Source organism: Carcharhinus amblyrhynchos, chromosome 25 (genome assembly GCF_965287045.1).
Source record: "Carcharhinus amblyrhynchos chromosome 25, sCarAmb.v2.hapA, whole genome shotgun sequence".
Taxonomy (NCBI): domain Eukaryota; kingdom Metazoa; phylum Chordata; class Chondrichthyes; order Carcharhiniformes; family Carcharhinidae; genus Carcharhinus; species Carcharhinus amblyrhynchos.
In genome coordinates, this window is record NC_137348.1 from 1892674 (window position 1) to 1964568 (window position 71895).

General features: G+C 50.1%; 1 protein-coding gene across 2 annotated transcripts; it reads left to right on the forward strand.

Moving 5' to 3' along the window:
- Positions 1-2631: 2631 nt before the first annotated feature.
- Positions 2632-50812, forward strand: LOC145358191 (noelin-like). 2 transcript variants are annotated; one of them, XM_080211970.1, is made up of 6 exons: positions 2632-2840; positions 25069-25218; positions 30243-30398; positions 36715-36934; positions 38030-38136; positions 47760-50812. In XM_080211970.1, the coding sequence occupies exons 1-6, from the start codon at positions 2754-2756 to the stop codon at positions 48432-48434; spliced, it is 1395 nt and encodes a 464-aa protein (XP_080068096.1). In that variant the 5' UTR covers positions 2632-2753; the 3' UTR covers positions 48435-50812. The 2 variants fall into 2 exon arrangements, with proteins under 2 accessions (XP_080068096.1, XP_080068095.1); XM_080211969.1 differs by lacking the exon at positions 2632-2840 and adding an exon at positions 17770-18053.
- The last annotated feature ends 21083 nt before the right edge of the window (positions 50813-71895 follow it).

The window sequence follows — 71895 nt, forward strand, 5'->3', positions numbered from 1 at the left end:
GTTCCTCAGGGTAATGTCCTAGACCCAACCATCTTCAGCTGCTTCATCAATGACCTTCCCTCCATCATAAGGTCAGAAGTGGGGATGTTCGCTGATGATTGCGCAATGTTCAGCACCATTTGCGACTCCTCAGATACTGAAACAGTCTGTGTCCAAATGAAACAAAATCTGGACAATATTCAGTTTGGGCTGACAAGTGGCAAGTAACATCTGGGCCACATAAATGCCAGCAATGACCGTCTCCAATAAGAGGCACTCTAACCACTGCCCCTTGACATTCAACGGTGTAACCATCATGAATCCCCCACTGTCATCATCCTTGGGGTTGCCATTGACCAGAAACTCAACTGGGCTTGCCACATAAACACAGTGGCGACAACAGCAGGTCAGAAGCTAGGAATACTGCAGCGAGTAACTCATCTCCTGACTCCCCAAAGTCCATCCACCATCTACAAGACCCAAGAGGTGGTGCATTTTGTTAGATTGAACCAGGGCAGGACTTACTCAGTCAATGGTAGGGTGTTGGATAGAGTTACAGAACAAAGAGATCTAGGGGTACATGTTCATAGCTTCTTGAAAGTGGAGTCACAGGTGGACAGAGTGGTGAAGAAAGCATTCGGCATGCTTGGTTTCATTGGTCAGAACATTGAATACAGGAGTTGGGATGTCTTGTTGAAGTTGTACAGGACATTGGTAAGGCCACACTTGGAATACTGTGTACAGTTTTAGTCACCCTATTATAGAAAGGATATTATTAAACTAGAAAGAGTGCAGAAAAGATTCACTAGGATGCTACCAGGACTTGATGGTTTGAGTTATAAGGAGGGGCTGGATAGACTAGGACTTTTTTCTCTGGAGCGTAAGAGGCTGAGAGGTGATTTTATAGAGGTCTATAAAATAATGAGGGGCATAGATCATTATCTTTTCCCAAAGGTAAGGGAGTCTAAAACTAGAGGGCATAGGTTTAAGGTTAGAGGGGAGAGATACAAAAGTGTCCAGAGGGCAATTATTTCACACAGAGGGTGGTGTGTGTCTGGAACAAGCTGCCAGAGGCAGTAGTAGAGGCGGGTACAATTTTGTCTTTTAAAAAGCATTTAGATAGTTACATGGGTATGAGAATATAGAGGGATATGGGCCAAATGTGGGCAATTGGGATTAGCTTAGGGTTCTAAAAAAAAGGGCAGAATGGACAAGTTGGGCCGAAGAGCCTGTTTCCATGCTGTAAACCTCTATGACTCGAAGTCAGGCGTGTGATGGAATACTCCCCACTTGCCTGGATGGGTGCAGTTCCAACATTCAAGAAGCTTGACACCATCCAGGGCAAAGCAGCCCCGCTTGATTGGCACCACATTCACAAACATCCACTCCCTCCATCACCGATGCTCAGTGGCAGCGGTGTGTACTATCTACAAGACGCACTGCGGCAATTCACCAAAGATCATTCGACAGCACCTTGCAAACCCACGACCTCTACCATTAAGTAGAATAAGGGCAGCAGATGTCTGGGAACACGACCACCTGCAAGCTTCTCTCCAAGCTGACTTGGAAATATATCACCGTTCCTTCAGTCACTGGGTCAAAATCCTGGAATTCCCTCCCTAATAACATTGTGGGTCAACCCATAGCACATGGGCTGCAGCGATTCAAAAATAGCCAAGTTCCGCACACGAGGACAGTCTCAACAGGGATCTTGGGTTCATGTCGCACTATCTGTAACCCCCGTGACTTGCCTGTGCTTTATATGCTCTGTCTGAGGCCAGAACTCTCCATTCACCTGACGAAGAGGCAGTCCCCTTGAAAGCTTGTGAGTATTATCAAATAAATCGGTTGGACTAAAACCTGGTGTTGTCAGACTTTTTACTGCGATTCGAAAAGACAGCTCACCACCACCTTTTCAAGGGCAACTAGGGATGGGCAATAAATTCTGGCCAGCCAGTGATGCCCAGGTCCCACAAATGAATTTTTTTTTAAATTACTGGCTGTATCTGCTAATGCTCAGTGATTCCTGTACCAGAACACCCAGGTCCCTCTGTACCTCAGCATCCTGCCCTCTCACTCCATTTCAAACAAATTCGGCCTAAACATCTTCCAGTCGAAGTGGACTTCCTCACACTTTCCTAATTCTATTCCCTCGTTTTCTCCTTTCCCTGTATCTCCAAACCCCCACTCCCCTCCCTTTCCCCTCTCCCCCAACACCCTCAGTCCTCCCACTCTCCTTCATTCTCCTCCCTCCTCATCTCTCCCCCCATTCCCCTTCCCTCCCCATTGCTCCCCCATCACATCCTCCTTGTCCCCCTCATCCCTTCCCCCCATTCCCCCCTCTCTCATTCCCTTTCATTCCTCCTCATCCCCCCTCCCCCTCATCCCCCCTTCAATCTCCCCACTCCCCTCATCTTTCTCCTCCCACCCTCATCCCATCCCCCTCATCCCCCCTCCCCTCCCCCTCATCCCCCCTCCCCCTCATCCCCCCCCTCCCCACTCCCCTCATCTTTCTCCTCCCACCCTCATCCCATTTTCCCCCTCCCCCCTCATTCCTCCCTCATTGCCCTCACTCCCCTCCCCCCCTCACTCCGCCGCCTCCCCTCCCCCCCTCCGCGGTGATGTCACTTCCTGCCGCCGCTCCGGGCTTTGGGCGGGATTTTCCGCTCCCGCCTTTCCGCTCCCGGTGCGGCGGGGCTGCGATGCGGCAGCGGGCGGGAGAGTGAGCGGAGCCGCGGCGGGACAGGCAGCACCAGAGGCGGATCGGCAGCGGCATGGAGCCGGGGGGCAGGCGGAGGGGCAGCGGCCGAGCCCGGATCATCAGCCTCGGCATCCTCCTGCTGAGCGTCCAGCTGAGCCAGGTGAGGGTGAGGGGGGTCGGGGTGAGGGTGAGGGGGGTCGGAGGGGTGGTGAGGGGGGTCGGAGGGGGGGGTGAGGGGGGTCGGAGGGGGGGTGAGGGGGGTCGGGGTGAGGGTGAGGGGGGTCGGAGGGGGGGTGAGGGGGGTCGGAGGGGGGGTGAGGGAGGATGAGGGGAGTTGGGTGAGGGTGAGGGGGGTTGGGAGGGTGAGAGGGAGGGGGGTGGGGGTGAGGATGAGGGGGGGAGTGATGGTGAGGGGGGGAGTGAGGGTGAGGGGGGTGAGGGTAAGGGGGAAACGTGAGGAGGGGGTCAGGGGCAATGGGGGGGTCGGGTAGGGGGAGCATTGAGAGGGAACGGGGTGAGGGGGTCATGGGGGGGAGGATAGGGGGACAGACACAGAGGAAAGGGGTCTTTGGGTTGGGGGGTTAATGTTAGGGGGGGTGGGGGTGAGAGTGAGGGCATCCCCCTGCGTTTAGGGGGTTCACCAGTTGAAGAATTTTGGGTTTAAGAGTCTCTGACTTACCTTCAGCACCATGGACAGAGAGAGAGAGAGAGAGAGAGGGAGGGGGGCACAGAGGGAGAGAGAGACACAGACAGAGTTAGAGAGAGAGAAACAGAGGGGGGGGGGCACAGAGGGAGAGGGAGACAGAGACACCGAGGGAGAGAGTTAGAGAGGGACAGAGAGTTAGAGACACACACACACACACACACACACACACACACAAAGATAGAGTCAGAGAGAGAGAGACAAACAGACAAAGAGAGAGAGAGAGACAAAGAGGGGGACGGAGAGTTAGAGAGAGAGACACAAAGGGGGGGGACAGAGAGAGAGAGGGGGACAGACACAGGAAGAGAGAGGGACAGAGAGTTAGAGAGAGACACACACACAAAGATAGAGTAAGGGGGGGGGAACAAAGAGAGAGAGAGAGACAAAGAGAGGGACAGAGAGTTAGAGAGACTCACACAGACAGAAAGAGGCAGAGACCTGGTCAGAGGTCCTAGAATTATAGAATCCATACAGTGCAGAAGAAGGCCATTCAGCCCATCGAGCCTGCACCACGACAATCCTACTCAAATCCTATCCCTGTAACACTCTGTATTTACCCTGCTAATCTCACTGATTCTAAGGGGCAATTTATCGTGGCCATTATCAATTTACCCACCCTAACCAGCGCATCTTTTGTGGGAGGAAACTCGAACACCCAGAGGAAACCCACACAGACATGGGGAGAATGTGCAAACTCCACACAGGCAGTGACCCAAGCCGGGAATCGATCCCAGGTCCCTGGCGCTGTGGGGCAGCAGCGTTAACCACTGTGGCACCGTGCTGCCACAAACAGAGACGTGGACAGAGATACGGTTGTTTAATTGCTCAGGACTGTTGTGCCATAGTAGAAAATCATTGGCTGTCTGGTTGTGACCAAACCCCACATTCCTCCCATTCCCAATAACCTTTGATCTCATTAATCTAAATGCTTTCTAATATCCATTGGCCCAGATCCAGCTGTCTCTGGGGAAGAAGGTTCCACTCGTTCATCATCCCTCCGGAGAGAAAAATTCTCATCTCCATTTGAAATAGATGACCCCCTTATTTTAAACAGTGTCCCTGAGTTCCAGTTATGAGGGAGCCCGGGGGTTAGCAACAAGATCAGCTAAAAGTTTATTTATTAGTGTCACAAGTAGGCTTACATTAACACTGCAATGAAGTTACTGTGAAAATCCCCTAGTTGCCACATTTCAGTACCTGTTTGGATACACTGAGGGAGAATTTAGCACAGCCAATGCACCTAACCGGTACATCTTTCGGACTGTGGGAGGAAACCCACGCAGACACGGGGAGAATGGGCAGACTCCGCACAGACAGTGACCCAAGCCGGGAATTAAACCAGGGTCCCTAGCGCTGTGAGGCGGCAGTGTTAACCACTGCGCCACCGTGCCACCCCCAGCAATAAATCAAGTACAAATTCCGGAGTAAATTCTTTACCCAGGGAGTGGGGAGAATGTGGGACTCGCTCCCACGGGGAGTGGGGAGAATGTGGGACTCGCTCCCACGGGGAGCGGGGAGAATGTGGGACTCGCTCCCACGGGGAGTGGGGGAGAATGTGGGACTCGCTCCCACGGGGAGTGGGGAGAATGTGGGACTCGCTCCCACGGGGAGTGGGGAGAATGTGGGACTCGCTCCCACGGGGAGTGGGGAGAATGTGGGACTCACTACCACGGGGAGTGGGGAGAATGTGGGACTCACTCCCACAGGGAGTGGGGGAGAATGTGGGACTCGCTCCCACAGGGAGTGGGGGAGAATGTGGGACTCGCTCCCACGGGGAGTGGGGGAGAATGTGGGACTCGCTCCCACGGGGAGCGGGGAGAATGTGGGACTCGCTCCCACAGGGAGTGGGGAGAATGTGGGACTCGCTCCCACGGGGAGCGGGGAGAATGTGGGACTCGCTCCCACGGGGAGTGGGGAGAATGTGGGACTCGCTCCCACGGGGAGCGGGGAGAATGTGGGACTCGCTCCCACGGGGAGTGGGGGAGAATGTGGGACTCGCTCCCACGGGGAGTGGGGAGAATGTGGGACTCGCTCCGCCACGGGGAGCGGGGAGAATGTGGGACTCGCTCCCACAGGGAGTGGGGGAGAATGTGGGACTCGCTCCCACGGGGAGTGGGGAGAATGTGGGACTCGCTCCCACAGGGAGTGGGGGAGAATGTGGGACTCGCTCCCACGGGGAGTGGGGAGAATGTGGGACTCGCTCCCACGGGGAGCGGGGAGAATGTGGGACTCGCTCCCACGGGGAGTGGGGAGAATGTGGGACTCGCTCCCACGGGGAGTGGGGAGAATGTGGGACTCGCTCCCACGGGGAGTGGGGAGAATGTGGGACTCACTCCGCCACAGGGAGTGGGGAGAATGTGGGACTCGCTCCCACGGGGAGTGGGGAGAATGTGGGACTCGCTCCCACGGGGAGCGGAGGGGACGCGGGGCTCGCTGCCAGTCACTCTGAAGGAGAGAGTCTATCTCCATTTGGAGAGGCAAGATTTGATCAGGGATAGTCAGCACGGTTTTGTCAGAGAGACGTCATGTCTAACTAATTTGATTGAATTTTTGAGCATAGGACCAAGTGTGTGGAGGAGGGTAGTGTGGTTGATGTAGTTTACATGGAATTCAACAAAGCCTTTGACAGTCCCATGTGGGATTCTTATTAAGAAGGTAAATGCACCTGGGATACAGGGTGATCTGATAAGGTAAATTCATAGTTGGCTTAGCGATAGGAGACAGAGGGAAGTGACAGAAGCTACTTTAGTGACTGGAAGCCAGTGGCGTACTACAGGGATCTGTGTTGGGCCCCTATTATTCATCATTTATATAAATGACATATGATGACTGTGGGGGGGGTAGGGTCAGTAAGTTTGCGGATGTGTCTTGGGCGACAGGAAGATATAGACGGAATGGTCAAATGGGCAGATAAGTGACAGATGGAATTTAACCCCGAAAAGTTGATACACTTTGAAACGAGTAATTTGACAAGGAAGTATTCAATGGAAGATCTGACACTGGGAAGTTCTGAAGAACAAAGAGAAATTGGCATGTCTGTCCACAGATCTCTGAAGGTGGAAAGGCAGGTTAATAGGGTGGTGAAAAGGGCAATGGGACACTCACCTTTATCAATCGGAGTATAGATTACAAAAGCAGGGAAGTCATGTTGGAGTTGTATAGAACTTTGGTGAGGTCACAGCTGGAGCACTGTGTGCAGTTCTGGTCGCCACATTATCGGAAGGATGTGATTGCACTGGAGGGGGTGCAGAGGAGATTCACCAGGATGCTGTCTGGGATGGAACATTTAAATTATGGAGAGATTTTGAATGGGCTTGGGTTGTTTTCATTGGAGCAGAGAAGACTGAGGGGTGACCTGGTCGAGGTGTACAGGATTATGAGGGACACAGACAGGGTGGATAAGGAGCAGCTGTTCCCCTTAGTTGAAGGGTCAGTCACAAGGGGACACGAACTAGAAGTGAGGGTCAGGAGGCTTAGGGGAGATGTGAGGAAAATCGTTTTTACCCAGAGGGTGGTGAGGGTCTGGAATGCGCTGCCTGGGAGGGTGGTGGAGGTGGGATGCCTCACATCCTTTAAACAGTATCTGGATGAACACTTGGCACATCGTAACATTCAGGGCGATGGACCAAGGGCTGGCAGATGGGATTAGGAGGGAAGGTCAGGAGCTTTCATGCATCAGTGCAGACTAGATGGGCCGAAGGGTCTCTTTTGTACTGTGAGATTATGTGAACCTATGAAGTGGGGAGAAATGTAGGACTTCCTCCCGCAGGAAATGGGGAGAATGTGGGACTCGTTCCCACGGGGAAGTGGGAGAACGCGGGACTCGCTCCCACGGGGAGTGGGGAGAACGTGGGACTCGCTCCCACGGGGAGCGGGGAGAATGTGGGACTCGCTCCCACGGGGAGCGGGGAGAACGTGGGGCTCGCTCCCACGGGGAGCGGGGAGAACGTGGGACTCGCTGCCACGGGGAGCGGGGAGAACGTGGGACTCGCTCCGACAGGGAGTGGCCGAGGTGAATGGTATCGACACATTTTGGGGGGAAGCTGGATAAACACGATGGAGACAGAAATAGAAAGGTGAGGAGATGGAACGAGAGGAAGAGGTGGAGGGAGGGAGCGAATGTGGAGCAGAAAGACTAGCATGGATTGGATAGGCTGAGTGGCCTGAGTGTGTTCTGTATGGCACAGTGGTTAGCACTGCTGTCACACAGCACCAGGGGCCCGGGTTCAATTCCCAGCTTGGGTCTCTGTCTGCAGAGTTTGTAAATTTTCCCGTGTCTTCGTGGGTTTTGTCCGGGTGCTCCGGTTTCCTCCCACAGTCCGAAGTTGTGTGGGTTAGGTGGATTGGTCGAGATAGATTGCCTCTTAGTGTTTTGGGGGGTGGGGGGGTGGGGGGGGGGGCTACTTGCCTGGGGTTATGGGGAGAGGGCCTGGGTGTGCTCAGTGCAGACTCGATGGGCTGAATGGCCGCCTCTGCACTGTAGGATTCTGTGTAACTGAGGCAGATGAAGAGGTGAGGACATGGATTCGGGGGAAGGGGAGGGTTGTGGGAATCGCCAGACACAATGGGCTGGAGGGGAAGGAGGTGTCTGTAGCTAAGCTGCTCTGGGTTAGAGCAGCTCCTGTTTCAGTGAGAATGTGACAATGTCTAATGCTGTGCCAATGTTCCTGATTAATAACCTTATTCTGTTTAAACCTGGGTTTGCTGATGATTTGCAATTCAAAGCATTGTTTAGGTAATGATTTCTGAATATTGTGGATTAAACATTGTTTTGATGAAGTTTATTGATGAAAGCTAAGCAGCTTGTTTGATTTCTGTGCGAGTCTTGGCTGCTGTCTGAGATTCAGTGTTAATTTGATCCAATTATTTTCTGTATTGAATTGATCAAAGGGTTTGGAGGTGGCTGCAGTACCACTGACTGCCACTCAGCGGTGCCACACTCCACCCATTGAAATCGCCAAATCTGCTTGTCCGAAAGTCATGATGTGGAGATGCCGGTGTTGGACTGGGGTAAACACAGAAAGAAGTCTCAAAACACCAGGTTAAAGTCCGACAGGTTTATTTGATGGTAAACGCCACTAGCTTTCGGAGCGCTGCTCCTTCGTCAGGTGAGTAGAGAGTTCTGATCACAAACAGGGATTAGCTGATTAGGTGTAAAGACTCACGTTCTAATCAGTATTCTGTAAACTGTGTGCCTTTATACGCCCTGTTAGTGATCAGAACTCTCCACCCACCTGACAAAGTAAACCTGTTGGACTTTAACCTGATGTTGTGAGACTTCTTACTGTGACCTTAAAGCAACAGAATCCCCAGTTACATCAAGCAGCACAGAGACACATTAATTCAATCCTCTCTCTGCATACTAAGGCAACTCTTGTCTTCAAATACAGTTTTTAAAGTTTATTTATTAGTGTTATAAGTAGGTTTTAACGTTTTAAAGTTAAAAGTTTATTAGTCGCAAATAACACTTACATTAGCGCTGCAATGAAGTTACTGTGAAATTCCCCTCATCACCGCCCTCCTGCGGCTATTCAGGTCAATGCACCTAACCAGCATGTCTTTCGGAGTGTGGGAGGAAACTGGAGCACCTGGAGGAAAACCACACAGATACTGTCCACACGGACCGTGACAGGTTGGCAGTGTGGTTAGCACTGCTGTCTCACAGCACCAGGGAACCTGGGTTCAATTCCCAGCTTGGGTCACTGTCTGTGTGGAGTTTGCACATTCTCCCTGTGTCTGCGTGGGTTTCCTCCAGGTGCTCCGGTTTCCTCCCACAATCCAAAGATGTGTGGGTTAGATGAATTGGCCGTGCTAAATTGCCCCTTAGTGTCAGGGGGACTACCTAGAGTAAATGTGAAGGGTTATGGGGATAGGGCGTGGGTAGGATTGTGTTTGGTGCAGAATGACCTCCTCCTGCACTGTAGGGATTCTATGATTCTGTGACTCAAGTCTGGAATTGAACCCAGGTCCCTGTCGCTATGAGGCAGCAGTGCTAGCCACTGTGCCAGCCATTTCTCTACTGCAAATGTTTTGTGTTCCTATGACAATAACTGTCTTGAGTAAGCCCTATCCCCATAACCCTTCACATTTACTCTAGGTAGTCCCCCTGACACTAAGGGGCAATTTAGCACGGCCAATTCATCTAACCCACACATCTTTGGATTGTGGGAGGAAACCGGAGCACCCGGAGGAAACCCACATAGACACAGGGAGAATGTGCAAACTCCACACAGACAGTGACCCAAGCTGAGTAAGAAATTTGAAATAGATACCTTCAGAAGTTGCACTGGGCTCAGGCGAGGCTGTGGGATCGCCGCTATACTATTTACAATCTACCTGTCAGTGTCTATTTATTCACCTCATCAGAGATCAGCTGCACTCCAGTGTGTGAAAAATTCTTCAACCTCAGTCGCTTCCATGCCAAAACTAAACTCCCCACCATAGACATACATGATCTACAGTATGGAGATGATTACAGTGTCGTTGCGCTCTCTGCACCAGATTTGCAAGCCACTTTTGATCTCTTTAATTCCTCATACAAGAAATTCATCCTGTTATTAAATGTTGCTGAAATTGAACTTGTTTATCAACCCACACCCAAACAGCTCAATTTCTCACTTCCCATATATCTTAAAGGAGTGGCCCTGGAAACTATTCCAAGTGCTTCCCGAACCATGGCATTTCCTTCTCTCAAAGGTCAACATTGGGAAGGAGATCCAACTGCCAATTAGTTCGGCCAGTCTTCGACAAGCTACACCAGCAAGTGTTTTACAACAAAGACCTCCAGGGGTCAACAGAGTAGTTTTATTCCTTATGGAATATGGGTTTCACTGACTAGGACAGTATTTATTTCCCATCCCCAACTACCCCTTGAGAAGGTGGTGGTGAGCTGCGTTCTCGAATCGCTGCAGTCCACGTGCTATGGATTGATCGGCAGTGTTGTTAGGGAGGGAATTCCAGGATTTTGACCCAGCGACAGTGAAGGAACAGTGACGTATTTCCAAGTCAGGATGGTAAGTGGTTGGAGGGGAACCTCCAGGTGAGGGGGTTCCCAGATATCTGCTGCCTTTGTCTTTCTAGATAGAAGTGATTGCAGATTTGGAAGGTGCTGCCTAAAGAGTCTTGGTGAGTCACTGCAGTGCATCTTGTGGGTGGTACACACTGCTGCCAATTTGTTGTTGGTGGTGGGATTGGCCGTTTTTGGATGGGGTATCAATCAAGCGGGGCTGCTTTGTCCTGGATGTGTCAACTTCCTTGAGTGTTGTTGGAGCTGCACCCATCCAGGCAAGTGGGGAGTATTCCATCACACTCCTGACTTGAGTGATAGATGGTGGACACACTTTGGGGAGTCAGGAGGTGAGTTAATCTCCACATAATTCCTAGCCTTTGACCTGTTCCTGTAGTCACAGTCTTTATATTGCTACTCCAGTTTCTGGCCCGTGGTAACCCCAAGGGATGTTGATAGTGGGTGATTCAGTGATGGTAATGTCATTGAATATCAAGGGGCAATGGTTAGATCCTCTCTTATAGAGATGGTCTTAGCTTGGTGTTTATGTGGCATGAATGTTATTTGCCACTTGTCAAGCCTGAGCCTGGATATTGTCCAGATCTTGCTGTGTTTGGACACGGACTGCTTCAGTATCTGAGGAGTTGCAAATGATGCTGAACATTGCACAATCATTGGCGAACATCCCCACTTCTGACCTGATGATGGAAGGAAGGTCATTGATGAAGCAGCTGAAGATGGTTGGGTCTGGGACACTATCCTGAGGAACTCCTGCTGTGATGTCCTGGAGCTGAGATGACTGACCCTCCACAAGCACCACAGCCATCGTCCTTTGTGTCGGGTATGACCCCAACCAGTGGAGAGTTTCCCCTGATACCCGTTGACTCCAGTTTTGCTCGAGCTTCTTGACGCCACATTAGATGCAGGTATTGGTGGCAGATTTCTACCTGGAAGAAGATAAGGGCAATAAAAATAGGAGAGTTTAACTGTCTCAATATTGACTGGGATTCAAACAATACACGGGGCACTGGGGGAGAAAAATTCCTGCACTGTGTCCAAGAAAAATGTTTCAACCAATTAGTGACAAACCCAATAGCAGGACTAGAGGGCACAGCCTCAAGATAAGGTGGGGGGGGGGGTGCAGTTTAGATCAGAGTTGAGGAGGAACTTCTTCACTCAAAGGGTGGTGAATCTCTGGAATTCTCTGCCCGTTGAAGTGGTGGAGGCTACCTCGCTGAATATATTTCAGTCACGGGTAGGTAGGTTTTTGGTAGGCAAGGGAATTAAGGGTTATGGGGAGAAAGCGGGAAAGTGGAACTGAGCCACTTCAGATCAGCCATGATCTTATTGAATGGCGGGGCAGGCTCGAAGGGCTAGATGGCCTACTCCTGCTCCTATTTCTTATGCTCTTATGTTCAATGCAAGAGCAGGCAGTTCTAGACCTAACCTTGGGGAACAAAGTCAAGTACCTGAAGTGGTGACCTTGTTGGGGATAGTAATCATAATTCAGATAGAATTAGCATTACCATGGAAAAAGACAGCGAATAAAATAGGAGTAAAAGTTTTGAACCAGGGAAGGCAGGTTTTGCAGGAATGAGAAGGGACTTGGTTGAGGTGGACAGGACAGCACTGAGAGAGGATACATCACTAGGAAGCACTAAAATACAGGATCCTAAATGTACAAAGTACACATGTTCCATCCAAAAATAAGAGTGGTATTGCCAAATTTAGACCCCTCCCACTTCCATCCCCTCCCAACCCCGGGCGTCTAAAAGAATACAGGTGACAATCAAACAGATAAAGAAAGTGTATGATGTGCAAAAAGAGCTAAGCATTGCAGAGAGTCCAGACAAATATTGGAAGTGCAATGTAAAATAAAAAGGAAATCAAAGAGAGGGCTTGAAAAAAGGTTAAAAGGTAAAGTTAAAGAAAACCCAGTGATGTCATTGCCAATATATTAATGGGAAAAGGTTAGTTAAGGCACCAGTCAGAGGTGAAGAAGGGAATATATGTGCGTTTGCATGTCTCTGTCTATGCGTATGTGCGTGAACGAAAAGGCTGTGGAAAGGGTTTTGAATGTATATTTTATCCGTGCTTGCAAAGGAAAGGAATGATGCAGATGTGGTATTCCAGGAGGAACACTGGGATATTGGATGGGATAATTGAGAGAGGAAGTACTCAAACAGTTGAACCCTTGAAAGTTGATAAGCTGCCAGGACCAGGTGGATTGTTTCTGAAGCTGCTGGAAGAGATCAGAGAGGAGATCGCAGATGGTCTGATGATTTTCCAATCTTCACAAGGTACAGGGGAGAGACTGGAGAAATGCAAAAGTATTTCCACTGTTTAAAAAGGGATTGCAGGAAATGCCAAACTGTTACAGCCCTGCTAGTCTTAGATCAGTGGTGGGCAAGTTAGTGGAATCAGTCCTGAGATAGGATTAACTGTCGTGTAGAAAAGCTTGGACTAGTTAGGGATGGTCGGCATGGATTTGTTAAAGGAAGGTCTTGCCCCACAAACTTGATTGAATTCTTTGTAGAAGGGCCAAGGAGGATTGATGAGGGTAGTGCAGTGGATGTTGCGTACATGGATTTTAGCAAGGTACTTGACAAGGTCCCACAGGGCAGATTATCCATATTCCACAGGCCTTTTGGATCAATGTGGCAAACTGGATCAGAAATTGGCTCAGTAACAGGACACAAAGAATATCGATCGATGGATGTTCTTCCGAATGGAAAGTTGTTTTGAGTGATGCCCCACAGGGCTCAGGTATTGGGACCCCGGCTGTTTGTGTTAATACCTTAACAACGTGGACCTGGGTGGACATCTGGGAAACTTGCAGGTGACACAGATTTGCCGAGTAGTGGATGGTGTAGAGGGTATCTATAATCTCCAAAATAATGTAAATGGATTGGTGCAGTGGATGGTGATGTGGCAGATGGAAAGAGAGCTGAGGTGAGGCATTTAGGAAAATCAAACAGTGATAGAGATTACACAATAAATGAGAATATAGTGAGAGGAATAGATGGTGAGAGATCTTGGCGTCCAAATACACAGGCCCCTCAAGTAGAAAAGGCTGTAAAGAAGGAATATGGAATGCTCTCCTTCATTGGCAGATATGTAGAACATAAAAGGAAGGATGTAATGTTGGAATTGTATAAAACACTGGTGAGGTCACAACTGGAGTCTTGTGTGCAGTTCTGGTCACTGCATTACAGGAAGAAGGTAATTGCTCTGGAGAGAGTGTAGAGGAGGTTCCAACAATATCGGCAGGGCTGGAAAAGTGTAGCTATGAGGAGAAAATGGAGAGGTTGGATTTGGCTGAGTGGTGACTTGATAGAGGTTATAAAATTATGAGGGTAAGAGATAGAGTAGTTCACCAGGCCTGGTCTGGAGGGCATTGGCTATGAGGAGAGATTGAATAAACTGGGATTGTTTTCACTGGAAAGACGGAGGCTGAGGGGAGACCTGATAGAGGGTCTACAGAATTATGAGGGGCACGGACAGGGTGGATAGTCCGAGGCTTTTCTCAAGGTGGAAGTGTCAATTACAAAGGGGCACAAGTTCAAGGTGAGAGGGGAAAGTTTAAGGGAGATGCTGAGGGGGGAGTTTTTCACACAGGGAGTGGTGGGTGCCTGGAAGGCGCTGCCAGAGGAGGCGGTGGAAGCAGGAACATTAACAACATTTAAGAGGCAGCTGGATGGGTACAGGAATAGGGAGGGAACAGAGGGATACGGACCGAGTAAGGACAGGAGGGTTTAATCAGGGCAGTCATGATTGTCACAGGCTTGGAGGGCCGAAGGGCCTGTTCCTGTGCTGTACTTCTCTTTCTTTGGACAGGATAAAATTGAATGCTGCACTGTCAGAGGGTCAGTGCTGAGGGAGTGCCGCACTGTCAGAGGGTCAGTGCTGAGGGAGTGCCGCACTGTCAGAGGGTCAGTGCTGAGGGAGTGCCGCACTGTCAGAGGGTCAGTGCTGAGGGAGTGCCGCACTGTCAGAGGGTCAGTGCTGAGGGAGCGCCGCACTGTCAGAGGGTCAGTGCTGAGGGAGTGCTGCACTGTCAGAGGGTCAGTGCTGAGGGAGCGCCGCACTGTCAGAGGGTCAGTGCTGAGGGAGTGCCGCACTGTCAGAGGGTCAGTGCTGAGGGAGTGCCGCACTGTCAGAGGGTCAGTGCTGAGGGAGTGCCGCACTGTCAGAGGGTCAGTGCTGAGGGAGCGCCGCACTGTCAGAGGGTCAGTGCTGAGGGAGCGCTGCACTGTCAGAGGGTCAGTGCTGAGGGAGTGCCGCACTGTCAGAGGGTCAGTGCTGAGGGAGTGCCGCACTGTCAGAGGGTCAGTGCTGAGGGAGTGCCGCACTGTCAGAGGGTCAGTGCTGAGGGAGTGCCGCACTGTCAGAGGGTCAGTGCTGAGGGAGTGCCGCACTGTCAGAGGGTCAGTGCTGGGGGAGCGCCGCACTGTCAGAGGGTCAGTGCTGGGGGAGTGCTGCGCTGTCAGAGGGTCAGTGCTGAGGGAGCGCCGCACTGTCAGGGGGTCAGTGCTGAGGGAGTGCCGCACTGTCAGAGGGTTGGTGTGGTTCATATTTCTGTTTGTGAGGCTCATTCTCATCCTCGGTTCTGAGAGAATCTCACTGCAGTAAAACTGGGAGAGACAGTTGCTACGGACCATGCCCCGTTTCCATGGCAACACTGCCTTGAGAATTCACTACACATTCCAACTCTGAACTAATAAATCATTCCACTTTCTCAATCTCATATTCAATGCAGATTTCTTTGTAAATTTCTTCTGAATGTGTAATGGTCCCCCACACACTGACTCTCACTGGGGTACGGGTCCCACACACACTGACTCTCACTGGGGTACGGGTCCCACACACACTGACTCTCACTGGGGTACGGGTCCCACACACACTGACTCTCACTGGGGTACGGGTCCCACACACACTGACTCTCACTGGGGTACGGGTCCCACACACACTGACTCTCACTGGGGTACGGGTCCCCCACACACTGACTCTCACTGGGGTACGGGTCCCACACACACTGACTCTCACTGGGGTACGGGTCCCCCACACACTGACTCTCACTGGGGTACGGGTCCCACACACACTGACTCTCACTGGGGTACGGGTCCCTCACACACTGACTCTCACTGGGGTACGGGTCCCACACACACTGACTCTCACTGGGGTACGGGTCCCACACACTGACTCTCACTGGGGTACGGGTCCCACACACACTGACTCTCACTGGGGTACGGGTCCCACACACACTGACTCTCACTGGGATACGGGTCCCACACACACTGACTCTCACTGGGGTACAGCTCCCACACACACTGACTCTCACTGGGGTACGGGTCCCACACACACTGACTCTCACTGGGGTACGGGTCCCTCACACACTGACTCTCACTGGGGTATGGGTCCCCCACACACTGGCTCTCACCGGGGTACGTGTCCCCACACACTGGCTCTCACCGGGGTACGTGTCCCCCACACACTGGCTCTCACCGGGGTACGTGTCCCCCACACACTGGCTCTCACCGGGGTACGTGTCCCCCACACACTGGCTCTCACCGGGGTACGTGTCCCCCACACACTGGCTCTCACCGGGGTACGGCTCCCACACACACTGGCTCTCACCGGGGGACGGCTCCCACACACACTGGCTCTCACTGGGGCATTTTCATTAGAATGATACAGTCATTATTTAAATGTTCCATCCCAGGCAGCATCCTGGTGAATCTCCTCTGCACCCCCTCCAGTGCAATCACATCCTTCCGATAATGCGGTGACCAGAACTGCACACAGTGCTCCAGCTGTGACCTCACCAAAGTTCTATACAACTCCAACATGACTTCCCTGCTTTTATAATCTATGCCTCGATTGATAAAGGTAAGTGTCCCATATGCCTTTATCACCACCCTACTAACATGCCCTTCCCCGTTCAGAGATCTGTGGACAAACACGGCAAGGTCCCTTTGTTCCACAGAACTTCCTGGTGTCCCCCCATTCATTGAATACTTCCTTGTCAAATTACTCGTTCCGAAGTGTATCACCTCACACTTTCAGGATTAATTTCCATCTGTCATTTATCTGCCTATTTAACCATTCTGTCTATATCTTCCTGTTGCTGAAGATACTTCACCTCACTGTAACCCACCCAGCCAATCTTTGTGTCATCCGCAAACTTACTGACTCTACCCCCCACATAGTCATCATATGTTATTTATATTAATGATGCAGAGATGCTGGTGTTGGACTGGGGTGGGCGCAGTAAGAAGTCTCAATACCAGGTTAAAGTCCAACATGTTTATTTGGAATCACGAGCTTTCGGAGCGCTGCTCCTTCATCAGGTGAGTGGGAGTTCTGTTCACAAACAACATATAAAGACACAAACTCAATTACAAGATAATGGTTGGAATGTGAGTATAAAGTTTATTCATTTGTCACAAGTAGGATTATATTAACACAGCAATGAAGTTACTGTGAAAATTCTCTAGTCGCCACATCCCACCACCTGTTCGGGTACACTGAGGGAGAATTTAGCATGTCCAACGCACCCTAACTAGCACAACTTTTAGAGTGTGGGAGGAAACCGGAGCATCTAGAGGAAACCCATGCAGGCACAGGGAGAACGTGCAGACTCCGCACAGACAGTGAGCCAAGCCGGGAATTGAACCCGGCTCCGTGGCGCTGTGAGCACTGTGCCACCGTGCAGGTAATCAGGTCTTTAGGTGAATAACATGGGTTATTATCCCTGTGGCAGAGAATAAATATTGTTTGATATTTTCTGGAGTATTTTCTCACTGGGTGTAAATATTGGTCTATTTGGATTGTGGGGCTGGGGCGGTGGGAGGTGTGTGTGGGGGGGGGGGGTGTATAAACCTATAGCTGTAGCATTGGGGCAGTGTGTAGGTGGGTGTGTGTATGGGGAAGCTGGGGGAGGGTTGTTGGGTTGGGGGCTGTATGCTTTGGCAGGGAGGTGGGTATACAAACCTGTAGCTGTGGGTTGGGCAGTGTTTGAGATTGGGGGGGGGTGTGTTTGGGAGGTTGCTGTGTGGGTTGGGGGGGTTAAACCTGTAGCTGTGGGTTAGGTGGGGGTGTTTGTGTAGGGAGGGTTTGGGGGGGGTTAAATCTGTAGCTATGGGTTGGGCAGTGTTAGGGTGGGGGTGTTTGTGTTTGGGGATTTGAGGGTGGGGGAGTGTGTGGTTTTGGGGGGTGGTAACCTGTAGCTGTGGGTTGGGCAGTGTCCGGGGCGGGGGGAGTGTCCGGGGCGGGGGCACTGGCTCCGGCGGGCGGGTTTGGGGCGGATTTTACGGGAGGGGCGGGTTTTGCGCAGCCGCCGGGGTGAGTGCGGCGCGGCTCCCGCTCCCTTTCCCGCTGCAGCCGCTCCCGGCTCCGCTCCCGCTGTCTCTCCGCTCCCAATGCCCCGCTGCCGCCGCCGCCCTGCCGGCCCCCCGGCCCGGTGAAGCCCCCTCCCCGTCTCCCCGCTATGCGAGAGCCGCAGAGTCCCCGCAATGTCGGTGCCGCTGCTGAAGATCGGCATCGTCCTCAGCACCATGGCCATGATCAGCAACTGGATGTCCCAGACCCTGCCCTCCCTGGTGGGACTCAACTCAACCCGCCTGAGCGCTGCCAGTGCCGGCAGCCCGGACCGCAGCACCGGGGTAAGGGAGAGGGGGGAGAGAGGGATGGATGGGGGGAGGGAGAGAGAGAGGGATGGATGGGGGGGAGGGAGAGGGATGGATGGGGAGAGAGAGAGGGATGGATGGGGGGAGAGAGAGGGATGGATGGAGGGAGGGAGAGAGGGATGGATGGGGGGAGAGAGAGAGGGAGGGATGGGGGGGAGAGAGAGAGGGAGGGATGGGGGGGAGGGAGAGGGATGGATGGGGAGAGAGAGGGATGGGGGGAGAGAGAGAGAGGGATGGATGGTGGGGGAGAGAGGGAGAGGGATGGATGGAGGGAGAGGGATGGATGGGGGGGGAGAGAGAGAGGGATGGATGGGGGGAGAGAGAGAGGGAGGGATGGGGGGGAGGGAGAGGGATGGATGGGGAGAGAGAGAGAGGGATGGATGGGGAGAGAGAGAGGGATGGATGGGGGGAGAGAGAGGGATGGATGGAGGGAGGGAGAGGGATGGATGGGGGGAGGGAGAGAGAGGGATGGATGGGGGGAGAGAGAGAGATGGATGGGGGGAGAGAGAGAGAGAGAGATGGATGGTGGGGGAGAGAGAGAGAGGGATGGATGGTGGGGAGAGAGGGAGAGGGATGGATGGAGGGAGAGGGATGGATGGGGGGGAGAGAGAGAGGGATGGATGGGGGGGAGAGAGAGAGGGATGGATGGGGGGAGAGAGAGAGGGATGGATGGGGGAGAGAGGGAGAGGGATGGATGGGGGGGGGAGAGAGAGAGGGATGGACGGGGGGAGAGAGAGAGAGGGATGGATGGTGGGAGGGAGAGGGATGGATGGGGGGAGAGAGAGAGAGAGGGATGGATGGGGGGAGAGAGAGAGGGATGGATGGGGGGGAGAGAGGGATTGACGGGAGGAGAGAGAGAGAGGGATGGATGGGGGGAGAGAGAGGGATGGATGGGAGGGAGAGAGAGAGAGGGATGGATGGGGGGGGAGAGAGGGATGGATGGGGGGGAGAGAGAGAGGGATGGATGGTGGGGAGAGAGAGAGAGGATGGATGGTGGGGGAGAGAGAGAGGGATGGATGGTGGGGGAGAGAGAGAGGGATGGATGGTGGGGAGAGAGAGAGGATGGATGGTGGGGGAGAGAGAGAGGGATGGATGGTGGGGGAGAGAGGAGAGGGATGGATGGTGGGGGAGAGAGAGAGGGATGGATGGTGGGGGAGGAGAGGGATGGATGGTGGGGGAGAGAGAGAGGGATGGATGGTGGGGGGAGGAGAGAGAGGGATGGATGGTGGGGGAGAGAGAGAGGGATGGATGGGTGGGGGAGGAGAGAGGGATGGATGGTGGGGGAGAGAGAGAGGGATGGATGGGGGGGAGAGAGAGAGGGATGGATGGTGGGGGAGAGAGAGAGAGGGATGGATGGTGGGGAGAGGAGAGAGAGGGATGGATGGTGGGGGAGAGAGAGAGGGATGGATGGTGGGGGAGAGAGAGAGGGATGGATGGTGGGGGAGAGAGAGAGGGATGGATGGTGGGGGAGAGAGAGAGGGATGGATGGTGGGGGAGAGAGAGAGGGATGGATGGTGGGGGAGAGAGAGAGGGATGGATGGTGGGGGAGAGAGAGAGGGATGGATGGTGGGGGAGAGGAGAGGGATGGATGGTGGGGGAGAGAGAGAGGGATGGATGGTGGGGGAGAGAGAGAGGGATGGATGGTGGGGGAGAGAGAGAGGGATGGATGGTGGGGGAGAGAGAGAGGGATGGATGGTGGGGAGAGAGGGAGAGGGATGGATGGTGGGGGAGAGAGGGAGAGGGATGGATGGTGGGGGAGAGAGGGAGAGGGATGGATGGTGGGGGAGAAGGGAGAGGGATGGATGGGGGGGAGAGAGGGAGAGGGATGGATGGGGGGGAGAGAGGGAGAGGGATGGATGGGGGGGAGAGAGGGAGAGGGATGGATGGGGAGGAGAGAGAGAGAGGGATGGAGGGAGAGAGAGAGAGAGGGATGGATGGGGGAGAGAGAGAGGGATGGATGGGGGAGAGAGAGGGATGGATGGGGGAGAGAGAGAGGGATTGGGGGAGAGAGGGGGAGAGAAAGAGATGAGGGGGAGGTGTTATGGAAAGGAGGGGGGCAAGGGTGGGAAGGAGGAGAGGGTGGAAGGGTGAGGACAGGTTTGGGGAAGGAAGGGGGAAATGGAGGATGGGATGAGGGCTGGAGGGGGAGAGGAACGGGGTGAGGAGGAGGTTGGCGTGGGAGGACAAAGGGGCAGGGTGGGGGGAAGGGGGAGGCTGATTCCAGGGATTGCGGGTCTGATGTATGAGGAGAGAGTGACGCGGGTGAGGGTTGTCTTTGCTGGAATTCAGATGAATGAGGGGGATCTTGTTCTGAATTCACGTAAAAACTGGTGTAAATTACAATTGTTTTTTCAGCAGGGGTTCAGGTTCGAATCTCCCACGCTCTGCAATGTAGACGTCACAATCGGGAATGTCAGTGAAAGCTCGGGGGCCGGGTGGTGGGGGGGGGGGTGCCTATTTGCGCCGGAGTCTGACAGTTCCTGAACTCCACGCGTGCACAGTGGCCCCAATCTCCCAGATTGTGGTTTGATGGCCAGACTTGATCACTTGCCCGCCCAGGACCCCCTCAGTGCTGCGGTCTCCCACAACCATCACTGAGCCAGCCCAGACCACCCCCCAACTCTGCCATCACAGAACACCTCGCCATCCTGCCATCTCGGAACACCCCAATCTCCCATCCCATCCCATCCCATCCCAAGCATTGGCCTCCCTCTAGCCTGAACAATCCCAATTCAGATTGATAGCGAGATCCCCCACCCCCTTGCCCCAAGCCCTGCCCCCAAAAGGCCTCACCCCCTTGATACTGACCCCTAGGCTCTGCCCCATACCTGGTGAGCAGTGCCAAGGTGCCCCAGGCATTAGCACTTTGCCCCTGGCACTGCCCAAGGGACACAGGCTGGCACTGCCAGGGTGCCCTTGCCCAGGGCCTGATAATGACATTCAAATAACATTTTAAAAAATGTAAATTATTTATGGCCTTCCCATGGGTTTCCAGCGTGTCTCAACCACACCGGAGTTCCAGCGGTGGAAGACGCGTGTGCGAATCCTGTGAATCGGCGGACACGCACCTCCCAACCCGACCCATCAAAAAACTGGCAGGTCGGAATGGCAGAATTGCCGCGTCTTTATCCACTGCCTTTTGTAGAAGACCCTCTTAAGAGAAAAAATATCCCCCTCATCTCTGAATTAAATAAACAGCTCCTTATCCTTAAATATTAACCCCTAGTTTTAGATTTTCCCTCAAGAGAAAACATTCTCTCTCCATCCATCCTGTCATCACCACACCCCCACCCCCCCGGGATCTTAGTGTCAATAAAGTCGCCCCTTACTCCTACCAAACTCTAGTGGATACAAACCTAACCTCTCCAGCCTTTCCTCATCAGACAACCCACCCATTCCTGGTTTTAGTCTGGCAAACCTTCTCTAAACTGTTTCCAGTACAGTTACATCCTTCCTTAGACAAGGAGACCAAAACTGTATCCGGAACTCCAAATGTGGCCTCACCAATGCCCTGTACAACTGAAGCTTAACCTTACTTTTGTATTCAGTTCCCCTCATAATAAACAGTAACATCCTATTACATTTCCTAATTACTTGCTGTATCTCAATACTAACCTTTTGCAATCCATGCACTGGGGCACCCAGATCCCTCTGTATCTCAGATTTCTGTAATCTCTCACTGGTTAGATAATAAGCTTTGTTTTTATTCTCCCTGCCAAAATGGACAATTTCACACTTCCCTACATTATGCTCCATTTGCCAGATCTTTGCCACTCACTATGTCCCTCTCTATAATCCTCCAGTAGCCTCCTACATCCTCTTCACAATTTACTTTCCTACCCATCCTTGTCAACAAATTTCACAGCTATGTCTTCAGCCTCTCCGTCCTAGTCATTTATATAAATTGTAAAAGCTAAAACTCCAGCATTGATCCCTGTGGCATGCCACTCATTACATCCTGCTTCCCAGAAAGTGATGCTTTCATGCATATTCACTGCTTCCTATTGGCTTGTCAATCTTCTACCCATGCCAATATGTTACTTTCTATACCAGGAGCTTTTATTTTCCACAGCCTGTAATGTGACATTTTATCAAATGTCTTCTGGAAATCAAGTCTCATAACACCAGGTTAAAGTCCAACGGGTTTATTTGGTACCCGAGCTACCAAAGAACTACCAAGAGCGCTGCTCTTTCATCAGGTGAGTGCTACCAAATAAGCCTGTTGGACTTTAACCTGGTGTTGTGAGACTTCTTAGTGTGCCCACCCCAGTCCAATGCTGGCAACTCCACTTTCTGGAAATCTGGTACATCCACCTTCATCTACAGCACATTACTCCCTCAGACATAGAACACTACAACACAAACAGGCCCTTCGGCCCACAAGTTGTGCTGATCATATCTGTACCTACCAGGCCTATCTATAACCCTCAATCCCATTAAATCCCATGTACTCATCCATAAGTCTCTTAAAAGACCCCAACGAGTTGACCTCCACCACCACCGACGGCAGCCGATTCCACTCACTCACCACCCTCTGAGTGAAAAACTTACCCCTGACATCTCCAGCAAACTGGTTAAACATGATTTCCCTTTCACAAAACCATGTAGACTCTGCCTGATAACTTCTTCAATAATAGTCTCTAACATTTTCCCTGTGACAGATGTTAAGCCAACTGGTCTGTAGTTTTCCAATTTCTGTCTCCCTCTCTTTTTGAGTAACAATTACGTTTGCTACCTTCCAATCTAGTGGGACCTTCCCTGAATCTAGGGAGTTTTGGAAAATTAAAACCAGTTAATAATTCATTATCCATATCTTTTCAGAGCTTTGGATGAAGCCAATCCGGATCCGGGGATTGCTCAGCCCTCACACCCAACAATTGGTCCATACCATTTCCCCGGAGATTGCAATTTCCCTGAATTCCTGTCACCCCCTCCCCCCCAATTCGCTGATTACAGCTGTTTCTGGGATATTATTGGTGTCCTGTATAGTGAAGACTGATGCAAAATACCTGTTCAAGTCATTTGCCATAGTCGTCCTTAACATTATCAATTCCCCAGACACACCTTCTGTAAGAGCAACACTCACTTTGTTAACTTATTTAAATATCTATCAAAATTCTTACCACCCATATTTATATTACCAGCTAGCTTTCACTCACACACTTTCCCTCCTTATCAAGCACTTTGCTATTTTTTGATCTTTGCAATCTTTCATAGATGAGACAGTGTGTCGTTATTGGCCCTTTTAAAGCTTCAGATCGAAGTGGAGGTGTTGGTTTCACTGGAGCAGCTCCGAGCTGCCCCCAGAATAAGATATAAAATTATAAACCGTTTGTACCAATCCAGAGACATCCCTGCAACCAATTACTGACCTCCAGGTCTCCAACAAAGCTGCAGTGATTTAAATGTGGGAGGTAGAGAGTAGGAGTGGGAGGTTGGGATTAGTGAGCCGGGGGGTGGTGAGTAAAGAAATAGAATATGTGATTGTCAGAATTACCTCAATTACGCATGACAGAAGCAAGCTTACTGAACTCTCTCCTTCACCCAGCGGATCTGTCTTCCCATCTCCCTTGTATTTATCCAGATTCCCCTTAAGTGAATCGACACTATTCATCTCAACCACTCCCCATGGGAGCGTGCCCCACATTCTCCCCACTCCCCGTGGGAGCGCGCCCCGCGGGAGCACGCCACACATTCTCCCCACCCAATCTCCTTATCCTGAGACTGTGCCCCCACGTAACAAACCCCTCAGAATCCTGTAGATCCCAGTGAGATTGCCTTTCATTCTAAGCTCCAGAGAATATAAAGCAGTTTATTCAGTCTCTCATTATAGGACAATCCCCCATCCCAATTTGATTTCAAGACATCAGTGAAATTGAGTAACAAAGTGTAGTTGGCAGTTTGATTAAATTGAGTGGCGCTGTGTAGTTTAAATATGGATGTGGGTTAAATTTCATTCCAGGTTTTCTTTCACTTGTTCGAGACGATTTGACCAAAAAACTCGGAATAAAAAAGAATTGCTGTTGGAAAAGGATGGGATGAAAGGGTCGGCAAGATTATTTACATTAACATATTTTCCCCCAAGCTACATAAATTCTAAATAGTTTAGCCTGTGTGTGCAATCTGATTGGTGTGTGTATGCTGGGAGCTGGGTGGGTAATGGCTGGTTCTGCCGCACCCTGGGTAAATCCTGCACCTTCCTCTGCGTCTCTCACAACCAATAAACACCTCCCTAAGCAGCTTCTGCTCACACACATTGCCCATCACCGATTCACTCAGTATACAGGTTATTGCTCAAGGGGACAGAGATAGATCATAAATGAAGACACACTCTCACATGGTCTCTCACACTCTACACTCTCTCATTCATGTGTGGTCTCTCGCGCGCACACGCTCGCTCTTCTCACACACACACTCTCACTCTCGCACACTCTCACTCTCGCACACTCACTCTCGCACACTCTCACTCTCGCACACTCTCACTCTCGCACACTCTCACTCTCGCACACTCTCACTCTCGCACACTCTCACTCTCGCACACTCACTCTCGCACACTCACTCTCGCACACTCACTCTCGCACACTCACTCTCGCACACTCTCACTCTCGCACACTCTCACTCTCGCACACTCACTCTCACACACTCACTCTCTCACACACTCACTCACTCTCTCACACTCTCACTCACTCTCTCACACTCTCACTCACTCTCTCACACTCTCACTCACTCTCGCACACTCTCACTCGCTCTCGCTCTCTCACACACTTAAGAGTCTCTCTCTCACTCATTCACACACGGATTTTCTCGCTTGCGCGCGCGCAGTCATACGGACACAATCACTTGAACCAGGGGATGGTTTCCACATTCTGCCTGTTATTTTACCTGCGGTTTTGAATTGATTGGGTTTTGAGGATTGTGCAGGTGTTTTAATCTCAGTTTGTGGTTGAATTCTCTGCTGCTGCTGACAGTGTGTATCCTCTCTCCTCTGCAGGTGTTGCCAGATAATGCTGAGGATGGCTGGCGTGTGTTCAGCTCTGCACCCGACAGTGAAGGGAGATGTATCTGCACCGTGGTGGCTCCTCAGCAGACCCTGTGCTCACGGGATGCTCGCACCAAGCAGCTGAGGCAGCTCCTGGAGAAGGTATGGCAGGGGCAGATATCAACAAGGTGGACTGAATGGCCACCCCCTTTCTGTAGTTCTGTAAAGGTTAAGCACAAGCAGAATCCAACATCAACCCTGGCTCGCTCTGTGTAGAAAGAGTAGATATTGCCCTGGGTTACAGTCCACACAGTGGGAGATTGGAAATCTCAAGCTGGACCTACACTCCCAGTCGTTCTCCCCACGTCTGCGTGGGTTTCCTCCTGGTGCTCCAGTTTCCTCCCACAGTCCAAAGACGTGTGCGTTAGGTGGATTGGCCATGCTAAATTGCCCCTTTAGTGTCAGGTGGTGTAGCTAGGGTAAATGCATAGGGTTGTGGCCAGTGTAAACTCGATGGGTCAAATGGCTTCCTTTCCCCAAAGGAATTCTATGATTTCCAAATCCATGTCTGCCTTTTCCACAAATCCCTGTCAGAACCTCACCAGTCAGATTTCCATTCTGGCCAAATACTGAAACCGCACTTGCCAATGCTGTAAATGATAGCGTGTGTCACCCTTGTGAACTATCCTTCTGGCTGCAAGTTTGACCCCACCATCTTCCTCCAATGCCGCTCCACTCCCAGAATCCTGGAATACTGTAACACAGAAAGGCATTTGGCCCTTTTAAGTTTGTGCTGGTTCCTTCAAAGAGCAAGGCAGGCAGCCCTGCTGGTCTAGCTGGGTGTGACTGCTCATACCGATTCCATTCTTATCTAGAATCATCACCAGACAATCGCTGGAAACTGCTTCTCTTCATGTTCCTGCACTGTTCCTTTAAGTTTTAAGTTTATTAGTGTCACAAGTAGGCTTACATTAACACTGCAATGAAGTTACTGTGAAGATCCCCTAGTCACCACACTCCGGTGCCTGATTGGGTACACTGAGGGAGAAATTAACACGGCCAGTTCACCTAACCTGCATATCTTTGGAGTGTGGAAGGAAACCCACGCTGACATGGGGAGAATGTGCAGACTCCACACAGATAGTAACCCAAGCCGGGCATCGAACCGGGCTCCCTGGAATTATGAGACAGCAGTGCTAACCTCTGTGCCACCGTGCCACCTCTGTGCCCTAAGCGTCTATCCTTGGTCCTTCCTCCTCTTTCTTCAGCTCCTCAGTGACATCAGCTGAAACGTCTGCCTTCACATACACAGCAATGACATGCCAACGACACGCCGTCCTCTCTGATCTCTTTGGATTCCTTCCTTACTTTTCCAGCCTGCTTTTCTGATATCCATTATTGGACAATCCGAACATTCCTCCGTAAGATATTACCTTTGCCATCTCTGCAAACGCTGCAAACTCCATTCACTGACCATGCTTTTGACCCTGGGAACTGTTGAGTTCAATAAAATCATCCCTTGGCATTGGGTCTGATCCTGAGAATAATTGTAACCCGGTATCCACACTATCACTAAGACCACCTGTAACATCGCCTGCTTCGACTGGTGACTTTATTCACCTGTAACTGAAGCCTCCATCCATGCCTCTGGCCTTGAGATTTGACTGTTTCACAGCTGACCAAACCCGGCTGCCATTGTCCACCTGACCGGTACTGAATAAAACACAACCGTCCCAATCTGAACTCTCACCCCATCTCCTTCACTGACTGTCCTTTCTCTGCCTTCTGCTCAGACAATGTCGCCATTTTAAAATTATCATTGCTGTTTTCAAATTCCCCAAGTTTCAATCCCTGCTCCCAAATCTGTAACCTTTTCCTTACTAATTACTTCTTAATTACTCCTTCCGCCTTATTGATTTTTGTAATTCTAGTTTCAATCTAATATGATCGGAATGTTGTTAGTTATCCACGGGTGCCACAGTGGAGGATTTGTTCCCCAAGGGATTATATTTTATTGATGAATTTCATTCATATTTCTATAAGTGTTTATCTACCATCGTATCTTTGAATCTACCTCGGTCACTCGCATTTCAACTCCATAATAGACATTGCTCAAATTTAAAACCCCAATTTCAGACCTGACCACATCACGTGAAATTCTACCTCATTAATGATTGCTCTGCACCATAGATTCTTTACTGTAATATTATTAATTAATATTCTCTCATTACAGAGTGGAAATTTAAATTAGCCTGTTCTATTTGTGGTTCCTCAATATATCATTTGAGAATATCAGTAACAGATCCCCAGAGCCCTGTGTTACTGACTGTATCTGTACTGATGTTAATCCAGCTCCCTCACACTGTCACTCAGTAACCCCTCTCTCCCCAGCACTCTGTGTTACTGACTGTGTCTGTACTGATGTTAATCCAGCTCCCTCACACTGTCACTCAGTAACCCCTCTCCCCACCCAGCACCCTGTGTTACTGACTGTATCTGTACTGATGTTAATCCAGCTCCCTCACACTGTCACTCAGTAACCCCTCTCTCCCCAGCACTCTGTGTTACTGACTGTATCTGTACTGATGTTGATCCAGCTCCCTCACACTGTCACTCAGTAACCCCTCTCCCCACCCAGCACCCTGTGTTACTGACTGATGGTCCTGCAGTAACTCAGGGTTACTGTGGCCATATTGGGGAGCTGATGACTATTGGGCTGATATTACTGCACTTATTGCAATATTGTACAGGGACAGTGCACAGACTCATGGGGACTAAATCCTCCTGGTCTTGCAGTGCCAGGCCCAGAGGCAAAGAGCCGGAAAATAGGGTGGTTGGCACAGTGGTTAGCACTGCTGCCTCACAGCACCAGGGACCCGGGTTCAATTCCAGCCTCGGGTCACCGTCTGTATGGAGTCTGCACATTCTCCCTGTATCTGCGTGGGTTTCCTTCGGGTGTTCCGGTTTCAAAGAACAAAGAAAATTACAGCACAGGAACAGGCCTTTTGGCCCTCCAAGCCTTCACCGACCACGCTGCCCGACTTAACTAAACCCCCGACCTCCTTTCCGGGCACCATACCCCTCTATTCCCATCCTATTCATGTATTTGTCAAGATGCTCCTTAAAAGCCACTACCATATCTGCTTCCTCTACCTCCCCCTAGCAGCGAGTTCCAGGCACCCACCACCCTCAGTTAAAAATCTGCCTCGTACATCTCCTTTCAACCTTGCCCCTTGCACCTTCAACCTGTGCCCCCCTAGTAATTGATTCTTGCAGTCTGGGAAAAAGCTTCTGACTATCCACTCTGTCCATGCCTCTCATAATCTTGTAGACTTCTATTAGGTCTCCCCTCAACCTCGTTCCAGGGAGAACAAACCAAGTTTCTCCAACTTCTCCTCTGAGCTAATGCCCTTTGTACCAGGCAACATCCTGGTAAATCTTTTCTGTAAGAACATAAGAACATTAGAAATAGGAGCAGGAGTAGGCCATCTGGCCCTTCGAGCCTGCCCCACCATTCAATAAGATCATGGCTGATCTGAAGTGGATAAGTTCCACTTTTCCGCTCTCTCCCCATAACCCTTAATTCCCTTGTCTGTCAAAAACCTATCTACCCGTGACTTAAATATATTTAGCGAGGTAGCCTCCACCACTTCAACGGGCAGAGAATTCCAGAGATTCACCACCCTTTGAGTGAAGAAGTTCCTCCTCAACTCCGATCTAAACAGCACCCCCTTATTTTGAGGCTGTGCCCTCTAGTCCTGCTGTCCTTTCTAAGCGGGAAGAATCTCTGTACCTCTACCCTATCCATCCCTTTCATTATCTTATACGTCTCCAGAAGATCCCCCCTCAACCTTCTGAACTCCAATGAGTACAGACCCAGTCTATTTAGTCTCTCTTCATAGTCCAACCCCCTCACCTCCGGTATCAGCCTAGTGAACCTCTCCAAAGCCTCCACATCCTTCTGGTAGTGTGGCAACCAGAATTGAACACTATATTCCAAGTGTGGCCTAACTAAGGTTCTATAAAGCTGCAACATGAAATGTCAATTTTTACACTCAACACCCCGGCCGATGAAGGTAAGCATGCCATATGCCTTTTTGATTACCTTCTCCACCTGCGTTTCCACTTTCAGTGACCTGTGTACCTGTACATCCAGATCCTTCTACCTATCAATACTCCTAAATGTTCTGCCATTTACTGTATATTTCCTGTCTGTATTAGACCTTCCAAAATGCATCACCTCACATTTGTCTGGATTAAATTCCATCTGCCATCTCTCCACCCAAGTCTCCAACTGACCTATATCCTGCTGTATCCTCTGATAGTCCTCATCACTATCGGCAAATCCACCAACCTTTGTGTCGTCTGCAAACTTAGTAATCCTCCCACACTCCAAACATATGCGTGTTAGGTGAATTGGCCATGCTAAATTGACCCTGGTGTCAGGGGGATTAGCAGGGTAAATGTATGGGGTTGTGGGAATAGGGCCTGGGTGGAATTGTGGTCGGTACAAACCCATTGGGCCGAATGGCTGCTTTCTGTGCTGTAGGGATTTGATGAAAGGCTGTGCCCAGGCAGTTCCTCCCGTGAGGATTCCCTCACCTCCGAGGGGCTTACAGACTTTCGCCCTGATGTTTTAATTGGATCCACAGCTCCGTATTGAGGGGCCTGTGCAGTTCCCAGCCTGCCTGAACATTACTCTCCTCTTCCAGTGACCCCCAAAACTGCTGACCCTCTGATTGGGTGTGTGGCACCAGGGGCCCACCCACCATCCCTCATTGGCCACTCGCTGTACCAATAAGAAGGCTTCCTCCCAGAGGATTGCGCCGCCTATCTCGCTGACAGCAGATATGGAGTCAGGAATCCCGCTCGGAGCTGTGAGAAAATCCAGTTCCTGGTGTCATGGTTTTCAATCCTAATTGTCAACGTTGTTTTGTTCAGTTTTGGCATGTCAACTGTCACGGCGCAATTGGATGTTGTCACCATTAGGTGTCTCGGGTGAGTGCAATTCTCCCAATTCTTCGATCCTGTAGAAATGATCTTTATTTGGAGCCTGTGAATCTGGCTGATTTGTCTCCGAGTCAAGCGTGCTGTGTTCCTGGTTGTGTTCAGCAGTGAGAAGGTGGGGGACCTGTGGGCTATTGGTGGATGTAGCTGGTGATCTCACTCCCCCTTCACTGTTACAGGTGCAGAATATGACTCAGTCTATCGAAGTCCTGGATCGGCGAACGCAGCGTGACCTGCAGTACGTGGAGAAAATGGAAACGCAAATGAGAGGCTTGGAAACAAAATTCAAACAGGTGGAGGAGAGTCATAAAGCACATCTCTCGCGGCAGTTTCAGGTATGAGCTGTGAGAGAGTTTCACAATCTCTGCTTGTGGGGGCTGCTCTGTGGGATGGAGAAAGGTTTGCCAGCCACGCGTAGTCAGAGGAATTTGGCACCTTCCAAAGTCACCAGCTTTATCGAAGTGATCCCTTCTCAAGAGGACTCCAATAACCCAGTGAGTCGATTGGCCAGGCCAGCAAACAATAACTCCCCGCTTCACATGAATGAGGGAATGACATTCGGCCCATCAAATCCATTCTAACCTCCTGCATGGGCATCTCTACATGCCCCCATCCCACCAACTCCAGGACCTTTATCCTCTCACCCGCGGAGTAATCACTCAGATGGGAATCCTGCCATCCCTCATTTCTCGATCCAGTTTTGTTCCAAAGACTCTGAATTAAGTTTTTGCACAGGCTGGTCCACGTTCACTGCCCTCCGCGAGCTACCTGAGTTCACCAAATTTAAAAATCATTGGCTACAAACGCTTAAAGCACAGGCGGAGGCCATTCAGCCCAATATGCTTGCCCACCCTCTTTATTAAGGAGAACAAAATGGCAGAGATATTGAATAATAACCATAGCTGCCAAGGATATGAACATGGTGGACATGATGTTGGAGGAAAAGATAAAAAAATTTATGATTGAATCAGGGAGATAATTAATAGACTAATCAGACTTAGACTGGGCAAAACCTCAAGTCCAGGGGAATTACATTGATTCAATGCAGGAGCTAACAGAGGCGCTATTATACAAATATAACTATTGATTAGAGTAGGAAAATGTGCCAGAGAACTGGTGGACAGTTAATGTGATTTCTATATTGCAAAGAGAGACAGAGCAAACTCGGGCAGCTATAGAATAAATGAGCCTAATGTCACTGACAGGAAAGGTGATGGATTCCTTACCAAAAGCTGAAGGCTAAAATGGAAAACCTCTCAGAAATGGAATTGTTTTGTAAAGTCATCCACGTGGTTTTCAAGCCGGAATGTTCTGCTTCACCAACCTCACTGAATTCTTTGAAGAATTCACAACGTAGATGAGGGTAATGTAGAAGATGTAATAAAGTTTAATTTTCAAAATGCCTTCAGTTAAATACAAAATGGACATGTGAATCAGATCAATGTGTGTGGAGCTGGGAGGCCAGGAGCAGAATCGATAGAAAGTTATCTACAAAATGGCTGGGATTAAAAGTAGTTACTTCGGCTGGCAGTGGACGGGAAGTGGCACTTCCCAGACATCAATCCAGGAACCACTGGTGGTCACCGTTTACAGTAACAAATTGGGCTCTGAAATTGGGAGCACACTTGAACAGCTGACACCAAATGAGAGGGTGTAGGTAATACCGAGGAAAACTGTGGCAAAATACAGAAAGAGAATAAAATTACAGAATAGACATATCAGTGACAAATAACATCATTATCGGTAAGTGTGAGATGATACATTTTGACAGGAAATTTTAAAAGAAATTTTATTCCTATCTCAAAGTTACAAAGCCACCGTGCAGTGTGGACAGAGCAAGCCCTTAATCTATCTCCTTGCTTGCTCCAAAAACCAATTCAACTGCAAAATGAATCCAAATCATGGCCCCTACAAAAGAGACATACAGAATACAAGCTTACGAGAACAGAAATTGCGCCTGATCTTGGACTTGGTTTTTGCCAAAAGGCCAAGAAGTGAAAAATAAGGAGGTGACATATCCCTCAGAAATGCTGATTCTAAATGGGGTAAAGGGACAGAGGAATCTGGGGGGAACGGATACACCATCAGTAAAAATAGTCACACGGGTTTATAAGGTCATAGAAAACAAACACTTGGATTCATTTCCAGAGCGATGGAATTGAAAAGCAGAGAAGTTATATTAAACTTCTGCAGTGCCTTTGTTAGACTACACTTGGAGCACAGGCCTGGTCTCGATATTATACACTATATAGAGGCACTAGAAAAGATCTAAAACTGATTGACAAGGATCATAGCCAAATTGAGAGGTTACAATTGTTAAGAAAGACTGAACAGGCTGGGATTCTTTTCTCTAAAAAAAGAGAAGGTTGAGGAGTGACCTAGATTTAAAGATGTCTCCACATATTGAGGGGACAGGAACTTGGAACCATCGATAAAATTCAGTCAGTAATGAATCCAGTCTGTAATTCAGGAGAGATGTCTTTACCCAGAGAGTGGTGCGAATGTGGAGGGAGCCGGTGTTAGCATCAGCTGGAAGGGGTGATGAAAGGTGGGAGGAGGTTCTGGAGTGTAAATACTAGCATGGGCCATTTGGGCCAAATGGCCTATTTCTATAAGGCCATAAGGCACAGGAGCAGAGTAGGCCATTCAGCCCATCGAGTTTGCTTCACCATTCAATGAGATCATTACTGATTTGACATAATAACCCTCAACTCCACTTTCCCATCTTATCCTCATAACCCTCGATTCCCTCACTGATTAAAAATTTTGTCTATCTCAGCCTTGATCGTACTTAACAATCCAGCCTCTGCGGCTCGCAGAGAGAAGTTGTTCCTCCTCATCTGTCTTCAGTGAGTGTCTCCCTTACTCTGAGATTATGCCCTCTGGTTCTGGACTGTCCCACAAGGGGGACCAATCTCTCAACATCGCCCCAGTCAAGTCCCCGGATAATCTGATATCTCTTAATAAGGTCGCCTCTCGTTCTTCTAAACTCCAATGAGCACAGGCCCAAACCACTCAACCTCTCCTCATAAGAAAATCCCTCCATACCCAGGATCAACCTAGTGAACCTTCTCTGGAGTGCCTTCAAAGACAAGATATCATTCCTTGGATAAGGGGTCCAAGACCGTTCACAGTATTCCAGGTGGGGTCTAACTCGTGCTTTGCATAGTTTTAGCAAGATTTCCTGATTTTTATACTCCTTTCTCTTTGAAATAAAGGCCAACATTCCATTTGCCTCCCTGTTACCTGCTGAACTTGCATGTTAGCTTTGTGTGATTTATGCACGAGGACCCCAAGTCCCTCTGAGCTGCAGCTTTCTGCAGTCTTTCTCCATTAGATAATATTCACCCAAACAGATTGATGATGGAACACACACGGCTTTGATATTGAGATAATCAGTTTTGAGGATTCTGCTGTTATCCCAATGGGAACGTTGACAGATCGAGGATAACATCCAGGCCAAATTTCCCTGAAAATAAACACCCGGACAGAGAACTTTTCCTACCCTGAATTCTCACTCATCATTTGTTCGAAAAACTCAACACAAATCCATTCAAATGGTTGGCTACAGCTGACCCTGATTGAGCAGTAACTCTATTAAATGCTGCCTGCCTCGCTCTGATCCACAAGATCTTACCTCCACCGTTCTGTTCAGTTCAATTTGCCACCAGCCCTTTTTATGATTTCTGATTTGAATTAAATGTCCAAGTTTTGCAGATACATCCCCAGTGAGAGTCAGTGTGCATGGGACCCGTCCCCCAGTGAGAGTCAGTGTGCGTGGGACCCGTCCCCCAGTGAGAGTCAGTGTGCGTGGGACCCGTCCCCCAGTGAGAGTCAGTGTGCGTGGGACCCGTCCCCCAGTGAGAGTCAGTGTGCGTGGGGCCCGTCCCCCAGTGAGAGTCAGTGTGTGTGGGACCCGTACCCCAGTGAGAGTCAGTGTGTGTGGGACCCGTACCCCAGTGAGAGTCAGTGTGTGTGGGACCCGTACCCCAGTGAGAGTCAGTGTGTGTGAGACCCGTACCCCAGTGAGAGTCAGTGTGTGTGGGACCCGTCCCCCAGTGAGAGTCAGTGTGTGTGGGACCCGTCCCCCAGTGAGAGTCAGTGTGCGTGGGACCCGTCCCCCAGTGAGAGTCAGTGTGCGTGGGACCCGTCCCCCAGTGAGAGTCAGTGTGCGTGGGACCCGTCCCCCAGTGAGAGTCAGTGTGCGTGGGACCCGTCCCCCAGTGAGAGTCAGTGTGCGTGGGACCCGTCCCCCAGTGAGAGTCAGTGTGCGTGGGACCCGTCCCCCAGTGAGAGTCAGTGTGCGTGGGACCCGTCCCCCAGTGAGAGTCAGTGTGCGTGGGACCCGTCCCCCAGTGAGAGTCAGTGTGCGTGGGACCCGTCCCCCAGTGAGAGTCAGTGTGTGTGGGACCCGTCCCCCAGTGAGAGTCAGTGTGTGTGGGACCCGTCCCCCAGTGAGAGTCAGTGTGTGTGGGACCCGTACCCCAGTGAGAGTCAGTGTGCGTGGGGCCCGTCCCCCAGTGAGAGTCAGTGTGCGTGGGGCCCGTCCCCCAGTGAGAGTCAGTGTGTGTGGGACCCGTCCCCCAGTGAGAGTCAGTGTGCGTGGGGCCCGTCCCCCAGTGAGAGTCAGTGTGCGTGGGGCCCGTCCCCCAGTGAGAGTCAGTGTGTGTGGGACCCGTCCCCCAGTGAGAGTCAGTGTGCGTGGGACCCGTCCCCCAGTGAGAGTCAGTGTGCGTGGGACCCGTCCCCCAGTGAGAGTCAGTGTGCGTGGGACCCGTCCCCCAGTGAGAGTCAGTGTGCGTGGGGCCCGTCCCCCAGTGAGAGTCAGTGTGCGTGGGGCCCGTCCCCCAGTGAGAGTCAGTGTGCGTGGGACCCGTCCCCCAGTGAGAGTCAGTGTGCGTGGGGCCCGTCCCCCAGTGAGAGTCAGTGTGCGTGGGGCCCGTCCCCCAGTGAGAGTCAGTGTGCGTGGGGCCCGTCCCCCAGTGAGAGTCAGTGTGCGTGGGACCCGTCCCCCAGTGAGAGTCAGTGTGCGTGGGGCCCGTCCCCCAGTGAGAGTCAGTGTGCGTGGGGCCCGTCCCCCAGTGAGAGTCAGTGTGTGTGGGACCCGTACCCCAGTGAGAGTCAGTGTGTGTGGGAGCCGTACCCCAGTGAGAGTCAGTGTGTGTGGGACCCGTACCCCAGTGAGAGTCAGTGTGTGTGGGACCCGTACCCCAGTGAGAGTCAGTGTGTGTGGGACCCGTACCCCAGTGAGAGTCAGTGTGTGTGGGACCCGTACCCCAGTGAGAGTCAGTGTCTTCAGGGCTGCTGCTAGTTTGAAGGTATTTTGTTTCATAACTTGTAAGCTGTGACAAATTTGGAAATAATTCTCTTTGGCAATATTGTGGAGTGTACGGTTACTCTCAGGACCTGAGGAATACTTGAGAGTGGAGAAATAATGATGCTGGTGGCCTGTAAACTAAAGTTTATTTATTATTCACAAGTAGGCTTACATTCACACTGCAATGAAGTTACTGTCAAAATCCCCTGCATGTATGTGTGTGTGTGTCTGTGTGTTTGTCACTGTGTCTGTGAGCAGGTGTGTGTGTATGTCAGTCTGGGTCACTCTATACCCTGTGTTCTTGTGTCTCTGGGATTCGGGAGCGGGGAAATTGCAGGAACACCTCAATAGCATCGCTTTCATCTTTGTTTGTTTGCAGGGCTAAGTTTAAGAAAGTTTTTTTGAAAAGCGGCATTGATTGAACGAAGATACAAGTCCAGGTCTTTGTAAGGTGGACTTGGCCTCCTGACCTTGCACTATTATATAGTTTCAGAAAAACTCAAAAAAAAACACCTGAAAATTTTAAGGCTTTCTTTAATACCTGTTGAGCTGACTTGTTAATCTTTGCTGTGATTCGCCTGCATGTTAAATCGTTTAACCATCTATAGTTTTAAACAAACTTTAAATTTATATATAAATATATCAGACAATTGTTGATGCATCTCTACTGAATGTCCTTTTGTTAAAGTGATTGAACGCATGTTAATCCAATCGCATTCTAAAAAATAAAAAAAATAAAGGCTTTTTTTCCCAAATTATTTTGGTGTAGTGTTCACTCTGCTCTCCTTCAGACAAGAATGCCAGGGAGTAGCAACCAGTTCCTGTGGAACCCATACCCTAGGGAGACTCAATCCAGGGACCCGCCTGTTGCACACACGCAGATACACACACAGATTGGAGCATGTAATCCAGCCTGACATTTTAGAGCAATACTGAGGGAGCCCTGCACTGTTGGAGGTGCCGTCTTTCAGATGTTTAGTTAAACTGAAGCCTCGTTGTCCCTCACTCTCTGGAGGACACACAAGATCCCAGAGTCACTCGTTGAAAGGCAAACAGGCGAGATTTCCCTGGTGCCCTCGTTTGAAAAAAAAGATTATCAGGTCATTATCTTGTTGCTGTTTGTGGGAGCTTGCTGTGCACAAACTGGTCGTTGAGTTTCCTACAGCAGTGAGTACAGGTCTTCTTTGGTTGTTAAAGAGTTTGAGGCCTCTTGAGCTTGTGAAGAAAGTGGGAATGATTTTTCTGATAGTTTTAGACAGGGGGTCGCGGGGAGCTGTTGGGGTTTTTATTTTTCCACACTTGCGACTGAATAGAGATTATTTTACCCGTTGCAGGCCCTAAAATCGCGAATGGATGAACTGTTGCCTTTAATCCCCGTGCTGGAGCAATATAAAGCTGACGCCAAGTTGGTGTTGCAGTTTAAAGCGGAAGCGGCGAACCTGACAGCTGTTCTGGCCGAGCTTCAGGACGAGATCGGAGCATACGGCTACGAAGAGCTGCTGCGCAGAGTCTCCAGTCTTGAGGACAGGCTTCGGGCCTGCATGCAAAAATTAGGTAGGCCCCAAAACCGCGCGTCTTAAACAGCTTACGCGGAATTGGCTACTCCCCTCGGCTGCCGAGGGGGGGTGCTGAATCGCGGATCGGAGGCGGCAACAGTGGGGTCCTGAGGGTCTCTGGTTGTTCCCCGTCCCCCCCCCCACACACACAGGTGGGGACAGTGGAAAGACAAGCCCGAAATTCCCCATTTCCCCAGCCCTCCCTGCCTGACGGGAAACACAGCTTTCTCCCTACTTGCCTGAGTGACTGAGGTTTCAGTGTCCCTCCTCCCCTGGGTGGGGACAAAGTGGTTCGTTGTTGGTAGGTGACTGAGCTTACGAACAAACCCCTCCCCACCCAATTGAGCCTTTCTATCAGCGGAGTTGCAGGCTGGGTAGTGATCAGGTGCAAGGGGCACAAACAGGTTTCTTTCTCGTCCCCTTCAATGGTGAAGTGACATCTCCCCAAAACATCTAGCACAGGCTGAGATGAGTGAGCTCCATACTGACCAGGGATGAAATTTGGGATCTTTCTGTTCCCTCTCGCAGGCACAATGTGACATTTATCCAGCAGGCCCTGAGTGGGGAACAGGATCCTTTTAACTCCAAACAAGCTGGGGTAAATCACCATGGTGATAGGGGGAACATACAGTCAGCTATGGTGTGCATCACTGTCAGACCATTGCACGGGAGGCCATGTCTTTCCAACTAGGATATCCAATATTCGAAAGGGAGAGGAGTCTGGCAGCATTCCCCCCTCCCTCTGCCAGGCAAGCAGACACACTGAAGGTAGATAGTCCCCAGTTGGAGCCTCGTGCCAGACTGCAGATCCCAGCGAGGGAATTGGCCCCTGAGTGGAGCAGCTGCAGTGAGTTAAGTTTCTAATGGGTTCCACAGTCAGAGTTAAACAAAGGCACAAACACAAAATTTCAACTTAAACCTCACCATCGTAAGCCAAGAGCTCTGCCCCCACCCCCTGGGGACACATCTCAGCACCCCCTCTACCCTGCCAGCCCAGGGCCACTATCCTGTGGGGAGGGAGGGAGGGCACTGACAGACTGACTCCAGCACACACTGCCACCCAGTCCAGTCACACTCTCTCCATCAATTACAGCCTGCGGAAAACTGACAGGAATCAGCAACCCACTCACCGTCAAGACATCCGGCTCACGGTTTGGTGCCTGGATGACCGATCCGGCTTCACCAGAGGGTGACACCAAGGTACGTGACAGCGGTCACCAAATCACCGCAAACTCAACCAGTGGGACTTAAATTGACTGGAGGGCTGGGGGAGGGGGGGGGGCGGTGGGGGGGGGGGGATTGGTGCAGAGGTGGAGAACAGAAATGAGATTGGAAAACAGAGCGCATGGAAACAGAAATAATCCTATGTAGGATAAGTATTAAAGTTTAAGTTTATTTATTAGTGTCACAAGTAGACTTACATTAACACTGCAATGAAGTTACTGCAAAAATCCCCCAGTTGCCACACTCTAGCGCCTGTTTGGGTTACACTGAGGGAGAATTTAGCACGGCCAATGCACCCTAACCAGCACGTCTTTCAGACTGTGGGATGAAACCGGAGCACTCAGAGGAAACCCACACAGATACAGGGAGAATGTGCAGACTCCACACAGACAGTGACCCAAGCTGGGAATTGATCCCGGAACCCTGGCACGGTGAGGCAGCAGTGCTAACAGCTGTGCTACCTTACAAAAATTGGCCTTGTTTGTGTGAATAGAGGATTGGAATAGGAGCTGTGAGAAGGACAGTGGGGAAGGCATCTTTCTCAGACTGGCGTCTGGTACTGTCTGTGCTGTCCTCTGGGGCTGGTATTAATGCCCCTGTATTGCATTATGTATATGTGTAAAACCTAGAGTGCACAGAATGAAGTCCCGAAATAAAGGAGATTTATTAACCTGTTATCCTAATGTTGTCGCGAGAATGGCTTGGCGGATTCTGGATATAGACAGGAACATTGTCAATATCACAACCATCTGTACCAATCAGACAGGCTGTCCTTGTACAGAGAATGGACAGGTTAGAGTGCAGTCCCAGTGGAGAAATGACAAACAGTATTTATCAAGTGAGAACAGAGAGGAAAACGGATGTGAATTCTGAGCGACAGGATTGCAATGAAGGGACTTGGTTAGACCCAGCTTGGATCAACAACTTCAGTCTTCATATTACAGAAAGGAACTGGAGGAGGTGTGATTAAGGAGGTAAAACATCTCCCATTCTGTCAGGAGAGATGGAACAGGCTGGGGTGGGCACAGTAAGAAATCTCTCAACACCAGCTTAAAGTCCAACAGGTGACCTGGTGCTGTGAGAATTTTTATTGTGCCCACCCCATCGCCATCGCCGGCATCTCCACATCTTCAGGAAGGCAATGGGGTGACTCGATAGAAGCCTTTAAAATTTATAACTTTGATGGGCTGGACAGAGATGTTCCTACTTGGCGATAGGACCAGAACACACACACAATGTACTCACAGAAGGAGGCTATTCAGCCCATTGAGCATGTGCCAGCTCTTTGCAAGAGATATCCAATTAGTCCCCAACTTTTTATCTAATTCCTTTCCCAAAGTTCCTGTTGAATCTGCTTCCACCCCCCTTTTCAGGCAGCGCCTTCCAGGTCACAAATTGCTAAGTAAAAACTTTCTCCTGATCACCCTTCTGGTTCTTATTCCTTTTGCTAATTTCCTTAAAACTTTCTCCTCTGGATATGTACCCTCCTGCCGAGGGAACCAGTTCCTCCTGATTTACTCCACCCAAACCCTTCCTCATTTCCAACACCTCAATTCAAATCTCCTACTGAACCTTCTCTGCTCTGAGGAGAACAATCCCAGCCCTTCCAATAATGAAAACAGAAAGTTCTGGAAATACTCAGCAAGTCAGGCAGCATCTGTGGGAAGAGAGAGAGTTGATGTTTCAGCTTGATGACCTTGTGTTAGAACTGAGGGGAAAAGGGTTTGGTTGTGATTAGGTGGAGAGATGGCGAGGTTAAATAACAAGAGGTTCAATGGTAATGGCTAAAAAGAGATGAGGTGCGAATGGCTGGAAATGTCGGAGTGCAAAGAGAAGGAAAAAGAAACGAGTGAAACAAGCAGCAAAAACAATGCACAAAATGGAGGCTGAGATTATCAGCATCAGAGGGACCTGGGTGTCCTTGTGCACCAGTCACTGAAGGTAAGCATGCAGGGGCAGCAGGCGGTAAAGAAGGTAAATGGTATGTTGCCCTTCATTGCGAGAGGTTTCGAGTACAGGAGCAGGGATGTTGCTGCAATTATACAGGGGCCTTGGTGAGGCCACACCTAGAGTATTGTGTACAGTTTTGGTCTCCTTTTCTGAGGAAGGATGTTCTTGCTCTCGAGGGAGTGCAGTGAAGGTTTACCAGGCTGATTCCGGGGATGGTGGGACTGATGTATGAGGAGAGATTGACCAGGTTAGGATTGTTTTCACTGGAGTTCAGACGAATGAGGGGGGATCTCATAGAGATTTATAAAATTCTAACAGGTCTAGACAGGGTAGATGCAGGGAGGATGTTCCCGATGGTGGGGGGAGTCCAGAACCAGGGGTCACAGTCTGAGGATTCAGGGTAGACCATTTAGGATGGAGATGAGGAGACATTTCTTCACCCAGAGAGTGGTGATCCTGTGGAATTCATTCCCACAGGAAGTAGTTGATGCCAAAACATTGAATATATTCAAGAAGCGGCTGGATATAGCACATGGAGCGAATGGGATCAAAGGTTATGGGGAGAAAACAGGATTAGACTATTGAGTTGGATGATCAGCCATGATGGTGATGAATGGTGGAGCAGGCTGGAAGGGCCGAGCGGCCTCCTGCTCCTATCCTCTATGTTTCTATGTTATTCAGTGGCCCACCACTTCCACTAATGCCTGGGGAGAGAATTTCAAACACTAATAACTCTCAGACTAGAAATCACTCCTCAACTTTGTTCCTTTTGAGGTTTTCCTTGCCTGAATGATTCTTCAGAATTACAAAACTGAAAGAGAAATCTTTTTATTAAGAATGCCTGTTTCATGGAAGAGCCTTCAGGCCATCCACCTGCTGTGAAAACTCTGCCCACATTTTGACAGTGGTGACAATTCCAGCAGAACAGCTGAGACCTAGCTGGGGACTGGCTAGGGTAAATGTAGTGGGTTATGGGGATAGAGCCTGGGTGGGATTGTGGTTGGTGATGGGCTGAATGGCCTCTTTCTGCCCTGTAGGATTCTAGGATCTCAACTGTGTGAATCAATTCACCCCTTTCCGAATCAAACAATCCACAGCATTCTTACAAAAAAGTCAGTTCTCCCTCTCTAGCAATGCTAACAAACACTGTTTAAAGTAAAAACAAGTTCCAGGATTCGGATTCACACTTTGGCCAAGAGCTAATCCGCTGTCCCTCGGGCCGCACCCTTCTGTGGCTATCGAGGTTTGTTAAAATTGCCCATTAGCTACAAACAGACTTAAAAATGAGGAGGAAAAGCCTTGCCTCCACCAATACTTTATGGTGGGGTTTGGGTGGGGGTAGAGGAGGAGGGCAGAGAGGGTAATGAGGTGTAAAACACAGTTTCTCTCTGACAGAATGGATGTCAAAATCCCATGGCTCTATTTCACGGGGCAGGGGAGATCCCCCCCCCAGCACTCCACTCGATCTTTATCCAACACCTGAAAGCAGAATGCTGGTCATTAGCATCTTGCTGTTTGTGGGATCTTGCTGTGCAGGTTATCAACATTACAGCAGTGTTAACATGTTGGTTATAAAATTAGGGACATGCTGAAGTGGCAAAAGGTGCTATATCAATGAAGCCTGTTTTTCTTTAATGTGCCCCTTCCCGACTCCACAAGTGCAGCCTTCCTGGCCTCAGCAGAAGTTCTGCCTGCTTTCTACTCCAGTATCCATCCTGAGAGGACTTCCACCGTGTCCACTCCACATTCCTTCATCTCGAACAAAAAAAACAAAGAAAAGTACAGCACAGGAACAGGCCCTTCGGCCCTCCAAGCCTACACCGATCATGAGGCACGAACTTAAAAAAACCCTCCTGTCCTTACTCAGTCCGTATCCCTCTGTTCCCTCCCTATTCCTGTACCCATCCAGATGCCTCTTAAATGTTGTTAATGTTCCTGCTTCCATCGCCTCCTCTGGCAGCGCGTTCCAGGCACCCACCACTCCCTGTGTGAAAAACTCCCCCTGCACATCTCCCTTAAACTTTCCCCCCTCACCTTGAACCTGTGCCCCCCCCGTGTAATTGGCACTTCCACCCTGGGGAAAAGCCTTTGACTATCCACCCTGTCTGTGCCTCTCATCGTTCTGTAGACCCTCTATCAGGTCTCCCCTCAGCCTCCGTCTTTCCAGTGAAAACAATCCTAGTTTATTCAACCTCTCCTCATAACCAACACCCTCGAGACCAGGCAACATCCTGGTGAACCTTCTTTGCAATCTCTCCAAAGCTTCCACTATCCTTCTGGTAGTGCAGTGATCAAAACTGCACATAATACTCCAAATGCAGCCTAGCCAATGTTTTATATATCAAAGCTTGTATACCTCCTCAATCTATCCCCTTTGCTGGCCATTTCTGTCTCTTGTATTTCCAAACTCAGTCGATTCTGAAATTGATTTCCCGTGTGGCAATGACTTTAATTCTGCTGCAAAATTTGAGCTGAATCCCCGGTCTCCCTGTTCCCGTTACTATGGCCAAAGTTTTCAAGCTCAGACTCCATGGAAATAGCAGAATGTCCCAGCACTAACCCCATGGGCCACTCCACATCCCCCCTGCCCCTCTCCAACAGTGGACCCCACCTGACCCACCCCAACCACCCCCCCTGCCCCACCTTCTCTCAGACCCACCATCCCCTCTCTGCCCGCACCTTCACTCCCCCCACTCCTGCTCGACGCCCCCCACCTCTGCTTGACTCTCACACCCCTTCTCGGCTCCACCGCAACCCCCCCCCCAACCACCGGCTCCTCTCCCCCGACTCCCCTCCCCCCACCTCTCCAACCAGCAATCCCCCCCACACTGAGGGCGCTTACATTAAGTTGAAACTATTGCATCAACGCTGAGTTGAGGGTGAGATTAGAGGTCAGCTGTCAGGGTCAGTATTGTAGAGACATACTCAGATAACTTTTATAAATCATTGATGCAGCATCATTTACTGTGTCGCAGTGCGAGGAGAATATCCTGGCTTCAAACAGGATAAAGAGAGCAGCGGAATGAGTGTGAGAGCAGAGGCATTGAGCGATGATCTGACGAAGAGGGATTCAGATCTTAATGTGTCCAGCATGCTAAAGGCACTGAGTGATAGGGAAGATAGCTCACTGCCTCACCTCAGGCCAGACCAGAGCTCTGAGTGGGTGGTTGGTTGGGGGGGGGGGGGGGGGGGGTGCAGGGGGTGGTGCGGGGTAGAGTCTAATGCGTGAACTCAGTGAGTGAGTGCACAGGCTGTGGGTCAGAGTTCTGAGGGAGATGGTGGGAGCGACTCAAGAACAGACTCGCAAGATTTAATTCAAAAAGTAGCATTTTGTGATCCAGTTTGTGAAGAATTTAAGATGTGACCTGGCGTGAGGGCAGCGAGTTTGAGTAGACCCAGTGATTTTGGAGCAGTGATTGATAAAACTCTCCCTCTTTCTTGCCTGGTCCATAAAGATTTATCACTGATTTGGTCACCAGTTCGATTCTGTGGATAACTGCAAGCTCCAGAACGATTAAAGTGGATTGGTGGAGTGAGCAGGACAGTGAGAGATCGCGTTCAGCTCTGTTAAATGTGAGATAACGTGTTCACAGGGATCAAACAGTAAGAGAAAACTCACAATTAACAGGAATACACTGAGAAGAGTGGATGAAGTGAGCGATGTTGGTGTACAATTACACATATCCCTAAAGGACCTGTGCGTTTGTACACCAAGTTTAGAATATAAAAGTAAGGCTGTTAAGATGAAACTGTATAAAATACTGGTGAGGCCGCAACTGGAGTATTGTGTGCGGTTCTGGTCACCGCATTATAGGAAAGACATAATTACTCTGGAGAGAGTGTAGAGGTTTACAAGAATATTGCCAGGGTTGGGAAATTGTAGCTATGAGGAGAGGTTGGAGAGATTGAGATTATTTTCCTTAGAACAGAGAAGGCTGAGGGGTGACATGATCGAGGTCTACAGAATTGTGAGGGGGCAGGGAGAGAGTAGACAGGAGGAGTCTGTTCCCCTTGGTAGAGAAATTCAGAAACCAAGGGTCATAGGTTCAAGATAGACAGAGGGTGGTTCGTGTCTGGAATTTGCCGCCTGAGTTGGTGGTGGAGACAGAGACCCTAAACTCTTTTAAAAAGCGCCTGGATTCGCATCTTAATTGCAGGGTGTGGGTCGGATGCAGGGAGGTAGTGTCAGCAAGGGCACCTAGGTGTCCTGGGACTTGCATAGATAAGATGGGCCGAATGGCCCATCAGTGATGTATCATTTTTATGGTTTGATGATCGAATGTAGGAGAGCAGGAAAGTGTTTTGAATCGTAAAGTACATTGGAACAGTCTAACATGGAAGGAGAAAAGGCTGAGTCAGGGTTTCAGCAGCAGAGGAGTTGAGACAAAGAATGGAATGAAAGTGGAAACAGGCGGTGAAATCGTCAGAAATACACCTCGGGGTGAAAACTGACAGCAAGGTTATGAATTGGCTGTTTCAGGATCAGGGGAAGGGATGGAGTCAGAGGATAAGGAACAGCAACTTGGAATAAAGACTCAAGGCAATGATTCACTCTTCCCAATATTGAATTGATGGAAATTTCTGCTCCTCTAATAGCACGTATCAGATAAGCAGCCGGATAATTTCACAACAGTGAATTGTGGGGGGGGATGGATGGTGGGGGGGCGAAGGAAGGGGGGTTGGGGGGGGAAGATGGAGGAAGGAGGGGTAGAGTTGGGTGTTGTCGGTGCATGCGGGAAACTAACCCTGTGTCTTCAGATGATATATATGAATATGTGGAGGAACCAACCAGAGAACAGGCCATCAACAGATTTGACAGTGGATAGACAATGGCAAACGTTCAAGAAAGACATGGGGGAACTGCAGCAACTGTTTATTCCTGTCTGACACAAAAGGAAACTGGGGAAGACGGCCAATCCATGGCTTACAAAGGAAATTAGAGAGAGTGTCCGATCTAAGGAAGAAGCATACAGATTGGCCAAGAAAAATAATCGGTCTGAGGATTGGGAGCAGTTTAGAATTCAGCAAAGAAGGACCAAGGGATTGATTAAAAAGGGGGAAATACAGTACAAAAGGAAGCTTGCAGGGAATATAAAGACTGACACTGAGTTTCTATAGATACGTGAAGAGAAAGAGGTTCCAATAAAGACAAATGTAGGTCCCCTACAGACAAACAGGGGAATGTCTAATAGGGGAGAAAGAAATGGCCAAGTAACTGAATACATACTTTCGTTCTGTCTTCACAAAAGAGAATCAAAATCAGATACCAGGAATGTTGGAGAATGCAGGATTTAATGAGAGGGAAGAACTGAGGGAGATCAATATTAGTGGAGAAATGGTTCTGGGAAAATTGATGGGATTGAAGGCGGATAAATCCCCAGGGCCGGATAATCTATATCCCAGAGTACTGAAGGAAGTGGCTCGAGAAATAGTGGATGCATTGGTGGTCACCTTCCAGGATTCTACAGACTCTGGAACAGTCCCTGCAGATTGGAGGGGAGTGAATCTCACTCCAATATTCAAAAAGAGAGATAGAGAGAAAACAGGGAATTATAGACCAGTTAGCTTAACATCGGCAATGGGGAAATTCTCAAATCCATTACCAAAGACTTTATAGCGGAGCATTTAAAAGCAGTGGCAGGAACAGAGAGAGCCAGCACGGATTTATGAAGGGGAAATCATGCTTGATAAATCTGTTGGAATTCTTTGAAGATGTAACTAGTAGAGTTGACAAGGGGGAGGCAGTGAATGTGGCATATTTGGACTTTTAGAAAGTGTTTGAAGTCCTGTACAAGAGATTATCGTGCAAGATTAAAGCACATGTGATCAGAGGAAGTGTATTGAGATGGATAGAAAACTGGTTGGCAGCAAAGAAACAAGGAGTAGGAATTAATGGGTGCTTTTCAAATTTAATTTGGATGAGGGAACAAAATGTAACATCTCAAAGTTTGCAGATGATAAGTTGGGTGGGAGGATGAACTGTGAGGAGGATGCAGAGATCCTTCAGAATGATCTGGACAGGTTGGGTGAGTGGGTAAATCAATGGCAGATGCAGAATAATTTGGATAAATGTGAGGTTATTCACTTTGGAAGCAAAATGAAGGCAGATTCCCACCTGAATGGGTGTAAATTGGGAGAGGGGAGTGTGCAGAGGGACCTGGGTGTCCTTGTGCACCAGTCACTGAAGGTAAGCATGCAGGGGCAGCAGGCGGTAAAGAAGGTAAATGGTATGTTGGCCTTCATTGTGAGAGGTTTCGAGTACAGGAGCAGGGTTGTTGTTGCAATTATACAGGGTCTTGGTGAGGCCACACCGAGAGTATTGTGTACAGTTTTGATCACCTTTTCTGAGGAAGGATGTTCTTGCCCTCGAGGGAGAGCAGTGAAGGTTTACCAGGCTGATTCCGGGGATGGTGGGACTGATGTATGAGGAGAGATTGACTGGGTTTGGGTTGTTTTCATAGAATCATACAACCCTACAGTGCAGAAAGGGGCCCTTCGGCCCATCGAGTCTGCACCGACCACAATCCCACCCAGGCAATAACCCCCATATCCCTACGTATTTTACCCACTAATCCCTCTAACCTAAGCATCTTAGGACACTAAGAGGCAATTTTAGCACGGCCAGTCAACCTAACCCACACGTCTTTGGACTGTGGGACGAAACCAGAGCACCCGGGGGAAACCCACGCAGACACGAGGAGAATGTGCAAATCCACACAGACAGTGACCCGAGGAGGGAATCGAACCCAGGACCCTGGATCTGTGAAGCAGCAGTGCTAACCACTGTGCTACCATGCCGCCTGTGCTGTGAAGTTCAGATGGTTGAGGGGGGGAATCTCAGAGACTTATAAAATCCTAACAGGCTTAGACAGGGTAGATGCAGGGAGGATGTTCCCGATGGTGGGGGGAGTCCAGAACCAGGGGTCACAGTCTGAGGATTCAGGGTAGACCATTTAGGATGGAGATGAGGAGACATTTCTTCACCCAGAGAGTGGTGATCCTGTGGAATTCATTCCCACAGGAAGTAGTTGATGCCAAAACAATGGATGTATTCAAGAGGCGGCTGGATATAGCACTCAGACTGAATGGGATCAAAGATTATGGGAAAAAAAGCAGGATTAGGCTGTTGAGTTGCATGATCAGCCATGATCGTAATGAATGGCAGAGCAGGCTTGAAGGGCCGAATGGCCTCCTGCTCCCATCGTCTATGTTTCTATGATATAACCAAGGGGCAGCATGTAGATGAGGAACAGGAAGGGTCCAAGGACAGATCCTTGAGGGAGGCAACAGTGCAGGAGCAGGAAGAGAAGCCATTGGCAGCGATTAGATAGATAGGAATGGAGCCAGGGCAGAGCAGTCTCAGCCAGCTGGACAACAGTGGAGCGGTGTTGGAGGAGGAGGATGTGGCCAATGTGTCACAAGCTGCAGACAGGATTAGGAGGGAATGTATCCCTTTGTCCCAGTCACACAGGATCTCATTTTGCTCTGAGCTGCCTCGATACTGAGGCAGAAACTGACGGGAGTTTGAGTAGACAGAGTAAAGTTGGGCCCAGGTTTCAGTCACATCTGATCTGCTATGATGTTCATTCCAGTGCGTACATTTATCTGACAAATCCATCTTGATGCTGTCTTGTTTGATTTTCCTTCAGGTTTATTACATGGATGGTTACCATAACAACCGCTTTGTGCGTGTTTATAAGTCCCTCCAGGATTTCATGAGTACCGATAATTTCACAGTGCACCGCCTGCCTCACCCCTGGTCTGGGACAGGCCAGGTCGTCTATAACCAGACCCTATACTTCAACAAGTACCAGAGCCACATTATCATCAAATTCCACATCCCGACTGAACGCCTGCTCACTCAGCGCAGCCTGGACTACGCAGGATATAACAACATGTATCCTTACTCCTGGGGAGGCCATTCCGACATCGACCTGATGGTGGATGAGGGGGGGCTATGGGCGGTCTATGCCACCAATCAGAATGCGGGCAACATCGTCATCAGCAAGCTAGACCTGGGGACCCTGGAGGTGTTACGGAGCTGGAACACTGGTTATCCAAAACGCAGTGCTGGTGAGGCCTTCATGATTTGCGGCACTCTGTACATGACCAACTCCCACCTGGGCGGTGCCAAAGTTTACTATTCGTACAACACCAACACTTCCACCTACGAGTACACTGACATCCAGTTCCATAACCAATACTCCCACATCTCCATGCTGGATTACAACCCCAAGGATCGAGCCCTCTACACCTGGAATAACGGTCACCAGGTTCTGTATAATGTCACGCTGTTCCACATCATTAAATCAGATGAATTATAAAACCACACAAACTCCTTCATTTCCACAATGATACAGTGTAAAGATATATAAATCTGTAAGACCTGTACAGGTATATATATATATTCTGTAGAAAGGACACATAGATTCGTTGACAGTCTTAGCTTACTTTCCAGGCTATTGCCCTCTCCGTGGAGGGATTTTCCCAAAAAGCAACGTCCATCCGTGTTTCCCAACTCAGTGGGATGACAATTGGAATCAATCAATGGAAAAGCCCCTCCACTCCCTCCCCCACCGTGTCCTCTGTCTCCATCCCTTCCTTCCCCTTATCCCTCTCCTCTCCACCTCCGCCCTTCCCCCTCCCCCCATCGGACCCTTCCACCCAATCCTCCTCACCCTCTCCTCTGCTCCCTTTTGCCTCCTCTCCTGAATCCTTCCTCCCTCCACCTGCCTCTTCCCTCCCTGTGTTGCAGCCAATATTAAGGAAAGTGAGATTCTGGTTATTCCCAGGGAGCCTGGGGAGAAGTACAGCAGGAGCAGGCGGTGAGTAACCGTGGCAACTGTCCCCACCGATGGATCCAAGGCATCTTCATCATCACTTGATCCTCAACAGTCCTGTGAGATGTGTCCGGGGGGAGTGGGGAGGGGGATTAATTCCCTCCATCCCCCTCCTTTGAAACGCCCCCGCTTCTCCGAGAGACTGTGTTGCATGTCAATTACTGTTGACGGCCACACAAATGGATGGATTATTTGGAGATACAACTGTTGGACTGACTGAATTTCACCTCACTATCTCCTGCATTTAACCTGCTACAGAATTACTGAGCTGCCTCATCTATTATGGAAGGAATTTGCTGTTTAATCTGAAGAGATACAATTATTTGAAAAACAATTTCTTCATCAAGTCTGTTGTGTGGTGAATAGTGTGTCACAGCTTGTCAGTGACACGTAACGACCCATTTATCATCTGTGTTCAATATTCCAGTGTGAGGTACATCATATTAACTAGAATATTCTCCCCAACCAAGCACCTGGTACTTTAAGATTCTGTCCTCAGTTCAACCCAGGTCTGTTTATAGAGTTTAAATATTTCATATCCAGCCCATCTCCACCCATAGCACATTATCACATTAATGGATGACCAAATGTTAGAATATTATTTAATTCTTTTGCAAAGCTGTGGATTTATGTGAGTGAAAGTGAGAGTATATCTGCACATGTGTTATTGTCTGTGTGTGCACATCTGTATATCTGATTCTGTCTTTGTGTATACCTGTGTGTTTGTCTTTGTTACTGTATCTATGTGTGCCAGTATGTGGCACTGCGTGTGTTAGTATGTGGGACTGCGTGTGTGCCAGTATATGGGACCATGTGTGTGTTAGTGTGTGGGATCATGTGTGCACCAGTATGTGGGACCGTGTGTGCGCCAGTATGTGGGACTGTGTGTGCGCCAGTATGTGGGACCATGTGTGCGCCAGTATGTGGGACCGTGTGTGCGCCAGTATGTGGGACCATGTGTGCGCCGGTATGTGGGACCGTGTGTGCGCCGGTATGTGGGACCATGTGTGTGTCATTATGCAGGACCATGTGTGTGTCAATATGTGGAACTATGTGTGGGACCGTGTGTGTTGTCAGTATGTGGGACTGGGTGTGTGTCATTATGCGGGACTGTGTCAGTATGTGGGACTGTGTGTGTGTCAGTATGTGGGACTGTGTGTGTTTGGGAGGGGTAGCCATCTCCATGTGTGTGCGAGTTGGTGTCTATGTATCTGTCTGCCACCATGTGCCAGTTTATATATGTGTACAGGAAAAGGCCTGTGCATGTCTGTTGGTGTGTGTTAATTGGGTGCCTGTATATGTCACTGTGCTTATGGGCATTTGGTGCGCATGTGTGTGGGGGTGTGCGTGTGTCTCTGTGACTGCATCTGTCTGGCAGTGAGTCTATAATAGTGTGAATGAGAGTCAGTTGGTCTTCATGAATGTGTGTGTGTGTCTTTATCAGTCTGAGTGAGTATGAGTCTGTTGTGTGTGTCTATTGTGAGTGTTGTATGTCTGTGTGTCAGTCTGTTGGTCAGTGTGTACGTGTGGGTTTGTGAGTGTGTGTGTGTGAGCGTGCATGTGTTGGTGTGTGTCTGTATGTGTGTGGGGGTTTGTGTGCGCGCCAATGTGTGCGCACACCTGTGGGTGGAGGTTTGTAAGTACATCAGTCTGTGTGTGCGCGCGTGCGTGCATGCGCGTGCATCAGTGTGTATATTAAAGTTTTATCTCTTGTTCTTCACCATGGCAGTGAATGGAGAGGTTGGCATGTGCTGCTACTGACTGTTGTTACAGGGAAACAGTACGACTGTTAAATTCGACCTCTGTACTTGCCCCTTTCTATTTTATCATTAAAAGGAGTCCAAGGTGAACAGCAATGTGAATCTTTCGGTCTTTGTGCATTTGATCCGAGGCTTTAACTTGAGACATTTCTTATTCTGCAATCATCTTGAGCAGCTTGTGAAATGTAAACTCTACATCTCTCGCCACAGACACTGCCTGACCTGCAGAATATTTCCAGCATTGTGCTTTCATTTCAGATTTCCAAAGCTTCCAGCATTTTTCTTCCGTGTTACCAGAATCTTTGGAATACACAAGAAAAACATTGTCACCAAATATCTCCACTTAGAACCTTGGTGTACAGAAAGAGGCTGTTACACCACTGGCCCATTTCTCTGGTCTTTCACAATAGTCCCGTAACTATCACTGCTTCAGGTCACCATTCTGCAGTACGGGACTTGAATATCTCTGAGAAAAAGAAACTTTTATGTCAAAGCCTTTCATTTTGCACTCAGGACAATTTGAAAGAATGCCAGGCGTAAATGGAACAACAATTTACTGTGTGTGCACGGACACTCAGTAGCAGCAGTGTGTACTATTGACAAGATGCACTGCAGCAATCCACCAAAGATCCTTAGACAGCACTTTTCAAACCCATGACCACTTACACCTGGCGGAACAAAGGCAGCAGATACATGGGATCACCACCTCCCGCAAGTTCCCCTCCAAGCCACTCACCATCCTGACTTGGAAATCTATCAGCCGTTCCTTTGCAGTGGCTGGGTCAAAATCCTGAAATTCCCTTTCTAATGGCGTTGTGGGTCAACCCACAGCACATGGAGTGAGCGATTCGAGAAGGCAGCTCACCACCACCTTCTCGAGGGCAACTAACGATGGGCAATAAACGCTGGCCAGTCAGCGACACCCTGTCCCAGGAATGAATGCAGGAAGAGTACTGATTAGTTGGCAATTGGGCTCTGAGTTGTAGAGGTGTTACATTACTGTTACAGTAACATGGTTTATGAATTTCAGTGCCAGGGTGATGCTAGGTATGTCGGCCATCCATCCCAGTGACTGGTGGATCATGTCCCAACCACTGTTCACAATGAGCAAGGTACAGACCATACCTAACCAGCCAAGCACAGCATTCAACACTAGATCTGATTCTGTGATTGGACAACAATTGTTAAATAATCCTCAGTGTGCTAGGAATTACACTGAAACCAATTTACATCAGGGAAGCATTATCTGGTCATTAGCACCTAACTGTTTGTGGGAGTCTGCTGTGGGCAAAATTGCTGCCACATTTACTAAATTACAATGATGACTATGCTTAAAAAGTACCTCATTAGGTGTAACACACTTTATGACTGTAATAATTTGACACACATTGCCATGTCAAGTAACTAACTAAAGGAATTATTGATTGAGAATAATTATATGTAAGGTTATCAGGCTTGCAATGAGGTGCATTTGCCGATGCTGGAAGCTAGTTTTTCTTAAAGTTTATTAATCGGTGTCACAAATCACTTTACATTAACACTGCAATGAAGTTACTGTGAAAATCCCCTAGTCGCCACACTCTGACGCCTGTTCAGATACACTGAGGGAGAATTTAGCACAGCCAATGCACCCTAACCAGCACATCTTTCCGACTGTGGGTGTAAACCAGAGCACCTGGAGGAAACCCATACAGACATGGGGAGAATGTGCAAACTCCGCACAGACAGTGAACCAAGCTGGGAATTGAACCTGGGTCGTGCTGCCCTACTTACAGACAGAAATAACACGCACACACATTGTGCCTATTTCAGTTAAACAAAATAAGTGACAACAGTTCACTGGTTCATTCTCAGAACATTGTCTTAACCAATCAATCAAGCTGCCTGGTTTAAATTTAGACAGTGCTTGATGGTTAACTGTCAGTGACCATCAACTGGTGCATTCTCCATGGTAACGCCTTCACCAGTCAGAGACCACTTCCAACCGATCAGCACTCTCCTCACACAGGGGAAGTTACTGTTTCCTCTGACGTGGGTTTTCTTGTGATCTGACCTGATGAGTGCAAGACATAAAGCTTTGACAAAACCGTCTCTTCTTTCAGCTTTATCAAGTATTTAATCAGTTCCCCTTTAGAAAATCCTGGGTGAATCTGTAACAATGTTAGGTTCAGGCAGCCCCTTCCAGATTACAGCAACTTGCTGAACAAAAGAGCCTCCCCATGTTATATGATTCTTTTCCCGATTCTCTTCAATCTGCATCCCTCTGGTTACCCACCGTCCTCCCACTGGAAATGCTTTCTCCTTATTTCTCTGTTGAAGCATCATCACTGCTCTAAATCCTAACGTCAATCGAGGAAAACCTGATTTTCTGTATCTAACCCCGTGCTGTATCTGTCCTGGGAGTGTTTGATGGGGACAGTGTAGAGGGAGCTTTACTCTGTATCTAATCCCGTGCTGTACCTGTCCTGGGAGTGTTTGATGGGGTCAGTGTAGAGGGAGCTTTACTCTGTATCTAATCCCGTGCTGTACCTGTCCTGGGCGTGTTTCATGGGGGACAGTGTAGAGGGAGCTTTACTCTGTATCTAACCCCGTGCTGTACCTGTCCTGGGCGTGTTTGATGGGGACAGTGTAGAGGGAGCTTTAATCTGTATCTAACCCCGCACTGTACCTGTCCTGGGAGTGTTTGATGGGGGGACAGTGTAGAGGGAGCTTTACTCTGTATCTAACCCCGTGCTGTACCTGTCCTGGGAGTGTTTGATGGGGACAGTGTAGAGGGAGCTTTACTCTGTATCTAACCCCGTGCTGTACCTGTCCTGGGAGTGTTTGATGGGGGGACAGTGTAGAGGGAGCTTTACTCTGTATCTAACCCCATTCTGAACCTGTCCTGGGAGTGTTTGATGGGGGGACAGTGTAGAGGGAGCTTTACTCTGTATCTAACCCCATGCTGTACCTGTCCTGGGAGTGTTTGATGGGGGACAGTGTAGAGGGAGCTTTACTCTGTATCTAACCCCGTGCTGTACCTGTCCTGGGAGTGTTTGATGGGGACAGTGCAGAGGGAGCTTTACTCTGTATCTAACCCCGCACTGTACCTGTCCTGGGAGTGTTTGATGGGGGGACAGTGTAGAGGGAGCTTTACTCTGTATCTTACCCCGTGCTGTACCTGTCCTGGGAGTGTTTGATGGGGGACAGTGTAGAGGGAGCTTTACTCTGTATCTAACCCCGTGCTGTACCTGTCCTGGGAGTGTTTGATGGGGACAGTGTAGAGGGAGCTTTGATTCTTCTTTAAGCCTCAGTTTATCAGCACTATTGGGAGTTTAACATAAATTGGAGTGAATCATAGGCAGCAGGGTTTGCAACTGGGGAGGTTTTGAGTTCCCGTCTGCACACTTTGTCTTTTGTTTGTTTCAGGTTGTTTCAGTTGACCGTGACGGTCCACACTTTGACCTAAGTGTCAGCAATTTCCTTCCAGCCTGCGCCTTCCTGACAGTGAGCTGGCAGAGTTAGTGCCGCTAACAGACGCCGTGTGAAACTGACCTTTATTTGCTGCAATGCGGAAATTGATACGTGATAAATTGATAAAATTTCCCCGTGCGATGCAGTGTAACAACAACCTGAATTTATATTGCATCTTCAACACAGTAAAATGTCCCGAGGTGTTTCCGAGCAATTTTATTCAAGAGAAATTTGACGTTGAGCCAGCTGCAGAAGGGAAGAGTGGCGGTGTGGGATTCTCTCGATAACACTCTCCAGCAGATTTTATTTGATCCTGATCTTTACTCTGTCCACCTGCCTTTTCTCCACATCTTTATCCATTTTGGTAAAAACAATCGCATCATTGCAGATTTGCAGTGATTTGCTGGTGTAGTGTGTGATCCGCACTCTCTCTGCTGTGCTTGTCTGCGCTATAATTCCAATATTGGCAGGAGTCAGTTGCTGCTGCAGCCGTTCCACTCAGGAAGCAGTTTGCGTTGTCACAGGGAGTGAAGTGAATTGCCTGGACACCCAGTTACTCACGTGGGAACCACGAGGTACGTCTGGGGTAGTGAAACTCCATTCCATCTTTTGGATGCAGATTGTCTCCCGTGTTTGGGCCCCACGGTGTCTGGGATCACCCCTGCTCATTCCTAGAATCCCAACAGTGCAGAAGGAGGCCATTCAGCCCATTGTGCCTATACTGACAACAACCCCACCCAGTCCCTATCCCTGTAACCCCACGTTTTTACTTCCCGACTCAAAGAGGCAATTTAGCATGGCCAATCGACGTAATCAGAAATTTTGGACTATGGGAGGAAACTGGAGCACCCGGAGGAAACCCACGCAGACACAGGGAGAATGTCCGTGTGGAATCTGCACAGTCACCCAAGGCCGGAACTGAACCCGAGCCCCTGGCGATGTGAGACAGCAGTGCGAACCACTGTGCTGCCCTTGTCTGGTTATCCATCAACGTCCTGTACTGGGGCAGCAAAGCTTTGCCCTGATGTATTGTCTGTGGGACTGTCCGTCCTGTCGCTATGCAGCACGAGGCTCCCTGTTACATAGCTTCAATATGCTGAATCTAGATCTTGTTCACTGCCTGTATATCCCTCCTCTCAGAGTACAGCCAAAAACACACGGAATATCGCAGCTGTATCCTATCCTCTTCCTTTGGGCATCCCCCACTGATCCACTGCCTTCAACAACCTTTCGTTATTTTTCTATTAATTTATTCTGGAGGTGTGTGTTGCTGCCAATGGTTGGCATTCCTCACACATCGCTAATTGCTCTCCGAAGGAGGGATCGACTCTGTTAATTTGACACAACTGAGAGTCTCATTAGCACACTTTAAAAACCAAATGTCCATCACGTCAGTTTGGGTCTGGAGTCACATACATTCTCCATAAGGGAAGCACGGAGTGTATCCAGTCAAGCAGTTGGTTTTGAATGATAATCCACTCACTTACCCACACCATCATACAGTTTCCAGAGTTTCACTGGACGCTTCTCAGGGGGTCAGTGCTGAGGGAGCGCCGCACTGTCAGAGGGTCAGTGCTGAGGGAGTGCCGCACTGTCAGAGGGTCAGTGCTGAGGGAGCGCCGCACTGTCGGAGGGTCAGTGCTGAGGGAGTGCCGCACTGTCGGAGGGTCAGTGCTGAGGGAGCGCCGCACTGTCGGAGGGTCAGTGCTGAGGGAGTGCCGCACTGTCGGAGGGTCAGTGCTGAGGGAGCGCCGCACTGTCGGAGGGTCAGTGCTGAGGGAGTGCCGCACTGTCGGAGGGTCAGTGCTGAGGGAGTGCCGCACTGTCAGAGGGTCAGTACTGAGGGAGTGCCGCACTGTCAGAGGGTCAGTACTGAGAGAGTGCCGCACTGTCAGAGGGTCAGTACTGAGGGAGTGCCGCACTGTCAGAGGGTCAGTGCTGAGGGAGCGCCGCACTGTCAGAGGGTCAGTGCTGAGGGAGTGCCGCACTGTCAGAGGGTCAGTGCTGAGGGAGTGCCGCACTGTCAGAGGGTCAGTGCTGAGGGAACGCCGCACTGTCAGGGGGTCAGTGCTGAGGGAGCGCCGCACTGTCAGAGGGTCAGTACCGAGGGAGTGCCGCACTGTCAGAGGGTCAGTGCTGAGGGAGTGCCGCACTGTCAGAGGGTCAGTGCTGAGGGAGTGCCGCACTGTCAGAGGGTCAGTGCTGAGGGAGCGCCGCACTGTCAGAGGGTCAGTGCTGAGGGAACGCCGCACTGTCAGAGGGTCAGTGCTGAGGGAGCGCCGCACTGTCAGAGGGTCAGTGCTGAGGGAGCGCCGCACTGTCAGAGGGTCAGTGCTGAGGGAGTGCTGCACTGTCAGAGGGTCAGTGCTGAGGGAGTGCCGCACTGTCAGAGGGTCAGTGCTGAGGGAGTGCCGCACTGTCAGAGGGTCAGTGCTGAGGGAGTGCCGCACTGTCAGAGGGTCAGTGCTGAGGGAGTGCCGCACTGTCAGAGGGTCAGTGCTGAGGGAGTGCCGCACTGTCAGAGGGTCAGTGCTGAGGGAGTGCCGCACTGTCAGAGGGTCAGTGCTGAGGGAGTGCCGCACTGTCAGAGGGTCAGTGCTGAGGGAGTGCCGCACTGTCAGAGGGTCAGTGCTGAGGGAGTGCCGCACTGTCAGAGGGTCAGTGCTGAGGGAGAGGGATACGGGCATATGGATCTTGGGGTTAAATATAAGAAATTTGTTTGTAAATTAGCACCCAGCTTTTGAAATATTTGAATGTGATTGTTCGATAATGATTGGGAAAGTTTAAAATTGATTTTTCAATTGGATCCTTGAGAATTCCTGACTGTGAACTGAACAGACAGAGCCAACTTCCTGCTGGGAAATACTCCCTCCAACAGAAGATGCTGCCTGACAGAAAGACAGTCAGACTGTCTGGGAGAGAGGAGATCAGCCTGTCTGGGGAAGTATCCATATCATATCCACGCCCCAAACCCCCCTCCCCACATCCTCCCTGTTGCTCTGTCCCCTTTCCCCTTGGGTTTGAGTCCTGTGCTCTTGGTGCGTGGGTCATGAAATATTTTACCACTTCATTCCATTCCCAATCCCACTCCATCCCATTCCCAATCCCACTCTATCCCGTTCCAATCCCACTCTACCCCATTCCCAATCCCACTCTATCCCGTTCCAATCCCACTCTACCCCATTCCCAATCCCACTCTACCCCTCTATCCCGTTCCAATCCCACTCTGTCCTGTTCTAATCCCACTCTACCCCATTCCCAATTCCACTCTACCCCTTTCTCAATCCCACACCATCCCATTCCCAATCCCACTCTACCCCAATCTCACTCTATCCGTTCCTAATCCCGCTCTCTCATGTACCCATTGCCATTCCATGAGACACTGCTGCCATTGTGGTAAATGTTTACAAGAGGGCGTGTTGTTAACCTCTGACCCCCTAGCTTCCTCCCCTCTGGCAGAGTGAGGTGTTACTTTAATTACAACGGGAATGTCGCAGCTTCCCTGAGGAACATCAAATCCCAAATTATCTCATCACACGGCACAGATCAGCCAATCCCTGTGAGTCTCTACGCACACACACACACACACACACACACACACAGTCACACAAACATGTTTTTAATGGCCTTTTTATGTCAATGTTGTTTGATCTCGGTTATTTTGCCGCAGGCTGTGTGGAAACATTGACGAGTCTTCACATTCCCTCTGACGCACTACACCCCGGTTCTACACTCCTGTTCTACTGTCAGAGGGTCAGTGCTGAGGGGGTGCCGCACTGTCAGAGGGTCAGTGCCGAGGGAGTGCCGCACTGTCAGAGGGTCAGTGCTGAGGGAGTGCCGCACTGTCAGAGGGTCAGTGCCGAGGGAGTGCCGCACTGTCAGAGGGTCAGTGCCGAGGGAGTGCCGCACTGTCAGAGGGTCAGTGCCGAGGGAGTGCCGCACTGTCAGAGGGTCAGTGCCAAGGGAGTGCCGCACTGTGAGAGGGTCAGTGCCGAGGGAGTGCCGCACTGTCAGAGGGTCAGTGCTGAGGGAGTGCCGCACTGTCAGAGGGTCAGTGCTGAGGGAGTGCCGCACTGTCAGAGGGTCAGTGCTGAGGGAGTGCTGCACTGTCAGTGGGTCTTACCATGCACACATTGGCTGCCATGTTTGCTCTGTTAAAATGCTGATTAAACTTCACAAGCTGCTTCATTGGCTGCCGAATGCTTCGAACGATGCTGTGAGTGTTGTGTTTGGTTCTATCGCCGTGTTCCTGGATTCAAGCTCGTTGCACACACTCCCATTCAAACTCATGCCTTCACCATTGCCCCAGACTTGTTCAGCTCCCCGAGACGTTCACCCAGCCTTTGGCGCAGACCCGGGTGTCACTGGGTGTGTAGCCACTCTCCCTGCCCTGTGTCCACAGCCAAAAGCTAAATCTCAATGAAGACTTTGGCTGTGACTTTGTTGTTAAATTAGAGTGAAGTTGATTCCCTAATGGAGTTTCACTCCTCCCCAGTTCAATACCTCATTGACAGTTCCTTCACAGTCTGTCTGTCGACTGTCCCAGACACCAGGGGCAGAAATGGCCTTCACCAAGATATTTGAGAAGCCACATCACTCCTCACCAATCTACAGATGTGGTGAACACATCCCTTTAATGTGCCTTCTGTCTAGGCTGACACTCCCAGTGTGTTACTGAGTGAATGCTGCTCAGAACAAAGCCCTTTCCCACTGACATCGCACTGAATTAAAGACTCCCTGACACAAGAGGTAATCTCCCTGTCATCCTGGACGATAGTTATCATCCTCCCAACAGACCCTGCCTCCTCCCAAGGCTGGACAGCTGGTGTGGTGCCAACAGTCTTGCTACAGCTGTACGGGGCATTGGTGTGAGCTACAGCAGAGTACTGAGCACAGTTTTGGTCTCCTTACACCAGGAGGGAGATAATTACATGAGAAACTGTTCAGAGATGATCCACTCGACTGGTCCCTGGGATGAAGGCGTTTGTGGTGTGAGGAGAGCTTGGCTGGGTTGGGCCTACACCCATTGGAGTTTAGAAGAATGAGAGGTGACCTTATTGAGACATGTCGGATTGTCCAGGGGATTGACAGGGTGGGTTCTGAGAGAATGTTTCCCCTCTAGGGGGGTTGATGGGGGGAGTCTGAAAATAGAAAACAGTTTCAGAACAAGGAGAAGTTCTTTGAAAATGTGACTGAGAACATTGACGAAGGAAGAGCGGTGGATGTGGTTTACATGGACTTCAGCAAGGCGTTTGATAAAGTCCCCCATGCAAGACTTCTTGAGAAGGTGAGAGGGTATGGGATCCAAGGGACTTTGGTCTTGTGGATCCAGAACTGGCTTGCCTGCAGAAGGCAGAGAGTGGTTGTGGATGGGTCTTTTTCTGCATGGAGGTCGGTCACCAGTGGAGTGCCCCAGGGATCTGTTCTAGGACCCTTGCTGTTTGTCATTTTCATAAATGACCTGGATGAGGAAATGGAGGGATGGGTTAGTAAGTTCGCTGACAATACGAAGGTTGGTGTTGTTGTGGATAGTCTGGAGGGATGTCAGAAGATGCAGCGTGACATAGATAGGATGCAAGACTGGGCGGAGAAGTGGCAGATGGACTTCAACGCGGATAAATGTGTAGTGGTCCATTTTGGCAGGAACAACGGGATGCAGGAGTACAATATCAAGGGTAGGAGTCTTAGCAGTATTGAAGAGCAGAAGGATCTTGGGGTTCGGGTCCACAGGACTCTTAAATCAGTCTCGCAGGTGGAGGATGTGGTTAAGAAGGCGTATGGTGTACTGGCCTTCATTAATCGAGGGATTGAGTTTAGGAATCAGGAGGTAATGCTGCAACTTTATAAAACCCTTGTCAGACCCCACTTGGAGTACTGTGCGCAGTTCTGGTCACCTCACTACAGGAAGGATGTGGAAGCTATTGAGAGGGTGCAGAGGAGATTTACAAGGGTGTTGCCTGGATTGGGAGGCATGCCTTATGAAGATAGGTTGAGGGAGCTGGGACTCTTCTCCCTGGAGAGACGAAGGATGAGAGGTGACCTGATAGAGGTTTATAAAATGTTGAGAGGAATAGATAGGGTGGATTCTCGGAGGTTATTTCCCAGGGCTGAAATGGTTGCTATGAGAGGACACAGGTTTAAGATGCTGGGGACTAGGTACAGAGGAGATGTCAGGGATAAGTTTTTCACTCAGAGGGTGGTGGGTGAGTGGAATCGGCTGCCGTTGGTGGTGGTGGAGGCAAATTCAATAGGGTCTTTTAAGAGACTTCTGGATGAGTACATGGGACTTAATGGGATTGAGGGTTACAGGTCAGCCTGGTAGGTAGAGATAAGATCAGTGCAACTTGTGGGCCGAAGGGCCTGTTTGTGCTGTAGTTTTTCTACGATTCTATGAAATCATTTATAAAACAAACAGCAAAGGTCCCAACACTGACCCCTGAGGAACACCATTTGTCACAGCCCTCCATTCAGAAACACACCCTTCCACTGCTACCCTCTGTCTTTGACCGAGCCAGTTTTGTATCCATCCTGCCAGCTCACCTCTGATCCCAAGCAACTTCAACTTTTGCACCAGTCTGCCATGGGGGACCTTGTCAAAGGCCTTACTGAAGTCCATGTAGACAACATCCACTGCCCTACCCTCATCAATCATCTTCGTCACTTCCTCGAAAAACTCAATCAGGTTCGTGAGACAGGACCTCCCCTTCACAAAACCATGTTGCCTCTCACTAATACATCCACTTATTTCCAAGTGGGAATAAATCCTGCCTCGAAGAATCCTCTCCAATAATTTCCCTACCACTGATGTAAGGCTCACCAGCCTGTAATTCCCTGGATTATTCTTGCTGCCCTTCTTAAACAGAGGAACAACATTGGCTATTCTCCAATCCTCTGGGACCTTCCCTTTGGCCAGTGAGGAGGCCCAATGGGCCGAATGGCCTATTCCTGCTCCTGTTTCTGATGTTCCTGTGCAATCCGTCCTATTCCCTCACTCTCTAACCCCAGTTCATCCATCATCCAACTCATCCCATCTTTCCAATCCCTCGGCTACTTTCCCACTGGTTTTACTGCGGATTTTAAAGTTCAAAACATCACTGAAAATCTGAATATGTGCTTATTTCTCGTGGCTTATCTGAAGGTTTTGGTGAAGTGTTCGCTGTCAATGTCACAACATCACTGGATCATGGAAAGTAAAACATGCAACCCACTTGTAGCTTCATGTTATGGACACATCTCCTCTGGCCGGATTGACCAGAAGTTGAGAAAAATCCAACACATTTCCCACTTCCTTGAGTCTGGAAAAAGCAGCAAGGAAGCAGAAAAGACCAGCAATATTGTTCAGTATTTGAACACCATTTTCCAGTTCCTTACCCTGTGCACTGCTGAGTAAATTCACCTCCTCTGGGACAGTCCCACCTGCCAGGGAAATTAGTGGAGAATTGTTATTGATGTGAAAAGTGTATGAATCATCTTGATGAATGTGTTTTGTTGCTGAACTGACGGCCCTGACTTCACAGCACCAACTCGGGAAGGCTTTCCAAATCTTTGGGTCTTCCTTGTTTTTCACTTTACAATTTAAATCCCTGAGATTACTCACAGCTCCATCAACAGCTGGGTGAACATTCACAGAAACTCACCTGGATGTACAGATTGGGCGACACAGGCTGGGTTACATTCCCGACGGGGTTGGATGGGGGTTGGGGGGTGATGGGGGTTGGGGGGTGATGGGGGTTGGGGGGATGATGGGGGTTGGGGGTTGATGGGGATTGGGGGGATGATGGGGATGGGGGGTGATGGGGATTGGGGGGATGATGGGGATGGGGGGGTGATGGGGATTGGGGGGATGATGGGGGTTGGGGGTTGATGGGGATTGGGGGGATGATGGGGATGGGGGGATGATGGGGATTGGGGGTGATGGGGATTGGGGGGATGATGGGGATGGGGGGGTGATGGGGATTGGGGGTGATGGGGATTGGGGGGATGATGGGGATGGGGGGGTGATGGGAATTGGGGGTGATGGGGATTGGGGGGATGATGGGGATGGGGGGGTGATGGGGATTGGGGGTGATGGGGATTGGGGGGATGATGGGGATGGGGGGGTGATGGGGATTGGGGGTGATGGGGATTGGGGGGATGATGGGGGTTGGGGGGGTGATGGGGATTGGGGGGATGATGGGGGTTGGGGGTGATGGGGGTTGGGGGGGTGATGGGGATTGGGGGGTGATGGGGATTGGGGGTGATGGGGATTGGGGGGATGATGGGGGTTGGGGGGGTGATGGGGATTGGGGGGATGATGGGGGTTGGGGGTAATGGGGGTTGGGGGGGTGATGGGGATTGGGGGGTGATGGGGATTGGGGGTGATGGGGATTGGGGGGATGATGGGGATGGGGGGGTGATGGGGATTGGGGGTGATGGGGGTTGGGGGGGTGATGGGGATTGGGGGGATGATGGGGGTTGGGGGGTGATGGGGATTGGGGGGATGATGGGGGTTGGGGGGTGATGGGGATTGGGGGGATGATGGGGGTTGGGGGGTGATGGGGATTGGGGGGGATGATGGGGATTGGGGGGGTGATGGGGATTGGGGTGATGGGGATTGGGGGGATGATGGGGGTTGGGGGGTGATGGGGATTGGGGGGATGATGGGGATTGGGGGTGATGGGGATTGGGGGGATGGGGGGGTGATGGGGATTGGGGGTGATGGGGATTGGGGGGATGATGGGGGTTGGGGGTGATGGGGATTGGGGGGGTGATGGGGATTGGGGGATGATGGGGATTGGGGGTGATGGGGATTGGGGGGATGATGGGGGTTGGGGGGATGATGGGCGTTGGGGGGTGATGGGGATTGGGGCTGAGGGGGATTGGGGGTGATGGGAGTTGGGGGGATGATGGGGGTTGGGGGGTGATGGGGATTGGGGGGATGATGGGGATTGGGGGGGTGATGGAGATTGGGGGTGATGGGGGTTGGGGGGTGATGGGGATTGGGGGGGATGATGGGGATTGGGGGGGATGATGGGGATTGGGGGGTGATGGGGGTTGGGGGGTGATAGGGGCTGGTGGGTGATGGGGATTGGGGGGGTGATGGGGGTTGGGGGGTGATAGGGGCTGGTGGGTGATGGGGATTGGGGGGTGATGGGGGTTGGGGGATGATGGGGGTTGGGGGAGTGATGGGGATTGGGGCTGAGGGGGATTGGGGGTGATGGGAGTTGGGGGTTGATGGGGATTGGGGGGGTGATGGAGATTGGGGGTGATGGGGGTTGGGGGGTTGGGGGTGATGGGGATTGGGGGTGATGGGGATTGGGGGTGATGGGGGTTGGGGTGCGGGTGGAGGGGGTGATGGGGATGGGGGGGAGGGGGGAGGGGGTGATGGGCTGGGGGGTTGATGGAGGTGGGAGGGTGATGGGGGTTGCTCCGATCCAATAAGCAGCAACCAATAGAAAGCAGCACCTTCTGAAGGAGAGTGGATCACGAACTCACTTCCTCCGTCTGCAGATACTGCCCGAGATTCCGATGCTTTCCAGAATGTTCCACCTCAGAGGGAAGCAGGGAGAGGTTTGGACTAAGAGGTTGGAAGATGTGGCTGGTGCGAGCTTGTCTCTCAGAGATTCTGCCTATCGTGTGATAAAGTGTGCTGAGAGTTTGCTTTGACATTGAACCAATAACCCTCAGCTTTCTCTTCCTCTGGGGATTCTGCGGCCAGTGAGACGATGAAGTTGTTCTCACCGTCTCCAGGACTCACCAACATCGGGATATTGAGCTAAAGGCAGCGGCTGACTGGGTGAAGGCTTCACTTTGGAGCGACTGACCCAGAGGCATTGGTTGGTGATGTTTATTGTCATCTAACTCGAGTTCCTAAATAGCTGGAGATTAAACCATCAGAGAACTGTTGTCAATTTTTAAAACCACAACAAAAGAAAGTCATTAAGAGGATTTCATTCAGCGGAAGGTCGAGTGGGATCTCCAGCGAATTATTCCCTCAGGGATCAGAGTGTGATATTTGTGTAAAAGTCTCTCACCTCGGCTCACATTGCCCCAGCCTCAGGAAATATATAGTTTTTACAACCAGTCACATCTTTTTAAAGCTCAGTCAATGTTGCAGTAAATGAAAGATTGCAGTTACATTTGGCACAGTAAGATCCCACAAGACATTCATGATAAACTGCTCTTGCTGGTTTGAGGATTTATTTTGGGGACAGTCGGCGAGTGGGGAGATGCCAGAGCTTCTCATCAAAACTAACAGAGTCAATCACATTGATCAGAGAGGACACAGCGGCAAAACAATTAACATCTTATCCAAAAGATAGCACCTCTCACAGTGCGGCACTCCCTCAGCACTGACCCTCTGACAGTGCGGCACTCCCTCAGCACTGACCCTCTGACAGTGCGGCACTCCCTCAGCACTGACCCTCTGACAGTGCGGCACTCCCTCAGCACTGACCCTCTGACAGTGCGGCACTCCCTCAGCACTGACCCTCTGACAGTGCGGCGCTCCCTCAGCACTGACCCTCTGACAGTGCGGCACTCCCTCAGCACTGACCCTCTGACAGTGCAGCACTCCCTCAGCACTGACCCTCTGACAGTGCGGCACTCCCTCAGCACTGACCCTCTGACAGTGCGGCACTCCCTCAGCACTGACCCTCTGACAGTGCGGCACTCCCTCAGCACTGACTCTCTGACAGTGCGGCACTCCCTCAGCACTGACCCTCCGACAGTGCGGCGCTCCCTCAGCACTGACCCTCTGACAGTGCGGCACTCCCTCAGCACTGACCCTCTGACAGTGCGGCACTCCCTCAGCACTGACCCTCCGACAGTGCAGCACTCCCTCAGCACTGACCCTCTGACAGTGCGGCACTCCCTCAGCACTGACCCTCTGAGACACACACAGAAAGACAGTCTGTACAGAAGGAGGATGGTTGCAGTAGTGTAGGTGTTTAATTTTAGTGGCATGGACCCTCTGCCTACCCGGTGAGAGACTGAGTGCCACACTGGAGTGGGAATCTGATGAATGATCCTCATTCCAAAGCCAACATTCCATCCACTGTCACCAAGAAAACCGGTTTGTAATATTCAAAATTTGGCTTGAAGTTATTTTCTGTGAAAGGTGATTGTATTTCTGGGGGCTGTTACGTACAGAATCTGTCTAAACTCAATCTGATTGACCCTCTCACAGTTCAGAATGGAGATTACGGAGGCTCATATCCCACACTGTCAGATCAAACAGTATCTTTTGGCCAGCGGCTTGGCTCCGAGCTCCCAGCCAGTTCATCAGATGAGCACTGGATGGTTTTCCCAGTGCCATTTAAACACTTCCAGTCGATCAGTGAAATCCCCATTTCAAAGACCGGACTGGGATTTTTCTGTTTGATGTTAAATTGTTGAAACCATTAGATACTGAGGAGTGATCAGACAGACCCAACCTGCAGGAGAGGCGTCTGAAACAGCTGCAGATCAATCAGAAATCACAGCAACACAGTTCACTTCCCATTATTGTAATGTTCAATAATCAGTGAACCTCTGTGACTTCCTCAGAAAACACCCAGGTTAGAAAAATTCAATTACAATTTTGCAGAGACGCAAACCAGCTTCCCATCCATTGACTCTGTCTACACTTCCCACTGCCTCAGCAAACAAGCCAGCCTAACCAAGGATCCCATGCATCCCGGATATCCTCTCTCCCACTTCCTTCCATCTGGAAAAGCATTGGACGGCACGGTGGCAGTGTGGTTAGCGCTGCTGCCTCACAGCGCCAGGGACCAGGGTTCAATTCCCAGCGTGGGTCACTGTCTGTGTGGAGTCAGCACATTCTCCCTGTGTCTGCGTGGGTTTCCTCCGGGTGCTCCGGTTTCCTCCCACAGTCCAAAGATGTGTGGGCTAGGTGGATTGGCCGTGCTAAATTGTCCCTTAGTGTTAGGGACAAGCTAAGGTAAATGCATGGGGTTATGGGGGTAGGGCCTGGGTGGGATTGTGGTCGGTGCCGACTCGATGGGCTGAATGGCCTCCTTCTGCACTGTAGGGATTCTATGATTCTATACAGAAGTCTGAGGCCGAAGGGCCTGTTTCCCAGGCTGTATTTTTGTTCTTTTTGTATCAACTGACTCAAGAACAGCTTCTTCCCTGCTGCCGTCAGACTTTTGAATGGACCTACCTTATATTAGCTGATCTTTCTCTACACCCTAGCTATGACTGTAACACAATATTCTGCACTCTCTCCTTCTCTATGAACAGTATGCTTTGTCTGTATTGCGCAGAAGAAATAACATTTTTCACTATATCCTAACGCTCGTGACAATAATAAGTGAAATCAAATCAAAACAAGGTTTATATTTCTGAGTTTAGGGGAATCTAATCGAGGTCTTTAAGATGATTGAAGGAATTTGTAAGGTGAATAGAGAGGAACTAGTCTCTCTGGAGGGGGGAGTCCAGGACTAGGGGCTGGAACCTGAAAATTCGGCTGTTCAAGAGTGATATCAGGAAACTCTTTCTCACACAAAGGAGATCAGGAAACTGGAATCCTTTCCCACAGAAAGCTGGTGAGATGGGCCGGGGTGGGGGGGGGGGGGGGGTGGGCAGGGGGTGGATGGGGGGGGGGGGGTGGGCAGGGGGTGGATGGGGGGTCCGGGTTGGGGTGATTCTGTCGATTGTTGTTGGGTAAGGGATGTTAAGTGTTACAGAACCAAGATGGGAAGTTGGAGTTAAGATCAGCCGTGGTCTAACTTACAATGGAATATAAGCCAAAGGGGCTGAATGGCTCCTCCTGTCCCTATGATGGGATTCAGGACGGTAAATACTTACATTATGGGCTTGAATTCAGCTAAGAGTCAATATTTAGGATCCCTAAAAAAAAATCAGGAATTTTGAAGATACAACCTGAGACAGTCTGGGACATTGACACATTCGGCTTTCTGGGGAGAACATTCCAGATCACTATGTTCTCTCCTGTTTTTCTCAGGCTGTTTGTACAGAACATCCGCTCACTGCAAACAAGCAGCACAAGACTCACAGGAGGTGTCAGCAATCAATGCAGAGAGGCAGAGAGGGATGGATCATTCCCACTTCCCAGAAACATGCTAAACATGGAACTGAGAGATACGTCCAAACAAACGTCTGTAGCTCCTGTAACAATGTGGAGATGCCGGCGTTGGACTGGGATAAACACGGTAAGAAGTCTCACAACACCAGGTTAAAGTCCAGTGACCTGACAAAGGGGCAAACCCCGAAAGCTAGTGGTGTTTATTGCCAAATACACCTTTCGGACGTTAACCTGGTGTTGTGAGACTTCTTACTGTGCTCTCGTCACACCCAGTCCTGATTGGTAATTGCTAAAACAGCAACCAATAGATGCCATTTCCATCTCCAATCAGTGTAAAGGATAAGGTTGAAACTTTCACAACAATCTCCAGCCAGGAACGCCATTAACACAGACAAGGGTCATGGGTGGAGGGGGGACTCACAATGTTGAAATGATGGCGTGGGCTCGTTGGGCCGAAGGGCCTGTTTCCCGAGCTGTGTTGTTCTTTGTTCTTTGAGTGCTGAGTGGACACTCCATCTCAACCTCCTCCGGTGGTCCCCAGCGTCAGAGTATTAATTCGATTCACTCCAGGTGATATCGAGAAACGGTTGAAGGCAGTGGAACTGCAAAGGCCCCAGGCCCTGGTAACATTCCACAGTCATCCTGAAGACTTATGTTCCAGGACTTGCCTCGCTAAATATTTTTAAGACGCGGGTTGATGGGTTTTTGATAGGAGAGGGGATTAAGGGTTATGGGGAGAGGGCGGGAAAGTGGAACTGAGCCACGACAGATCAGCCATGATCTTATTGAATGGTGGGGCAGGCTCGAGGGGCTGGATGGCCTACTCCTGCTCCTATTTCTTATGTTCTTATGTTCTTATGACTTGCCGCTCTCCTAGTCAAGCTGTTCCAGTCCAGTTACAACACTGGCATCTACCCAGCAATGTGGAGAATTGCCCAGGTATGTCCCATACACCAGGAACAGGAGAAAGCCAACCTGACCAATTACTGCCCAATCCGTCTACTCTTATCATCAGTAAAGTGACAGATGTGACAGCGCTATCAAACCTGCTCAGCAATAACCTGCTCAGTGACGCCCAGTTTGGGTTTCTCCAGGGGGTCACTCAGCTCCTGATCTCATTACAGCCTTGGTTCAAACACGGAGAAAAGAGCTGAATTCCAGAGGGTGAGGGTGAGAGTGACAGCCCCTCGACATCAAGGCCGCGTTCGACCGAGTGTGACATCGAGCAGCCCGAGTGAAACTGGAATCAATGGGAATCAGGGGAAACTCTCCACTGGTTGGATTCATTCCCGGTACACAGGAAGGTGGTTGGAGGTCAATCATCTCAGCTCCAGGACATCACTGCAGGAGTCCCTCAGGATCGTGTCCCAGACCCAACCATCTTCAGCTGCTTCATCAATGACCTTCCCTCCATCATAAGGTCAGACGTGGGGATGTTCGCTGATGATTGCACAATGTTCAGCACCATTTGCGATGACTCAGATACTGAAACACTCGGTGTCCAAACGCAGCAAGATCTGGACAATATCCAGGTTTGGCCTGACAAGTGGCAAATAACATTCACACCACACAAGGTCCAGGCAATGACCATCCCCAACAAGAGAGAATCTAACCATCTCCCCTTGACACTGAATCCCCTCATTATCAACATCCTGAGGGTTACCATTGACCAGAACCTGAACTGGATTTATACCCACCAGAGCAGGTCAGAGGCTGGGAATCCTGCAGCGAGTAACTCACCTCCTGACTCCCCAAAGCCTGTCCACCATCTACAAGGCACGAGTAAAGAATGCAGTGGAATACTCTACATTTACCTGGATGGGTGCAGCTCCAACAGAACTCAAGAAGATCAACGTCACCCAGGACAAAGCAGTCCCCTTCCACAAACATTCACTCCCTCCACTATCAACACATAGTGGAAGCAGTGTATACCACCTACAAGATGTACTGCAGGAACTCACCAAGGTTCCTTCAACAACATCTTTCAAACCCATGATCTCTACCCATCTAGAAGGGCAAAAGCAGCAGGTACCTGGGAACCTCACCCCCAACCTGGAGGTTCCTCTCCAAATCACTCACCATCCTGACTTGGAAATATATCGCCATTCCTTCACTGTTGCTGGGTCAAAATCCTGGAATTCCCTCCCTAACAGCACTGTGGATGTACCTACTCCACATGGACCGCAGCGGGTTCAAGAAGGCAGCTCACCACCACCTTCTCAAGGGGAACTCGGGGTTGGTACTAAATGCTGACCCAGCCAGCAACGCCCACATCCCGTCAGTGAAAAAAAAATTGACAAAGCCTAAAAGGGTGAGTGAATCATTGCTTTTTACCTGTGTGTCCTCTTCATGTTGTGTTTATCCCCATGTCTGGTAGGATTATTACATTTGATGGACAGAGTAAAGCCTGATTATGCTGGCACTAATCTTTAAGGTGCTTATTACCCGAAGGCGAATGGGATGCTGGCCTTCATAGAGAGGGGGATTGAATATAAAAGTAGGGAGGTCTTGCTGCAGCTGTATAGGGCATTGGTGAGGCCGCAGCTGGAGTACTGTGTGCAGTTTTGGGCGCCGCACCTGCGCAAGGATATTTTGGCCTTGGAGGGAGTGCAGAGGAGGTTTACTAGGCTAATACCGGAGTTGAGGGGGTTGAGCTATGAGGAGAGGCTGAATAAACTAGGCTTGTACTCGTTAGAGTTTAGAAGAATGAGGGGAGATCTCATTGAGACGTATAAGATGATGAATGGGATGGATAGGATAGAGGTGGAAAGACTCTTCCCGCTCAAAAAAGACAGTAGGACTAGGGGGCACAGCCTCAAGATAAAGGGGGGGCGGTTCAGAACGGAGTTGAGGAGGAACTTCTTCATTCAAAGGGTGGTGAATCTCTGGAATTCTCTGCCCGTTGAAGTGGTGGAGGCTGCCTCGCTAAATATTTTTAAGAAGCGGGTTGATGGGTTTTTGATAAGAGAGGGGATTAAGGGTTATGGGGAGAGGGCGGGAAAGTGGAACTGAGCCACGACAGATCAGCCATGATCTTATTGAATGGCGGGGCAGGCTCGAAGGGCCAGATGGCCTACTCCTGCTCCTATTTCTTATGTTCTTATGTTCTTATAACAACTGTTTGAAATCTTTAACATGTTTCAACAGAACGTCAATATAAAATATAATTATTATTATCAGTCTCTGTCTCCTCAGAATGAAATTAAACAGGTGATTAGCTCTCCTCAGGATTTTTGTTTCTATCTCTGTCTCTCTCTCTTTCTGTTTCTGAATTTCTCTGTCTCTCTCTCTCTCCCCATCACTCTTTCTGTCTCTCTGTCTCTCTCTCTCTCTCTGAGGTAGAGGAGAACATGCCCCTGTCTACATCAATGGGGACAAAGTAGAAAGGGTCGAGATCTTCAAATTTTAGGTGTTCAGATCACCTACAACCTGTTCTGGTCCCCCCCATGCTGACACTATAGTTAAGAAAGCCCCACCAATGCCTCTACTTTCACAGGAGACGAAGGAAATTTGGCATGTCCGCTACGATTCTCACCAACCTTTACAGATGCCCCAAAGAAAGCATTCTTTCTGGTTGTATCACAGTTTGGTCTGGGCTCCTGTTCTGACCAAGACTGCAAGGAACTACAAAAGGTTGTGAATGTATCCCAATCCATCACACAAACCAGCCTCCCATCCATTGACTCTGTCTACACTTCCCACTGCCTCGGGAAAGCAGCCAGTAAAATTAAGGACCCCACACACCCCGGACATTCTCTCTTCCACCTTCTTCCATCGGGAAAAAGATACAAAAGTCTGAGGTCCCGTACCGACCGACTCAAGAACAGCTTCTTCCCTGCTGCTGTCAGACTTTTGAATGGATTTATTTCGCATTAAGTTGATCTTTCTCTACATGCTAGCTATGACTGTAACACTACATTCTGCACTCTCTCCTTTCCTTCTCTATGAACAGTATGTCTTGTCTGTAACAGCGCACAAGAAACAATACTTTTCACTGTATGTTAATACCTGTGACAATAATAAATCAAATCACATCAATTTTCTCTCTCTGCTTCTCTGAATCTCTCTCTGTCTCTTTTTTTCTCTCTCTGATTTTCTGATCAGATTTCATTGTTCTGTGAATAAATCTCTATTTGCAGGTTGGTGATTTCTCGCTTTGAGTTTGGATAACTGAGGAGACGGCGAGAGAGCGAATCAGGAAAGTGACAGATTGAGGGTTGGCATGAATTTCAGTTCTACATCTGTTACCATCCAGAGTGCCCAGTGACCAGGGCAGCGGCACTGGGCAATCGTACGGGGAGGACAGCACTGAAGGGAGCCATGAAGCCATTGGATGAGATCCCCTGGCTTCACAGTCGGGTCTTTCCCGCTGGCGAGAGGTGACGGATTGTTGTCAACCAGCGGGATTCTCTGATCCTGCCACTGCCATTGGGATTCCCATTCGGACGGGAAACCTGCTGTTGCGGGGGGGGTGCTGCTGGTGGGGGCCAGAGAATCCCATCGGAGTGAATGGCTGGGGAACTCTGGCCGTTGTGTCGGTGCTAGCTTTCTACATGAGTAATTCACCCGATCCCAGCCTCCTTTTCCCTGCAGCCCCGTGAGTTTCCCCTTTTCAGATAATGATCCAACCCTCTTTGGAAAGCCCTGCGTCCACCACACTCTCAGACAGTGCATTCAGAACACTGACCGCTCACAACCTGAGAAA

Bases quoted from the DNA above. Each gene is read 5' to 3' on its own strand.
- LOC145358191 (XM_080211969.1), top strand. From the start codon at position 17,904: ATGTCGGTGCCGCTGCTGAAGATCGGCATCGTCCTCAGCACCATGGCC. The intron at 18,054-25,068 runs GTAAGGGAGAGG...TCTCCTCTGCAG, and splicing joins GCCCGGACCGCAGCACCGGG to GTGTTGCCAGATAATGCTGA. The intron at 38,137-47,759 runs GTACGTGACAGC...ATTTTCCTTCAG, and splicing joins CACCAGAGGGTGACACCAAG to GTTTATTACATGGATGGTTA.